This window comes from Aquarana catesbeiana, linkage group LG01 (genome assembly GCF_042186555.1).
Source record: "Aquarana catesbeiana isolate 2022-GZ linkage group LG01, ASM4218655v1, whole genome shotgun sequence".
NCBI classification, from domain to species: Eukaryota; Metazoa; Chordata; class Amphibia; order Anura; family Ranidae; genus Aquarana; species Aquarana catesbeiana.
In genome coordinates this window covers 983,825,880-983,897,968 of record NC_133324.1, presented here as the reverse complement: position 1 = coordinate 983,897,968, position 72,089 = coordinate 983,825,880, and the positions used below count along the sequence as shown (strand labels likewise).

At 40.9% G+C, this 72,089-nt stretch overlaps 1 protein-coding gene across 1 annotated transcript; it reads left to right on the top strand.

The window, feature by feature from the left end:
• Positions 1 to 15,693: 15,693 nt before the first annotated feature.
• On the top strand, positions 15,694 to 57,784 carry LOC141129185 (ribosomal protein S6 kinase alpha-6-like). Its single transcript, XM_073617054.1, has 8 exons — positions 15,694 to 15,941; positions 28,282 to 28,457; positions 29,000 to 29,202; positions 29,595 to 30,188; positions 31,275 to 31,306; positions 53,355 to 53,530; positions 54,083 to 54,285; positions 57,203 to 57,784. The coding sequence occupies exons 1-8, from the start codon at positions 15,694 to 15,696 to the stop codon at positions 57,782 to 57,784; spliced, it is 2,214 nt and encodes a 737-aa protein (XP_073473155.1).
• Positions 57,785 to 72,089: the final 14,305 nt, after the last annotated feature.

Here is a 72,089-nt window from a genome sequence, read left to right as displayed (position 1 = left end):
TCTACTGTGTTACTGTATAAAGGAAAAGTATAATTCTTGTATATTTTTTCCTGAGGTTCAGAACTAAAAAGAAGATTTTAAAAATATGGATTTCTTCTTCTTTTAGCTAATAAATATAAAAAGTGTATACCAGCCAGCAGGGGCGGCTCTCGACTCCTGTTCAGCTCTACCAATCATAAACAATAGAAGTCTACAGCCATTTGCAGCAAACAATCCCATTCAGAGAAGAGCAGGAACTGGAAATAGAGTGCTCACTCACTGGAGGAGTTGGGTCATGTGATCAGTACGCTCTGGGGGCGTTTTTAGTGGAGATGTATATGGGAAAGGACAGTGTATTACCCTGACCTCCTGATCTCCTTTCTATAGATAACTCCGGGATAAATCCCAGCTCAGACCTGGATGGAAGGTGGAGCGGTGGAGGCTCCCATCCTCCCCACATTACTCCCTGGACAATGATCTGCTTTCCAGGTACATGGCATGGACACAATGAGAAGGTATTGGGGATCTGAGAATCCTATTCGATGGTATTGTGAGAAACAACAATAAAATTACAGAAGCCTTGACAGTTATGGAGGGAGTCCCACCTAATTTACATTGAGATATTTCCACCTAAACCTGGAATGTGTAGAAATAGAGTGCCTACAATATGATACTCACCATAACCAACATGTGTCTTCCATTTTATATCTGTAAATGGGTCAGATACGGAATGACCTGCAAAGAGAAAATCATTTAGAATTCAGTTCATGCTCAGGATTCATCTTTACAGACAAACACAACATTTCTCCTTCACACCGTAACATAGTCGGTAAGGTTGGATAAAAACTCCAGTCCAACCAGTTCAACCTGTGTGTGTATTTATATCACCACCATATACCATATCCCTGTTGTCACGGAACACACGCCTGCGGCGGATAGCTAACCGAGGCGTGGACCTTGACTAGGGTAGAGGGGAATGAGGGGGAGTAATTCTAAGCTAATAAGACTGGCCATGATACACTTTCACAGCCCACACTACCTCTGGCCACCATTAAAAGGAAGACTCCACTCCAATCAAGCTGGCTGACCACACACAGGAAGATACAATTCTTACATACAATCTGGGGAGCAGTCTAACAATTATCACATACTTCTAGGGTTCCTCCAGCTATCCTATGAGCTACAACCCCGGTGTCACCCACTCTGCCCACTGTCCACACACCACCACACAAGTCACACCACGAACAGTATCCCACCATTACCCCACAGTTTGTCCGCAGACTGGTCTGCTGGGCCACCACACACACACAGATCTCCGTCTGGCAGACCTGTTATTTTACAAACTGCATGCAATCTTTTTTTTTTTTTAGTTCAAGAAATTTTTATTGAGTTTACAGTTGTTAACAAATGAATAAAACAGTACAGTAAGGTAAAATAAGATAGATCAATACACACATTACGTATTGTTATATATTTATCATCAATATTCAAGGAGGTTGTTGATATAGATCAATATTCCTGTGTAGGCTTCATATGTTACTATATTTCTCTGTCCAAATTGACCAATTTTTATCAAATATTTTGCAATGCATAGAATTAATAGCAATGAGGCGTTCAAAGGTATGGTTACGTTGGACAGATTTTATTACTTCAGAAATATTTATAAATGAATTCTCTCTCCATTTGCAAAGTATTAGGGTACGAGTTTGGAGCAGAATGTGGGTTATAACTGATCTGAATTGAGGAGGAAACTTTTCTCTTCCTATGTGGAGGATTGCCAGTGCTGGGTTAGTAGTGGTTATAATTCCTGTGATCGAGGAGATTCGTTTGAAGATTTGGTTCCATGGACTTTTTATAGTCGGACATTCCCAGAATGTATGTAGCAGATTCCCTGTTTGGCCGCAGTTCCGCCAGCATAATGGTGACTTATCTGGATCATTTTTAACGAGTCTAAATGCGGTATAGTGCCATCTATTTATTATTTTAATCGTAAATTTCCAGTGTTTGACACAGTGGGAAGCTTTATGGATTTCTTTGAAGGCATATTGCCTTTGAGCGTCTGAGAAAGTGGTACCCAATTCCGTTTCCCATTTTCGAATTTTTGTGTTTTTTTTAAATAACCTCTTGGGGGAGGTTCTAGAATATTGATATTTCTTTTATATGAGGCTTAGTATTTGTGTATATGTGCCATGCTGTGGCCGGTACTTTTATAGTTGGTATCGGGTGTACCTCTTAGGAAATGTAATATGCGTATACAAGTAAAGATCATGTTGCTCGGTATTTTATATTCTGTCATTATTTGTTCTAAAGATTTAGTTTGATGTCATTGGAGAATTCTTGTATATGTAGAATACCATGCTTTGAGAGTGATTTTACTGAGAGCATGGGAATTTTAGCTGGTAGTTTGCATTCTATCTCACATGTGTTAGTGTGTATTTGGTTTAGGAGGCGTCTCCACGTCTGTATTGACACCTGCATGGGGGGGTTCTGATTTCCCAAGGAGTACAAGTGTCACCCAAGAGGAATGCTGTAAGGTCATTCATTGTGGTTCTGTTTTTTTCTATGTCTACCCACAGTGGTTTGTTGTTTTCATAGAACCAGTATTTAAGGTGATCTAATCTAACTGCCCAAAGGTAGTCATCTAGATCCACTAGGGCCAGCTCCCCCAACCTTTTTATGTAGAATTAGATTATTTCTGTGAACATCTGGCTTTTTTCCCATTCCAACTAAATTTCCAGATGAGGTTTGACAATGTTTTTATATAATGGTGAGGTATATGGATCGGTAGGGTGCGGAATATGTATAGTATTTGAGGTAAAATCAACATTTTGAAGGCCGCTGTTTTTCCTAGCCAGGATAGTTCCTTCTTTGAAATATTTTTCGGTTGGGTTTCTATTTTGGTCATTAGTGGTTTGATATTGGCAGCAACTAGTAATGTGGTTGTGTTAGTCAGTGTAATTCCTAGGTATGTAATGTCTTTGTGGTCCAGGTATAAGGAAGATTTTTCTGTAAGATGGTTTGGGTGTTTGGTGGTACTCCCATGTTGAGAATTAGAGATTTTGCAAAGTTTACCTTGTAATAGGAAACATCTCCAAAAGTCGTTAGGATATTATGGGCCTGTGCTAGAGATGTGAGCAGGTTAGTCAAAAGAAGGATGACGTCATGCGCAAATAAGTTTTTATGATGTGCGTGTGATAACCAATTTGGAAGCCTATGATTCAAGCATGTGTTCTGATGGATTCTGCTAGTGGCTCTATCATTAAGTTAAATATGCTTGGTGATAAGGGGCATCCTTGTTGAGTCCCATTTGTTATGCTAAAGGGTTTGGACAGGAGACCTGAAGTGTACACTTGTGCTAAAGGGCATGAATATAGAGCTAGGATTGCTGTTAATATAGATCCCTAAAGCCAAATTTGGATCGTACCATTTCCATATACAATGGGGACGGAAAGTATTCAGACCCACTTAAATTGTTTACTCTTTGTTATATTGCAGCCATTTGCTAAAATCATTTAAGTTCCTTTTTTTTCTCATTAATGTACACACAGCACCCCATATTGACAGAAAAACACAGAATTGTTGACATTTTTGCAGATTTATTAAATAAGAAAAACTGAAATATCAAATGGTCCTAAGTATTCAGACCCTTTGCTCAGTATTTAGTAGAAGCCCCTTTTGATCTAATACAGCCATGAGTCTTTTTGCAACAAGTTTTTCACACCTGGATTTGGGGATCCTCTGCCATTCCTCCTTGCAGATCCTCTCCAGTTCTGTCAGGTTGGATGGTAAACGTTGGTGGACAGCCATTTTTGGGTCTCTCCAGAGATGCTCAATTGGGTTTAAGTCAGGGCTCTGGCTGGGCCATTCAAGAACAGTCACAGAGTTGTTGTAAAGCCACTCCTTTGTTATTTTAGCTGTGTGCTTAGGGTCATTGTCTTGTTGGAAGGTAAACCTTCGGCCCAGTCTGAGGTCCTGAGCACTCTGGAGAAGGTTTTCATCCAGGATATCCCTGTACTTAGCCGCATTCATCTTTTCCTCGATTGCAACCAGTCGTCCTGTCCCTGCAGCTGAAAAACACCCCCACAGAATGATGCTGCCAACACCATGCTTCACTGTTGGGACTGTATTGGGCAGGTGATGAGCAGTGCCTGGTTTTCTCCACACATACCGCTTAGAATTAATGCCAAAAAGTTCTATCTTGGTCTCATCAGACCAGAGAATCTTATTTCTCACCATCTTGGAGTCCTTTAGGTGTTTTTTTAGCATACTCCATGCGTCTTGCACTGAGGAGAGGCTTCCGTCGGGCCACTCTGCCATAAAGCTCTGACTGGTGGAGGGCTGCAGTGATGGTTGACTTTCTACAACTTTCTCCCATCTCCCGACTGCATCTCTGGAGCTCAGCCACAGTGATCTTTGGGTTCTTCTTTACCTCTCTCACCAAGGCTCTTCTCCCCCCATAGCTCAGTTTGGCCGGACGGCCAGCTCTAGGAAGGGTTATGGCCATCCCAAACGTCTTCTATTTAAGGGTTATGGAGGCAACTGTGCTCTTATGAACCTTAAGTGTAGCAGAAATTTTTTGTAACCTTGGCCAGATCTGTGCCTTGCCACAATTCTGTCTCTGAGCTCTTCAGGCAGTTCCTTTGACCTCATGATTCTCATTTGCTCTGACATGCACTGTGAGCTGTAAGGTCTTATATAGACAGGTGTGTGGCTTTCCTAATCAACTCCAATCAGTATAATCAAACACAGCTGGACTCAAATGAAGGTGTAGAACCATCTCAAGGATGATCAGAAGAAATGGACAGCACCTGAGTTAAATATATGAGTGTCACAGCAAAGGGTCTGAATACTTAGGACCATGTGATATTTCAGTTTTTCTTTTTTAATAAATCTGCAAAAATGTCAACAATTCTGTGTTTTTCTGTCAATATGGGGTGCTGTGTGTACATTAATGAGGAAAAAAATGAACTTAAAAGATTTTAGAAAATGGCTGCAATATAACAAAGAGTGAAAAATTTAAGGGGGTCTGAATACTTTCCGTCCCCACTGTATGTCCAATGGACTCTATCGAAGGCCTTCTCTGCATCTATGGATAGCAGCATATTGCATAAAATTTATAATTCTTCTCGTAGCATCTGAGGTTTGTCTCCCACAAATCCCATCTGGTCGTGCTGAATAATGGAGGTGATGATATTTGATAGCCTTTTGGCCAAAAGTTTTGCGTAAATTTTGATATCTGTATTGAGGAGGGATATTGGTCTAAAATTGGCTGGTGTTTTAGGTTCTTTTCCCAGTTTAGGTAGGGTTACAATGTGTGCTCTCAGCATCTCTTAAGGGAATGATGATGTTTCTGTTGCTTTTGTAAATACCGTTTGAATGTATGGTGATAGTATGTGTTTGAATGTTTTGAAGTATTTGTTGGAGAACCCGTCTGGTCCTGGTGAATTTCCATTTGGTAGTGTAGTTGTAACTGATTCTATTTCTTGAGTTGTGAATGGGGCATTCAGTTCTTCTAACTGGGTGTTTGAGGGAGATGGAACGTGTATTTTTTGTAGGAATTGTATTTTTTCTATGGTTGGTTGTGGTGTTGATGTGTCTATGTTTAAGTTGTATAGTGCACTATAGTATTCTGCAAATTGGTTTGCTATGTCTTGTGGATTGGTGATTTTGTATTGTAGAGTGGGGTGTATAAATGTGCTATCCTGGATTTGGTGTGTGGTGCTTTGATTCTGTTGGCTAAGTATTTGCCTGCTCTGTTAGCATTGGCATAGTAAATAAGTTGTAGGATCCTGAGATGTTTATCATATTGTTGGGATAGGTTTTCCCTCAAACGTTCTCTAAGTATTGAGAGTTTGTTTGTCAAGGTATCAGTAGGTGACTGTTTATTTAGGGTTTCTACAGTGTGGATTTCGGACAGTAAGGTGTTTAGTTTTGATGTATGGCGTTTTTTCTCTTTTGCCCCTAATTGTATGAATATGCCCCTCATGATTGCCTTATGGGCATTGCATAGTGTATATGGATCATGTACAGATGAGTTGTTGTTCAAGAAAAATTCCTGAAGATGCTGAGTGTTGTGTGGGTTTGGTGTTCTTGTAGCAGCCTAACATTGCAGCGCCAGATGGGGGAGGAAGAAGAGACACCCTGGTCTCTGATAGACAGAGATATTGCAGTGTGGTCTGACAACATATTATCATGAATTTGATATTTGTTGTAATAGCCATTTGTCAGTTATATACATATCTATACTAAAACACCCTATACATAATTAATTACATTATGAGAAAGTTTGATCATGGATAAAAATCAAACAAATAAACCGCACAACTGCAGTAAGCGGCTGATATAAGTGCAAATCAGTAAAGGGCAAAGTGCTTCAAATAAATACAATTCATAATACAGAAATTTATATGACAAAAATAAAGTCCATCGATATAGTTCTCCAAAAAATGTGTTAGCAATGAAAAAAATAAATATGTGTGTAGCAAGGTCCCAGGCCTCCTTTGATCTAATGAGAACCTCCAGGGCCAGGGATAGCTGGCATCCTTCTGTATGTAGTGGGTTGTGAGGCATGGTGGGTGTAGAGTGGATATGTTATTGGGCATCAGATACTTCTTAGATGCAAAATAAAGTTTATTTCTCTTAAACCTTTTTTGGGGATAGAGGGTTAGGGCCAAGACACCCTTAGGTAGTTGCAAGATTGGCAGATTCCAATACTTCAATAGGACAGCCATGCAGGGAAAGGCATCCAGCAAGACGCCACTTCTGAATGTGTAGGAATGCTGAGTATTGAGATGGACTAAGTGGGGTGTTGTATCAAGAGAATAATGGACACCTGTGACCTCTTGCTTATGTGAAGTCTTACACCTGCTGGGAAAAAGTAGCCTACCACAAGTTGAATTTTTTGGCTCTGAAGTGGGCAGTGGTGGAAACTGAAAGACTATTTGTATGGTGCAGACTTTGTAGTCAAGAACGTCAATAACCCCCTCACATACGGTATATCCCTACCACAGACAAGCTGGATGCCACTGGGCACAGGTGGCTGGCTGCCCTGTCAATGGTTAATCAATGTTCCATTTCAACTTAAAGTACCATCCAGAGGTCAGAAACAGGGATGCTGATGCCCTGTCGAGGAGACCCTATGAAGAGTCTAAAAACAGCATACAAGAAAGCCCAGGCTGCCTCAGATACTGGGGTAGCAAAACAATCAAAGCTTCAACTTATAGGTGAGGGTGCATGATCTACAGCCTAGTAATAGAGTGTTATTGAGGATCTTGGGCATCCTTGGAAACTACCAGTATACCAGATCCTCCCAGAAGGATGCACGGGCCTTCTAAAGACCTGGCACCAAAATCACCTACTGCTGCTATCAGAAGAAGTTCATGCTCCTCAACAACCAGATCCACAGCCTACTCAAACTACCTCTCAGTGCTCACGTCCAATAACCAGGTCTCAATCTATGCCACCGAACACAGATGAAGAGGCCACTGAGGAAGGAGATAAGGACATGGACTGGCTGTGGCAGTCTACACTGTCAGAGAATGCCACTCTTCCTCCTTCTAGAGAAGCAGATGCTGGAACTCTCAGGCATGGTGCCCCAGAGTTCATATCACAGAGCTAATTTTTGACAAGACAAGAAGATCTTACAAATTCCCTGACTGCAGAGGACACAGAAACCCTTCAGCTATAGTGGAAAAATAAGAGTCAGTTGTACAAGAAGAGTCAGTTATACCAGAAGTGCCTGAGCTTAAAGAGCAGAGGGAAAAATGAACACTTCACCCACCTAAAAAAGACTGACTTATGATACTTTATGTGAATGTTCTGAGGAAGCTATCCTCATTTCTCGGGAGCTCACAAAATGCCGAACCTTTCCATTACAGACTTAGTGGAGGGCAACTCCAGCTCACCCCCTGGCACATCTAGGTGGGCAATCCCAATATTGATGGTTTGTGGTCAAGGCAACCTCACCTCTCATAATAAATGGTGGGAGTTTCCCTTGCCAGATTCATATGTACATACTAATTGCTTGTTCTCATATACTGTATGTACTATCTGCTATTGCTATGTACCTTGATTGCTTGTACCAGGTTGTGGACCTTACATGTTGATGGATTCTGTCCCTCCTTTGGGGTCCAAAGGTTGTTTAGTGGGGGGAGTGCGTAGAAGGTGCCAACAGCCACTCTGTGTCCCAATTACCCACCTTTCTCATGTCACAGCGCGGGGAGACTCAAAGAGGACCAGAGTGGTTGTGCTGTGGGCTCTCCATTTTCCCCCCTGGTGGTTGGATCAGTGACAGATCGCTTCCCTTTACCCCTCGCCCCACTCAGCCCACTGGGACACTGTTCAGGACAGCGGGCTCTGTGTGATCACCACCCGCCCTGCTTCTTTCCCCCTCCCTCCTGGCAGTAGCAAGGGACCATTCAGAAGGAGGGCAATAGAATCATGGGACATGTAGTCTCAGAAGACAGGCAGCTATTTGTGTTTCACAGGGGGAGAGAGACAAAAGCCCAAAAAGGATTCCTCAGTGCGTGCTGCCTGGGACAGAGGAGAGAGAGGACATGCAATGAGGAGCCATTACTTTTTGGCACTGTACTGCCAAGGGAAGCTGAAGGCCAGAGCTGTTGGCAGTATACATCTCTCGCTGTGTCAGGCCATTCAGGGCTGTGACCTGTAGATGGGGAAAGACTGAGCCACTGCCAGGGTATAGATGTGATGCTTTACATACCTGAGTCACCTAGGCCACTGGAGTGAGCGAACATCCAGTCAGAGGGATCATTGCTGCGTTATCGCTGGGTCTGGTGAGAGAGCCTGTTGACCATTATCTACTGCCATCTCTAGGGACTGAGCATCAGGAACTTCCTTGTCAGCTACGCCATAACTTTATTTTTGCCTGCAGACTTTATTGACTGCCTAAAAGCGCCAACGGTTTAGCCGCCAAAGAGTCAGGACTAAAGACTACCCCTAACCATAGCTGCCCTAGTATTATTTTTTTTACTAGTAATGGCAGCGATCTGCAATTTTTATCAAGACTGCAACATTATGGCAGACACATCCAACACTTTTGACACAATTTTGGGTCGGTTGACAATTATACAGTGATCAGTGCTATAAAAATGCACTGATTACTGTATAAATGTCACTAGCAGGGAAGGGGTTAACACTAGGGGCCATCAAGGGGTTAGCGGTGTTCCCTCTCTGTGTTTTAGCTGTGGGGGATGGGACTGACTATAGGAGATGACAGATCATGGTTCCTAGCTATTAGGAACAAACGATCTGCATCTCCTCACAGAACAGGGATTTGTGTGTTTACATACACACACGTTCATGTTCTGCCTCTCGTGCCAGCGATCGCGCATGGCCTGCGGTCATCGCGACTGCCAGTCATGAGCAGCGGCACCCCCACACGCCTGCTATCCCGCTTAAAGGAGCCGACGTACAGCTACGATGGTTCACGGGATCATGCCGACCTGCCGCCGTATGCCGGCGGCTGGTCGGCACGTGGTTAAGATGAGCCCAACAAAACAGAATCTTCCAGAATATCTGGTGGAGGAGGAGACGGTGTGTCACATTGATGGGATTTTGGTGTGTTTTCTGGATGAGCCCAGAGGCTCAGTGTGCCGATTAGACCTGAATTCCACAGATGTCTCTTCTGTGTCCCATAAAAAAAAAGACACGGGTAGAAAAAAATAAATTGATGAAAACCATTTCTATTCCCAGAATCCCTGTCACCAGAATGTGATGAAGCTGAAACTGCAGCACCATGAATGATCCCATTCTTCCTATACACATCTAGTGTTCAGTGCTGATATGTACTGGAGTTCATGTTCTGTGCCCCTGAGGAATGTACAGAACATACACCAGCAATCTACAATTCTGTCTATTGTGTTTGTAGGAAGGTGACTGGCAGTATATGAAGAATGTGAGACTGGTTTGTCCAGAGCTCGGGGGGGTTGTCACATACCTCAGTGGGGATGGTTCTGTTCATCTATGCTACACAAAAATACTTCATATCAGACATAGACCTGACACCATAATACTTCATATCATAGACCTGACACCATAATACTTCATATCAGACATAGACCTGACACCATAATACTTCATATCAGACATAGACCTGACACCATAATACTTCATATCATAGACCTGACACCATAATACTTCATATCATACATAGACCTGACACGATAATACTTCATATCAGATATAGGCCTGACACCATAATACTTCATATCATAGACCTGACACCATAATACTTCATATCAGACATAGACCTAACACCATAATACTTCATATCATACATAGGCCTGACACCATAATACTTCATATCAGAAATAGACCTGACACCATAATACTTCATATCAGACATAGACCTGACACCATAATACTTCATATCAGATATAGGCCTGACACCATAATACTTCATATCAGACATAGGCCTGACACCATAATACTTTGTAACAGTATGAAGGGGTTAAAGTCGTTTAGCACATTCCATACCCAAACATAAAGGCAGCTACCGAACACTTCCATCAGCCAAACCAGGAACCCATACAAATAATTCTCCCCCAAGTACGAGACAAGATGCTCTGTCTTGAGGTTCAAGCAGGAATGAACTAATTTATTATCACACATGGACACAACAGATAAAATAACTCAGAGACTCTTTCCCCCCACCCTTGGAAAAGAGGGCGGGTTAAACCGTCAAATTACAATAGACACACAGGTCAGGTGTGTTCAAACTTCTCATTAGTACACAGTCTTATCAGCAGGGGGCTGCTGGAGGAATCCCCCCTCCCTCCATAGAGATACACATCATGTGATCCAAGGCAGACAGACACAATAGAACATTGGAATACAGCCCCACCTCAAACCAACACAGCAAACAGTACACAACAGCATGAGACAACACACAATATATACACAACATTGTGAAGCAGTCACTATTTATAATATGGCACATACAGTGTTCCCAGAGTTTTGTGTTTTGGGGGACATGGACTTGAATCCAAAGTAATATTACTTCCTGGTTCCCCAGGCATACAGCTCACAATGAGCACCGTTCTCCCAAATGCCAGGGCCCATAATCGGTAGGCAAGAGGCTGGCATTCAGTCCCCTCCAAAAGCCTCTGTCTCGGCTAGGTCTGTCACATTTCTCCCCTTTCGGCAGGAGACTAACACAGGAGGAGACCCCAGGTGGGTTGACTCCGAAGTTAGTCCATATTTCCAGTCCCCCAATGCCGGTATCCACACAGTACCCCAAACAAATTGTCCCAAACAGATTATTACGTACCCAGCCAACCTCTGCCTCTCTCAGAGAATACGCCCTCTGCTGGGGAGAGGCCTGGACTGGCCCATCTCCCTGGAGTCTTTTCAGCCACTGGAGAGAAGACAGGGTGACTGGGCTCACTCCATCATGCCTTTGGGGATCAGGGCCAACCGCCCAGCATCCCTGGGGTATACAAGTGGAGACTGAAGTCCCATCCACCCCCGATAGGCAAAAATCCCCCAGTGCTTGCAAAGCATGGCTGACATCCTCCTGTCCCAGTGCCACACCAATCCTTGGGGGTTGTGTCAGTGAAGACCAAAGTCCCCTCCACCACCACAGGAACTCCCTCTTCTGTTAGGTGAGGGCAGAGGCTAGCAGCACTCTGCTCTGTTGCCAGCCCTTCTGTTGGGTTGCTGTGAGAGGAGATCACAGTCCCATCCACCAATATCAGCTCAAGCTGCAGTTGTGAGGTGCAGATTGCATTCTTTCCTTGGGTCCTGATCTGCTGTTCAGGAGTGACCACCACCTCCTCACCCTGGGCCTCCAGAACTGCCACAGGTGTGAGGCAGAGGTCTTGGATCCTCTGTCCAGTTGTCAGCACTTCAGCTGGCTGGCATTCAGTCCCCTCCAAAAGCCTCTGTCCAGGCTAGGTCTGTCACATACTTCATATCAGACCTGACACCATAATACTTCATATCATAGACCTGACACCATAATACTTAATATCATAGACCTGACACCATAATACTTCATATCATAGACCTGACACCATAATACTTCATATCAGACATAGACCTGACACCATAATACTTCATATCATAGACCTGACACCATAATACTTCATATCAGACATAGATCTGACACCATAATACTTCATATCAGACATAGACCTGACACCATAATACTTCATATCAGACATAGACCTGACACCATAATACTTCATATCAGACATAGACCTGACACCATAATACTTCTGTGACGGGAGGGCCCGTGGAACTCAGAATACATCTTATGTCTAAGTCACCCTGTGCCATCCTGGCACAGGGTGAGTGAGAAAATATATCTTGGACTACTTAAAATGGGACAGTAATATTTGTCCACAAAATGTCCCAGGATGTATGTAGAGACTATTATTGGTTTGGTTGATTCTGAACGCAACCTGTTAACTGAATGAGCTGATCACATTGTCCTTTATACAATGTAGGAGACGGGACGACTCCTATTGGAGCTCATGTTAATTAGGTTAATTAGGTTTTGTTTGTATTGTTAGTTGTAATTAGCTCCAGCTATTGTGTTTATACTACTGTGTGAAGCTCGGTGCCCACAAGTCTGGGCGAAAGGTCATGTCTCAGTCACCTAGGCTGTATAAGGGATTAGATAATTAGCTCATGTTAATTAGGTTACAGTTGTATTGTTAGAGGAGGTTCCAACGGCATATAAAGTCTTGTAATTTTGATTCTAAATAAAGTTAGTCCTGATTTACTCCAAGACTGGTGTTGTCTAGTTCTTGGGGGTTCCTATAGCCAGATCCATTGGACTCGTGTTCCAGAACTTAGGAAGCGGTATACTGACAGAAGAACTCAAGCGGAGTGTGGGACGTTCCGTGACAACTTCATATCAGACATAGACCTGACACCATAATACTTCATATCAGACATAGACCTGACACCTTAATACTTCATATCAGACTTATGCCTCGTACACACGTTCTGATTATCGGATGATAAAAATAGCATTTGGATAGATCGTTCGATAATCTCATCGTTAGTACACAGCTTTCGACAGCCGATCACGACAGTCCGTCCAACAAAGTCCGAAGGAACAAACATGAAAACTTTGCTCGGACGATAGCCCATCGTACGACAATCGTTTAATCAGTACAGTATGCGTCCGCTAAAAATCGATCGACGAACACCACCCATGATCGGAAACAGGAAAATAACCCGGAAGGAGATGGGAGAATGTAAACAATGTTCATACTGCGAAAATTCTCCAACATACAAACAGAAACTCACCTGTAGCCGATCAAATATTCCTCAACAATCAATGAACAGATTATAATATTGTAATTCATTATTTCTCAGCGTTCCATGAAAATATGATAGAATTATATTTATTATGTGATTTTTTTTTTGCACTTTAATAAAGTCGGCTGAATGTCAAGAAATCAAATTATTTATTTTTTACCATAAAAAAAGAATAAAGACGATAATAAATCTTGCAGAGTTTTGTTGGATCAGATCATGTTTATTAAAGTGTTTGATATAAAAGTGAAGAAAAGAAATCTCAGGACTTCTACATGTCCCAATATTTTATACAATAAACATTTCACCTTATTACACACAATTTAGTATTTGTCACTCAATAAAGAATTATAGGAAGCAAACTAAAGAGAGGTCCATTTGTAATGCTGTCTGTCCTCCCATGTAGGAGATTCCCCCTCTCTATGTCACATGTTTATAAAGTGACAATGTCCCCGTGTCCCAATTCTTCTCCTGTGTCCCCACCTTGTCACATGGACTTTCAATGGAGACTACAAGTGTGTGTAATGACACCTATTGTACAGCTGAGCTTCAATTCTATGTAGACTGGAAGTAGTTGTAATGAAACTACAAGAGATCCGCAGAGCTGATATGTAACAAACAACAAATATACAGTATAGCAGATCTGGTGGTCACCATAAAAAAAAGAACAAGTTCATTCTCACAACATAAATGCAACATAATGTTCATGAAGTCCAATAAAAAATGAACACTATTTAAACCATGAACCTCCAGTTGTGTATAATGAAAGTCTTGTGATCGAGGAGGAATGTGACGATCGTGCTGCATGTATTGTCATTGGGCACCAGGATGATGTGAGCCATGAGCTGCATGTTGTGATTGTTGTGTTCATGACTGAGATGGAGATGAATCCGACTCCGGAACAATCGTTTTTCTAGATAACTCACCTCTAACCCCTTTGTTCAACATCTCAAGCATTACAATTTTCGGCAATTTGTCGTTTGTTCCACCGACATGCTTCTCATCTTGTCTGCTGGTCTAATGCCCAAAGCGTCAAATACATCTGTTTTCTTCTGAAGAGCAGCGCTTACCTTGGTCAGAAAAGATGAAGTGGCCTCCTCAAGTCTTCTCTTCTGAGGCCTACAGGTGTGATCAGAGTGGTCATAGTTGTGATCGAAGTTGTCACCGGTGTGATCAGTCATACTTGTGATCGAAGTTGTCACCAGTGTGATCAGAGTTCTCATAGTTGTGATCGAAGTTGTCACCGGTGTGATCGGAGCGGTCATAGTTGTGATCGAAGTTGTCACCGGTGTGATCGGAGTGGTCATAGTTGTGATCGAAGTTGTCACCGGTGTGATCGGAGTGGTCATAGTTGTGATCGAAGTTGTCACCAGTGTGATTGGACACATTCAAGTCTTCTGGTGATTAATTTCCTGTGACATTGTCTAGTAAATGAAAAAAGGAAGTTTAAAGTATTACAAAAAACAGAGTTCATATTGACATTAAACCCCAAACATCGATGTTACAAGAAAACATTCCATGGAAGAGATGTGAGAATACATGTGAAAAGCCAACAATTTGTTAATAATAGGTGTGTCTGTGGGATGTCCTCTGTGTCCTCAATCTCTATTTCGGGAGACATTGAGTGTTCCCAATCCTCAGAGGTGGATGGTGGAGTACAGGAGGTAGAAGGAAGAGTAGATATTGATGATCTGACATCTACTTGATTGGTGAGGAATCTCAGGCTTTGGAAGTACCAGAGTCTGGGAACATAAATATCATCTGCTCCAGATCTTTCAGAATCAATCATCTTATTGGGTTCCCTTTTATAAACAGTTCTTAGGTTGGCAATTTTATTATGAACATAGTTCAAGTCCGCAGAACTACAAATGGGTTTTCACATCTCACCAAGTTTCCTGAGGGCCTCGTGCCTTTTATTACGGTTGGAGAACTCCTTAGATTTTGTCTTCCACAAGCCGGACATCTGTCTGTACATTTCAATGAATGGTGATAAGAATTCTGGGCTGGTAAACTTGTCCGCCATTTTGCCTGCAAAATAAAATGTAAATATTCTAAATAATTCCTTATCTTTTATCAGACCTACACATACATGATGCTATCACCTGACAATATGCACACATGTCTGCCAATAAACAAGGCCTTCAATTACACTGAACTTAAACAAATAAAAAAGGACGATTGCAACTGAACACAGAAACAAGAATTAAAAAAATATGTTTGAAAGATACTTAAGTTTGTGTGGAAATAGCATTCGTTGGTGGTGAAAACGCGTTGCTCTTGTCCTTGTCTCATGTCAACGAACTACCCAACATTCAATCGGTACGTTGTACACTTGTCATGCGTACGTTGCCCTGCCCCTTTCTGACGTGTGAACGTGCAATCTAGCCGACGCCTGTGACACGGCCACGAGTCTTCATCGGCAGCATGGAGAAAATGGTGGATGTGGAGGGAAGGAAGACACATAGTGCCAGACCTGGACACAAAACTAAAGCAACTCCAATGTGGAGAAGTGAGATGGTGGACATGGTCTATGTTCTTCAGAAGAAAGATTACGATGGAAAACTTGAGAACTATGAAAAGCCCAACAGAAGAAAGGACCTCATCCTGGATAAAGTCATTTCATTACTAATAAATAAACATGATGTAGTGAGATCCAAGGATCAGTCCAGGAAGTGGTGGTCCCACCTTAAGCACCGCGAAAAAGAACAACTTCAACTAATTCATCAAACTATTAAAAAAAGTAAAACCGGGGGGAGATGGGCAGAGCCTAGCGGAGCAGACATGCATTGTTAGAGCTCCGCACCGCTGAGGAGAGAAGAGAAGGACAAAGCGGAGCCTGCAGGCTCAAAAGGTATCCATTTGAACCTTTTTGCCCCAGGGAACAAACTGCGAAAGTTTGGGCAGGAAATATGGTACTGGGAGGAAACCGTGGCAGAAATAAAAATCACCTCACAAAAAGCTCACAGGCACTCACTGCAAGTAAAGCAGCTCCAGTCACCTCACAAGATACAGCATCAGGGCGCTCTCACAGACAGAAAATGTCACAGCAAGACTCTCCATTTGAGTCAGATACAGAACAAATCCTCTCACAAACTTCTCCACAAGCCTCCTCAGCATCCCCAGTAATATTATTACAATTTGAAAAGATGCTTCATAAGGCTTTAAAACAAACCTCAGACCAAATAACAAAAAGCCTAACCAAAGAAATAAGAGAGCTGGGAAACCGCACCGCAGCCTTAGAAAAAAAAATAGATGAAATTGAAATTACAACCCAGGAAAATATAACAGAATTGGAACAATTAAAAGAAGAGAATTTAATACTTCAAACTAAGCTCGAAGATTACGAAAATAGAGCCAGACGTTCAAACTTGCGCATAAGGGGAATACCTGAAACTGTGACAGACCTGCAATCTACTATTACTGCTCTATTACAAGAACTAAAGCCAGATATCCCTATTGAACGTTTAGAACTGGACAGAGTACACAGAGCCCTCACAGCCAAAAAGAAAGATGGACCCCCACGTGATATAATCACAAAATTTCATTATTACAGAACGAAAGAACAAATACTAATTGCTGCAAGAGAAAAAAAGGAACTTAATTTTCAAGGACACAATTATCAAATTTTTGCTGACCTATCCCAATTTACTATTACTAAAAGACGATCCATGAAACCCCAACTAATGGAACTGCAACGCCACAACATTATGTATCAATGGGGCTTCCCCTTTTCAGTCAGATTTAACTACCAAGGTACAATTTACAGAAGCAGATCAGCAGATGAACTACAACAAACCCTTTTAAAATCTGACAGAACCCACAAGCAGCAACTCTCCCACACGCAGAAGAATGGCATCATCTTCACCTTCAGGCAGCACTCAGAAAATTTCAGAACAAAATGGGAATCATCATTCTCACAAAAGAGGCCGTTATGCCACATCATCCATGGACCAAGAAGATTCAATGGACTGACATCCTAATTCCTGATATCTCTTCATTTATTATACTAAGAGATGGTTCTCTATAAAAAACCTGTATTTATAACTGAATGTAACTGCATTCTGTCACACACTGTGTGGGATCATGTTACATTCCAGTTATATTTCCTATTACTTCTGATTCATATAGCCTTAGAATATATAAGTGAAATAAGGAAATTCTTGTTCAGTTATATATTATCAGGTAATAACAATAGATTTATTACTTTTTAGGACAAATATGTTCAATAATCCAGAAGTAATGGAAGCTTTTTCTTTCTTTTCTTAAAACAAATATATTATTACCTAACTAGTTCCTAGAATTATGTTTTTGTTTATTCTAATCTGAAGCAATACAACCTCAATTTTATGAGTTAACATATCTAAACAGTTACATATGAATAAAATATGTAATTGTTTACTCTAAAAGGGTTAAAATCCCAAAATAATTCAAACTATCTTCATCAATACCAAAGTTATTAACAGTACCTTTCTAACTGAATTATTTAGCCTAGGGCAAGACTAACCATATACAACCACCCTGGAATAAATAATTTCAACAAAAACTATATTCTGCACTCCAATTAATGAAACATCATTTTGATGTCTTTTGACATAGCACTTCTCTCCTGTAAGCGGAAGATCCATGTACCCCCATTAGCCCTCCTCATTCTCCCAACCATATTATGTGGGAGTGTGACGAAGGCACTTATTCCCCTGAGAGAGATATTTATTCTCTTTCACGGGTAAATTGTGATTACTTGCAAAAAATAATTTATACAATGTATCATCTAATCTCATATGTTTTTTGTTTACTCTTTACTCCAGAATTCACTGGTTTCTTTTCTATCTATTCATCTCTTCAGTCCACACAGGTTGATCTGCGCAGTCAGCTCTGCATAACAAAAAGTAAGTCAAAACTATTTGATCTATTGCCATGGCACCACTGAATATACTTTCCCTGAATGTTCAGGGAATAAATGTCCCCCAAAAAAGGACCAAAGCCTTCCGTACTTTTCATAACAAGAAGGCTCACATAGTATGCCTCCAAGAAACACACTTCACCAAAGATTCTACTCCAAAATATATTTCTCCTTTTTATCAACAAATTTACACGGCTTCTGCCTGTACCAAGCAAAGGGGAACTCTAATTGCATTTCACCGATCCACACCATTCACCTTATCATCAGAAATTAAAGACCCAGAAGGTAGATACCTGATACTCATGGGTTATATAATGGATACAGCAATCACGGTGATTTCCTACTACGCTCCTAACAAACAACCTACACCATTCCTCTCACATATATTACAAGTGATTAATACACACTAAATAGGAACAGTGATAATGTGTGGGGATTCGAACCAGGTCCTCCTCCCATTTCTAGATAAATCACCTTTTACACCATCCAAAATAACCTCTAGATTACCTTTTTCTCAACTTCTTTCCAAATACAATCTGGTGGATTCGTGGAGAGAAAGTAACCCAAAGAAAAAGAAATTCACTTATTTCTCGCACCCTCATCAAACCTTCACCAGAATAGATCATATTTTTCTAACAATAGGAATGATACCAAAAATTATTGCATCAGATATAATTCCGATTCTGTGGTCTGACCATAATGCAGTATACACTACTATAGCCTCAGCCATACCAAAAGCGCATGACCCAACGTGGTACTTACCGGACATAATGCTCAAACACCCACTACATCAGATGGCCATTGAACAAGCTTTAAAGGAATACATATCAATTAATAATACAACAGACATCTCCCCAATAACACTGTGGGAAGCTCATAAGCCTGTCTTGCGTGGTACAATACAAAGACAAATGGCACTATTTAAACGGGAACGCAAAAATCTAGCAAAAAAAACTAGAACTCAATTTTAATGCAGCCTACATATCATTTCAAGATAATCCATCTCAGAGTACAAAATCTCATCTGGAAAAATCTAGATTGGATTACGATCTATTTCTCACTGAGTCAGTTGATAAATCCCTCAAACGCTCCAAACACAATTTCTACATGAATACAAACAAACCAGGTACATATTTGGCTCGGGCATTAAATTCAACTAACAAATCTTTCAAACCAATACGCTTGAAATTATCAAAAAATGTTTACACTTGTAATCCAGTTAAAATAGTCCATAAATTTCACTCACATCTCACAACTTTATACAAGACAAACAATGAATTTAATCCTACAGAGGCTGAATCCTTCTTCTCAAAAATAACCTTACCTGAGTTATCTCAGAATCAAAAAAGCAGTTTGGATGAGCCTATAACTATAGATGAAGTTGCTAACGCCATAAAAGACCTAAAACTTAACAAAAGACCAGGCCCAGACGGCTACTCGGCTTTATACTATAAAACATTCTCAGAAATACTCTCTCCCATTCTCACTGAAACTTTTAACAAACTTCTAGATGGACATTCTTTTCGGCAAGAAACACTAATGGCAATTGTTTGTATGATCCCAAAACCCCTTTCTGATGATACTTCCTGTATGAATTATCGGCCTATCTCTCTGTTAAACCTCGATATTAAATTATTAGCAAAAATAATAGCAAAACGCCTCAATAGCATTATAGGAAAATGAATACATAGAGATCAAGTAGGCTTCATGCCAAATAGACAGGCAGGCGATAATATACGCAGGGCAGTGTTATTGGCACATATTGCTAAAAAACGGAAAATCCCTTTATGTTTTCTATCTCTCGATATTAAGAGGGCATTTGATACAGTATCCTGGCAATATATGCAATATTCATTACAAAAATGGGGTTTTGGACCCCACTTTTTAACATGGATCAAAGCATTATATAATAAACCCAAAGCCTATATAAAATATGCTGGATACAAATCTGAAGCCTTTAATATCGAAAGAGGTACCCGACAGGGTTGCCCATTATCTCCCTTATTATTTGCCCTTATACTCGAACCCATGGCCCAATACATCAGAACAAACCAAACTATAACTGGCATTGAAGTAGGAGGTATTACACACAAATTATGTATATTTGCAGACGATATATTACTTTTTCTATCATCACCACAGGTCTCTGGTCCTAACTTAATACCAGCTCTTGATGGATTTGCAGCCCTATCCGGCCTTATGATTAATCCTAAGAAATGCCTAGTGCTTAATATTTCACTCACAAACATGGAATTGATCCCGGCTAGGGCTGCACTCCCATTCACATGGGCAGAAAAATCAATCCCATATCTTGGAATTCATTTAACAGCATCTCATTCTGACTTATTCTCAACCAATTATCCTCCAATATTAAGACAGATCACAAATCTAATAAAACAATGGTCGCAACTTCCTTTATCCTGGATAGGGAAGATTAATGCAATCAAAATGACTATTCTACCCAAATTGCTTTATCTATTCAGAGTCCTCCCTATTCCAATTCCTTCCTATTTTTTGAGAATAGTACAAAAAAGAGCAACTTCGTTTATATGGGGCTCTTCTAAACCACGTATACCTATACACACACTACATCTTCCCAAAAATAAAGGAGGCCTGGGATACCCTAATTTTACTAACTACTACAGAGCAGCACATTTGGCCAGTCTGTCCAAATACCATGCAAAACAGGAAATCCCATTATGGGTATTTATAGGGGCTTCAGAAAATGACCCTCTATTAATATCAAATTTATTATGGCTTGATCCTAAAGACCGCTTTAAAATTCAAAATCCCATAACTAAACACTTCTTATCTCTCTGGGATAAACTAAAAACCAAATATCAGTTACAATCTCCACACAATCCTCTCCTCTCTTTTATCAGAAATCCGGCCTTTTATCCGGCATGGATCTACCCAAATTCTTTTAAAGCTTGGACAACATCAGGCATTCAGACACTAAATGACTTCATAGCATCTAAATCATTCCTTTCATTCCCATCGCTTAGAGAAAAATATGATCTTCCAAACTCTGAGATATTTAGATATCTCCAAATCAAAAATTTCTATACACCATTCCTAAAGGGGGATACACCATTATCCCAATTATCCATTTTTGAATCAATCTGTACAAAAGATCCATTTGCTAAAGGTACAATTTCATCACTTTATAATCAATTATATGGAGTAGCAAATCTTAATAGACCCTCTTATGTTCAGAGGTGGGAGGAGGACCTGGGACGAACTTTAGAAGACACGGACTGGTCTAACATATGGCTCACATCTAAGTCATCTTCACCCAACATCTTAGCACTGGAGACAAATTATAAAGTCCTAACTCGCTGGTACCTTGTACCCGCTAGAGTGGCAAAATATTCACCTAATTCCTCAGCTCTTTGTTTTCGAGGATGCCCAGAAATAGGCACATATTTACACATATGGTGGACGTGCCCAGTAATCCAAACCTTCTGGAAGGAAGTCTTCGTGATTGCATCTAAAATATTTAAAAAAATAATACAACCAGATCCATATTTAACTTTACTTAATCTAAAACCGGAATGGTTAACACTCTCTCAATTCAAACTTATGATCCAACTAATAACGGCTGCAAAACAAACAGTGGCCAAGGCATGGAAATCTCTTACATTGGTACTAGCAGAAACAATTCACAGAATGAATAATACAATGTCCCATGCTAAGATGGTAGCCATCGATCAAAATCAAATTCCAAAATTTGAAAAACTTTGGCATCCTTGGATAAAACAACAGTTCCTGTCAAACTTCAATGACTCTGTCCTGTTGCCATGGTAACAGATTAAATGACTTACAGAGACACCCATTCTAAGGCTTCAAAGAGAACTAAAAAGAATAATAAACTGACGAGCGGGACAACCTTGTGGACCATACCTCTACCTTTCAACCCTTTTTCTTCTTTCTCTTTCCTTTTATCCACCTTACGATTAAAGCTCATTATCAGAATTTATTTGACCTATATACACTCTACTTGTAAACAATATGTATAATAGGTATAAATCATTTAAATACCTACAAAAGTAACTAAGGAAATGATATATATATCTTTAATTTAGGTTTACGTGAACCCAATGTTTAATATTTGAAATTTCATGATATTTACCTATATAAACCCTACTGTAAAACAATGAGCTTACTTTATAGATCCTTGTAAACTTACTTTATGTATCTTTATAACATTGTATACTCAATAAACTTCTTTTGACAAGGAAAAGTAACCAGTAAGTTCCAGGACCCATTTACACCTAGATATCCCAACATGGTTTAGGAAGCCAATTGATATACGGTATATTACCTACTTTATAGTTTCTGAGGTGGATAGAGTTTAATGTTGAATTTTGTAGAATATATATATATATATATATATATATATATATATATATATATACACACACACACATATACACACACACACACACACACACACACACACACACTGTATGTATATTTATTTATTTTATTATTATTTTATTAAATGAAATACTCAATTGCATAATATTTATTGCAAATAATGATCCATTATATATTATATAAAATATACTATTGGTTAGAATACTAAGACATTTTATACATTACCTTTAGAAATCTCAGCACCTAGAAACTGGTTTCCTTAATTAAATCATTTGAAATTAGTTTCAGGGTAACTTTCCCACCCTCAACACACTGGCACAGTATAAACAGACCCCATTCTTATGGACCTATTGGCCACACCCTCCTAGAGCTCAACCCAAAGTCTCCAGACACACATATAGACCTCCAGTTCTTACTCAATGAAACTCATTTTGCTTGTAGCAAAAGTGATTTATTTTCTCCATTGACCACTTCCCACCGGAATAGCTTTGGAGAAGACCATATAGACTTCCTCAGTGATACCAACTTGGAGAAATCTTATATCTTCATTGTTTAAGGTAAGTCATACAGAACCCCAAAGATCTATAGACCTGATAGTTTTATGCTTTAAAAAGTTGGGATTTTTCTCTGATTGAGGAGATGTATTTAGCAGGAAATGGAATAGTAAAAATTTTTAATATTCTAAAGGGCCTTTTATTTTAGAGATGGATATATTGACTGAATATCCCCCATTATTTTACAATATTTTATTTTAAAAATATTTCAACCTCATGCTTTACATTCAGATGTTCATTCTTCATGTCCCGTCAAAAGTAAATTAAACAGTTTCATCTTAGGTTGTTCTAATTTTTGCCATTCCTGTAAATTTTGTTATTCCTGTCTGTCTTTTTTTTGGACATAGCAAGTATTTTTCCTATTCTCTTAATTTTCACTTTCACCATATTTTACAATGACAACCTAACAATACAGATGTCTTAGCAGAAAGTTAAGTAGAAAAAAAATCTAAAACTTTTTGTTTTTATTGTTCCCTGAATTAAAATGATTTACATTATTTTTTTCCTTTTTCCACTTGCCTGTTGTGGTCCTTCATATGGGATTAGATTATTTTCTTTTGTAAAGAGATCCATAGATTGATTGATTGAATATCCACATTATTTTGCAATATTTTGATTTTAGAACCCAACCAACCTCATACATTACATTCAGATTTTCTATCTTCATGTCCCCTTTAAATAAAATTAAACAGCTCCATCTTAGGATGTCTGTTAGATGGTAGATTAGCAGTTGCATGTTAAACGCAATTCAAAAATCAAAAGTTTTTCATCTTTCACCATATGTTACAATAACAACCTAACAATACAGAAATCTTAGCAGAAAGTTAAAAAGAAAACTTTTTTGTTTTTAATGTTCCCTAAATGTAAATTATTTAAATTATTTTCCTTTTTTTCACTTCGCCTATTGTGGCTCTACAAGTGGGATTAGATTATTTTCTTTTGATTAGAGATCCATATATATTGATTGAATATCCACATTATTTTTGCAATATTTTGTTTTTAGAATCCAACCAGCCTCATGCATTATATTCAGATGTTCTTTCTTCACGTACCCTTGAAATAACATTAAACAGTTCCATCTTAAGTTGTCTGTTAGATTGTATATTAGCAACTGCTTGTTCACCATCAAAAGTTCTCTGTCTTTTTTGTACTTCCAAGTGTTTTCCCAATTTCACCCCAGACAAAGATTTTAATGTTGAAAAAAATGTATAAAAACCGCACTATGAGAACTAAAAACTAAATTAGGAAGGTGATGGCAAGATGATTAACACCCAACCATCACTTAGGGAGCAGCAATGAATATGTACAGCATCAATACACACACAAAAGGAAAAAATTAAAAATCGCGCTGCCCTTAAACATTATTAGATAGTGAGTATGACATCTATATATAAACCTAGGTGATAAGTGTTACATGTGTATATATGAACCAAGACCAATAGATAACAAACAGGGAAATTAATATACCATGCCGGTAATATTAAACAATAATAAAAATGACATTTAACGTGTACAATGACAAATGACCAGTGATCAATAGACAATTCAATAGCAGATTATTATTTTATTATTGTTTAATATTACCGGCATGGTATATTAATTTCCCTGTTTGTTATCTATTGGTCTTGGTTGATATATACACATGTAACACTTATCACGTAGGTTTATATATAGATGTCATACTCACTATCTAATAATTTCTAAGGGCAGCGCGATTTTTAAAGGTTTTAATGTTCCCTTAATTTAAATTATTTTTCTTTATTTCACTTGCCTGTTACTGCCCTACAAGTGGGATTGAATGTGTTTTTTTAATGTATTTTTTTAGAGATCCGTATATTAATTGAATATTCAGGATCTTTTTTTAGCATATAACCACCCCCATGCATACATTGAGGTGTTCTTTCTTCATGTATTCTTGAAATAAAATGAAACAGAAGTGGGGACAGTGGCGTTTTAGCAGCACAGTGGCTGCAACTGATGATCTTTTTTCAAAAAGTGGGGCTGAGTGAGGTTGTGACTGTATTTTTTATTACAGAGCACACCGCATTACAGCACCTAGATAGCACTAGTGTATTTAACTGCTTGAGGGGCTTATTTTGGGCCTGTCTGGTTCACATGTATGTGTTTTGGTGGCCCACATTTGCGCAGGCACAGCAGCCTATTCATTTGAATGGGCTGCCATGCCTGCGTTTCCTGCAAAAAAAATGTGCATGCATCATGTAATAGGCTGCGCACACCTATGCCCCCCAAGCAGTGAAATACAGCACTGTCTGTCCATTCTGCTTTTGCACCATGTGACTTACCTGCAGTTCCTGCAGCGGCAAACTTCCTGCATTTTTTAGATGTTTAGGCCACTCTTTTAAAAACACAGTGCGTTTGTGTGTGCAGGAACTGCAGGTAAGTTGCATTGTGCAAAAGCAGAATGGATTTCAAGGCCACTGCATTTGTAAAATGCTGTATGAACCTTTTTTTCTGCAGGAAACACAGGCATGGCAGCCCATTCAAATGAATAGTCTGCTGTGCCTGCCCAAATGTGGGCCGTCAAAACACATACATGTGAATGTGTGATGTGACAATGACTTCAATGTAATTGGGGTGCTGTGATGTGTAAAGGGGAACGATGACATGAAGGGGACTCTAATGTAATGGGGGCACTGTGATGTGTAAAGGGGCACTATAATGTGGAAATGTCTGTAATGTAATGGAGTGCTGTGACATGAAAGGGAACTGGGGACACCGTGGGACTGCTGTGTGTTTTTTTTAGATAATTCTGTGTGTGTCTGTTTTTTTGAGATGTTGGGTTGAAGAGCAAGATTGCATTGGGGGGGCAAAAAAAATGTGCCCAAATGTTTAATAACCACATTAAAGACGGCCCTGACTGTAATCTATGCCATCAATTCTCATAGCTGATCTCCTCCATCCCCTATATATGAGCTCCTCTATGTCCCATAGCTGAGCTCCTCCATCTCCCATGGCTGAACTCCTGCATCTCCCATAGCTGATCCTCTCTATCCCCCATAGCTGATGCTCTCCATCCCCTTATAGCCGAGTTCCTCCATTCCCCATGGCTGAGTTACTCCATTCCCCATGGCTGAGCTCCTCCATTCCCCTATGGCTGTTCTGGAGTTTTTCTGACTATGACTATTTCTGAATATCTTTGAATATTTTTGAATGTTTTCAAATATTTTGAAAAATAATAGAACAATTTTGAATATTTTTGAAAACTAGATGATAATGTATTAATTATGTGGATGTTGTTACTATTTAATATGGTAACTTGGCCTAGGTTTGCATGTTTGTTTGTTTTTTTCCTTTCTTTTCTTGGTGTTTTTTGTTATTAGATGTTTATTTTTTGTAAAAATATTTGAAATAAAAAAATAAATAAAAAACAATTAAAACAAACTTTACATGGCTAAAGTGGGCCAATGTATTTTACTTCAGAATGTTTGGAATATAGCGGTTGATAAAAATGTTCATTACATAATATTTATTACAACCAGTAAAGTTACTTGGTTTCAGGCTCAGGTTTCAACCCTCCACACAACAAAACAGAATACACAAACCCCATTGATATGGACCTACCTGACCCAACCTTCTCAATCTCTTTCCAAACTCTCCAGTCTTATGGTAATCAGCAGCTCCTGTGCGCTGGCCAATCAGAATCTCCCATCAATTAGCAAAAGCCACTCTCTCCTCCCATATAAACCCCACATATATCCAGCCTTACTTCCACTTATCTTACTATTACTTGAAGCAATAGTGAGTTTGTTTTTCCATTGGCTATTTCATATTGCAATTATTTCAAGAAAAGTTGACAAGTTGGGAAGTCTACAAAGATTCAATTAGTGAAGACCGAGTGGGAAACCATCTGCACCTTCATTTTCTAAGGTTTGTCCTTTAGAGCAGTATAGTTATTCCCTCTAAAATTATAGGATTTTTCTTTTTGAACCTGCAGTCTACAGATAACTTAGCATTGAGATAAATAAACAAACTCTTTAATGTTCTTTAAATTTGAATAGATTTTTCTTCTTTCACTTGCCATGTATGGTCAGAGTAGAGATCCATCTATGGCTATTTTACAACCCTGGCTGTTAGTGTATTGTATGGTTCTTGGTGTAGATGTTCAGGGGCCACCACCACCTATTGACACATAGGTGCAAATATGCTACTTGATATTTTTTTAATTGTATTTATGACTTTGCAAAAACAAAATTTTTACTTTTACTTCTATGAGTGTTGTGTGCCAATAAAGTCCATGGACTGCGGTCCAAAACTGAATACTTTTTTTGTTTCTTTCAATCTATATTGATTTTTATTATTTCACTTGCCATTTATGGTCAGTAGAGATCAATATACAGATTGGAAATCCACAATATGTTGCAATGCTTATTTTTTTTTAATACAACCAACCTGATACATGGAGATGATCTGTCTTCATATATCTATGAAGTAAAATTAAAATGTGAAATCTTAGACTGTCTGATAATTCCATGATCCATCAGTTGGGTGTGAAAGCACAATACAATTTTTTTTAGTATATTTTTTTTAATAGTACTTTGGATTCCAAATTCCACCATTCCAATTTGTTTTTAACTTACACAAAAGTGGTCTAATTTCTCTTATGCCTTATTGTTACAATACCAGTGACATTCACACCTCTATTTTTGACTAGAATGTTGGTCATTCTAACCAGCCGATCTCTACAAGTCTTGTGGTTTAGAGATCAGCTTCAGCCAAAACCCATTTCTTGGTTTGTAATCTCTGTCAGCTTTTTTTTAACAAAGAAAAAAGATGCAAAAACAGAAAGAGAAGTAGAAGATAAAATGGGAGAATACAAATACCCTTCAGTATCAATATTTCCTCTTTCTTAAACATAATCATGTATAAAGTCTAATCCTATGTATTTCTATACATGCCTATATATCTTTCCTCCCCGTCTTATATAAATACTAATATCGTTATTTTTCCTAAAACTCTATTGGACTCCCTTAAAACATAAATCTTAAAATCTCTGTCTGCTTTTAATTGTCATGTGTTCATGTTGGTGAGACTTCATTGGTAACCACACTGAATATGTCATCTCCCCAACCGGGATCCTTATGGTTATAAAATACTGACCCTAGATGCTGGGCAATATTCAGAGGGATATTTAATGCTTTTTTGTTGTTGTGATTCTAGAATGGCTTCTAACATCCATGAAGTTACCAAGAACACCGCAAGACATGTCATCCAACTCATCACCCAGACGTCCGAAAATCTGAAGATGATGGAGGTTTCAAAGCACTTTGACCCCATCCAAGAACTTGGGTCGGGGTCATATGGAAAGGTCCTCCTGGCCAAACATCGGGGTTCAGGTAAATGTTATAGTTTAATTCATGTAAGGAAATTAATTTCTTAGTATTAGTCGTGCTTTTGAATCATATTAATTTAATGGAACTAGTGTAAGAAAACTTTTAAAAAATGCTAAATTGCCAGCAGGTAAAAGAGACTTGTATGTCTGTTCTGGAAAAAAAATGCAGAGTCTGACATCCAAGATCTAAGAATCAATAGAATTGCTTATCTGTAGACAATCAGTAGGTCAACTTTGAAGCCACGTGTACACACAATTTGTTTAGCTTGTGAATATTATCCTGAGCATTGTGTACAGGAAACAATCACAAAGCATTAACCTTGCTTTAAGCAGCATTTTTTTAAGTTCCTAAAGCTGCTTCCAAGTACCTTTTCAAAGTAAGTTCTTAAAGCATCCCTCACTTCCAGTTTTAGGGTGATGATTATGTAACTTAATGAGTCACTGCTGTAGATTTAATCAAGCATTTAGCACACTTTAAAAGGCTTTTAGCAAGTTTCTGCATCTGTTTATGTTACTAATTCTCTTTTTTCTCTCTCTGTTTGACAGGTCAGTTAGTGGCTGTGAAGCTGCTTAGCAAACAGAAGGTCCCAATGGACAACTTCCTGGTTGAATATGGGATGTCTATCAGCCTCAGCGGCCATCCCAACATCATCACGACCCATGAAATTGCCTTTCATACAAACAGAGACTACGTGTTTGTCCAGGAGGTGGCGACAGCTGGAACTCTACATTCCTTAATACAGCCAAATGTAAGTTTGTATGAAAAATGAATAATCTTTATGTTAAGAAAAGATATCATCTCTGCCCTCAATATCTTTAAAGTATTTCTGAGGTTTAAAGACTCCCCACTGATTACAGTGAGTTGGGTCGGATATTGTATCATTTGATTTATAGGCTTGATTTTAGATATGTAACTTTCTCAGCTGTGAAGCAAGGTTAAGAAAGATAGTCCTGGATCTTGCACCATCAATGGTGATTCTCATATTTGTATACCAACAGGTTTCCTTGAAGCATCCTTTCAAGTGTATTGAGCTAATATTCTATGTCCCTGTATGATGGATAAGATAGGCTTCTTATTTGATTACATTTTGCCATGGTGGTGTCTAGTGACTAATTTTGTCCTGTTTTCTTCTTGTTATAGGTTGGTTTAAATGAAGAGACAGTAAAGAAGTGCGTTCCTCAGATAGCCAGTGCATTGCAATACATGCACAACAAAGGGATGGTCCACTGTGATATCAAGCCAGACAATATTCTGCTAATGGACTTTGAATGTAATACTATCAAAGTGGCAGACTTTGGACTGGCAAGGCTCCAGGGAACTGAAGCACCATCCTTGTCCGGGTTCATACCCTACACAGCTCCGGAACAGTGTAACTTGAAACCAGGAGAACAATTGCTTCTACACCCGAGCATTGATATCTGGGCCTTTGGGGTCATGGTTTACATCGCTATGACTGGATACTTTCCTTGGATAGGAGCAGAGGGTCATGATCCAACGTACAGAGACTTTGCTCGGTGGCAAGTCAGAAAGGATCTGACCTTAGCACCGGAAAAGTGGAGGAAATTCTCTCTTGAAGCCAGGAAAATGTTCTGGGACCTTTTGGCCCTCAATGCGTCCGAGAGGTGCTCAGCCATGGACATTCTAATATATCTTCATGTACCATGGAAAACAGAAATACTTTCAGAAAATTATACAAGGAACACTGCAATACATATGGCCTACAGAGAACATGATGTACATTCCGGAGCTACAGCAAGTGCCGCCTTGTGTCTTCTACCTGATCACGAGACAACTTCACTTTCCATAGGAGCTGAGGTGGAAATTTCATAAAAAATTTTGATCACCTGGTAATCAAGGGACCAAATTGCTGAATGAACGCTGGGGATTTGTAAAAGTGACATAGTTGAGGGTAAGAACGTAGAAATCGTAGAACACTGTTGATTTTTTTGCTCACGTGATTGCTTATCTACAGTATTGTTTTTTGGGAATTATGGATCAAAGCATCATAAAACTGTAAGATGGCCCTGGAAGTGATATGTTTCAGGAAAAAAAAAAATCATAGTGTGGGCAAAACTCTATATGATAGGTAGGGTAGAGTCAAACGTTAGGTCCGAGCATAAGTTCAAATTGAACATTCACGGTTTGGCTGTTTTATAGAAGATCTGAAATTTAAGGATATTTCCTCCCACCATAAATGTCCCCCGATGCATTTCTTTAGCTAACGCTGGCTAAGGTCATATGCTTGACCTCTAGTCAGGAGCAAGATGTCAGCCAATGTTGGGTCACAGAATAATTTCAGCCCACACACTGTAAAGGCTGACATTGCAGCACCCTTTTGTCAGTGTGTTGGTGAATTTAGTGTGAGTGAAGGACAACTGACATTTGTTAAAGTGATTGTAAACCCTTATAATCCACTTTGTACTACAGGTAAGCCTATAATAAGGCCTAGAATAAGGCTTACCTGTAGCTACCCTGGATATCTCCTAAACCTGCACAGTTTAGGAGATATCCCCTGTATCAGCATGTGCCAACATCATCGGCACATGTGCATTGAAACAATGACACGTTTGTGCCGTTGCTTCAGCTAGTGTGCCGTTACTGGCGGCTCCCACGTGCATGTGCGGGAGTGACGTCATTGTGGCTTAGGCCAATCACAGTGCCAGAGCCTGTGCGATACCCAGAAATAACTCCTGGAGCGATGTCACCGGCCGGAGCTTCCGGGGCTTCCATCTAAGGTGAGTATTTCATAATGAGCTTGTATGCTATGCATACTAGCTCATTATGTCTTTGTCTTGCAGGTTTTTGTTTTTTGTTTTTTAGTGGGTTTACAACTACTTTAAAGGGAAAGACGGGTTAGTGTTGTGTGCTTTCAGTATGATGCTTTAAACTGTATTTAGTGTTATATGTATTAGTATATTGTATGCTGTATACAGTTTTCTATTGATGCTTTTATAGTAAATTGCAGTATCTGTGGCTTTGGAGAGTGGAGTGTAAGCCCCTTGTATTCACTGCAATATAAAAAGACCCAATAGTTCATTTTAGGAATGCTTTTTTAATTTTGTGATGTTACTTAACATTTTGTTAATAGTAGCTAGTTTGTTTTCTTTTAAATTAAGCCAAAAAAAGTTTAGGTTTTGTCTTAGTGTTTTGAGTGGGAGTTTTTAGATTTATTTTGTTTTGTTTGGGTCATTTATTTTTATTACCAACCCCAGCATTAGGTTTGAGCCAAACTGCCCTGGGTTATGTTCAAACAGGGTTTGGGGAACTTCAAAGAAGATTAGATGGCAAACCTGAACCCCATTGAAATCAATGGAAGCAGAATCTGTCAAATTAAAAATGGCCATTTTCTGGGCTAACGGCCAAAGGGTTCAAAAAAACAAAAAAAAACAAAGAAAAAAACAAACAGCATGGGGGGCCCTGTCTTGAGTAACATTCACAAATTCAAAAAAATCAATTTGACTAATATTCACAAAAGGAAAACTGTGTTACATTGCCATTTCCTTTGCTATTTAACAAAAAAGTTTGCAGACCCCCTCCAAAGGTCCCCAAAAATAGTATCCTCTTCCATCATTTCCATTCTCAATATTTCTCCTCCTCCATCTCTATTCTAACTCCTCCAACATCTCCATCTTCATTTTCACTCCTCATCCTTTATCTCCTTTCTCACTCCTCCTCTTCTCCATTCCCACTCTTCCATCTCCATTCCCACTCTTCCATCTCCATTCTCGATACTTTCCTCCTCCTCCTCCTTCATCTCTATTGTAATTCCTCCTCCTCCTCCCCATCTTCATTCTCACTCTTCCATCTCCATTCTTGCTCTTCCTTCTCCATACTTCTCCACCTCCTTCATCTCTGTTCTAAATCCTTCTCCCTCCCCATGTTCATTCTCACTCTTCCATCGCCATTCTCACATCTCCATTGTTACATCTTTCATCTCCATTCTCAATACTTCTCCTCCTCATTCATTTCTAGTCAAATTGCTCCTCTTTCTCCATCTTCTTTCTCACTCCTCCATCTGCATTCTCATTCCTCCTCCATCCTCATTCCTTGTCATGGAAAGGTGTGCCTTACAATGGTGGTATTTACTTGTCTACCTTGATACCGTATATCTTTGTATGACTTTACAATAATCACTGGTGATTTTTTTGTACTGATGACTTTATAAGATAGTTACTGAAGCTAACCTCTGCTCTTTATACTTATTTTTACTACTTCCGAGTGTCACAACCCGGGACAACAAACATCAGTGCCAAGTCTCCAGACATTACATCATCAACGTAGAAATGAAGAATATATCCAGACAACGAGAAATTCCAGCAAAAGACCCAGAAGCTATCAAACATCACCACCGATTGTCGCCACCACCTTATTGTCACCAGCATCTTATCAATCGTCACAAACATCTGACAGATGACCAAAGATTGAACACCTTGCATCTTTTCTCTTTTATATACTTATATCAAATCTGTAATAAATAGAGAATTTTTCAGCATATACTTGGTGTTTTGTCTGATCTCTTATACTCCAGTATGTGCCTTCAAGTTAGGCCTCAATGACTAAGATAACTCCACAACTCTCCTCCCCCCCTCTATTCGTACTCCTCATCCTTCATTCTACCTCCTCATCCATTCTCAATTCTCTTCCTCCTCCTTTATTCTTAGTTCTCCTCCTCCTCTATTTTCACTCAACCTCCTCTATTCTTAGTCCTCCTCCATTCTTAGTCCTCCTCTTTCAGTGCCACTTCTGCTCCTCTTCCTCCTTCTCCCTCAGTTTCATTCCTCCTCCTCCTCCATTCTCACCCCTGTTCAGGGGCGTTGCTAGGTGGCAAAAAGACCAGGGGCTTCAGCCTGAAGTCCAAGGCCAACACGGGGAGCTGGGGGCTCTAGGGGCGTGTGTTTTTTTTTCATTTTTGCCTGTTTTCTGTTCTTGAAATGAATTCTGGACATATGTCTAAGCAATATCTTTAAATATAGTTTCAATATTCCTTACTAAAAAAGTTGATATACATACTGAAAGACAGAACAACATGTCTTTGAGATAAAAAGTTGCATTGCAATAAGTAAAGACCCAAAATGATAAGCCTTCCCGTATCATAAAAAAGAGAAGGAATTACTATTACACACAGTGATATCGGACATATAATAATAAAGAAGGACGGAATTGTAAAGAGCTGTGCAAACTGTTGGCGCTATATAAATCCTGTATAATGATAATAATTTGGCTATAGGTGCAACAATTGGAAAATTGGACAACATAGTTAATCAATTATTATAACAACTGTATACTAATAATAATAATTTGGAAAGGGGTAAGGGAAAAAAAGAGATTAAGGGGGATAAGATCAACATGTATGAATACATAAGTGGTCCATATAGTGAACTTGGTGTAGCGTTATTGACCTTAAGGTCACGTGACATCACATGATGTCAGAAGGGGTGGTACCACTGGGTGACATAGCCTGATTGCCCCGCCCCCTTCCTATATAAGAACTGTCAAAGCGCACAGCGGGCAGTTGGCTGGGAGGCGTCCCAGGAGGTGGAGTGTTTTTTTTTTCTATTTTTCATATCTGTCGGGTGTCCTGATTGATGATGGATTACATTGAGGGACATTTTTTATTTTTATTTTTTAATAAAGGATTTGTCAAAAACTGTGTCTTGTGGTTTTTGCTTTTTGACACTTTTTTGGTGAATGGGTAATGGTATGATGTACCCGATACCCATTCACATGGGGGGGTGGGATCTGAGTGCCCCAGATTCCAATAAGGCCACCGTCCACAGACCCTGACAACCACAGCTCAGGGTTGTCGGGAGGAGGCCCTTGTCCCCATCAACATGGGGACAAGGTGCTTTGGGGCATGGGGCTCTGTCCCAAAGCATCCCCCCAATGTTGAGGGCACGTGGCCTGGTATGGTTCAGGGGGGATTTGCTCGCTCGCCCCCCCTTTTCCTGACTTGCCAGGCTGCATGCTTGGATGAGGGTCTGATATGGATATTTATATGATTTTTTTTTAGAAAAATCTGGTATGGGGTTTCCCTTACAATCCATACAAAACCCGAAGGGCCTGGTATAGACTGTGGGGGGGGCCCTACGCCATTTTTTTTTTTTTTTATCCGTATTGCAGGGATTCGGCAATACATTACAGCTGCAAGCAAGTTTAAATTTAATTTCTTTCCTTTAGAAATGTCATTATTGCTGCGGCATGTTCTATACATTGAACAGATGCACCATTTTACAGGCAGACTAAGGGGACCCTCAAGGGACAGTATTTAAAGGAATTTTTCATTTTTATTGTTTCACTTTAGGCATCTTTAAAATCACTGCTCCTTAAAAAAAACAATTGTTTTAAAAACTTTTTCTTGCATTGATACATGTCCCCCAGGGCAGTACCCGGGTCTCCATACATTTTGTGTGGCAATAACTAGCATATTAGCCTTTAAAATTAGGACTTTTTATTTTTCATGTTCGTGTCCCATAGACTTTAATAGAGTTTGCATGTTCGCTAGAACTTTTTGCCTGTTTGAGATGTTCTTCTGCGAACTGAACGGGGAGGTGTTCGGCCGATCCCTACTCCCTTGTTATCTCTCGCCTTGACTAATGCAACTCCATTCTCATTGGCCTACCTCTCCATAGGCTATCCACCCTTCAGTCTGTCATGAATGCTGCTGGCAGACTTATCCACCTTACCAACCACTCAGTGTCTTCCAACCCTCTCCGCCAATCCCTATGCTGGCTCCCAATCACCCAGCAAATTAAATTCAAAATACTAACCACAACATACAAAGCCATTCACAACTCTGCCCGGAGCTACATCACCAATCTTGTCTCCAAATATCACCCAAATCGCCCTCTCCGCTCCTTTCAAGACCTCCTACTCTCAAGCTCTCTTGTCTCCTCCTCCAATCTGTCTGGCTATCTCCTACTCCTGCAGGCAATCCCTGAAAACGTATCTCCTTAGGGAAGCCTATCATTCCTCCAAATAATCTTTTACCACTTCCATCAGCTCATTCCCGACAGTTACAACCTTTTGTACCACCTGCCCCACCATATTAGATTGTAAGCTATTCTGGGCCTCGTAATCCTCTTGTATTTTATTGTATTGTAATGGTATTGTCTCCCTGTTAATGTAAAGCACTATGTACACTGTTGGCGCTATATAAATACTGTATAAAAATAATAATAATAATAATAATAATAATGATACCTTATTCATATAAAGGCAGTAATTATATGTAGAAAAATCCAACAGGCTGGTTCCACCCAAGACAATCGATAGATCGACTTGGGTATAGATCGACTTAGGTACAATCAGCCTGCCCTTACATGGATTGAAAACTCAGGCGGTCCCTTCTGAATCAGCCTGATTGTGATCCATGTACTGGAATATTCCGTACACAGGATTTCAGACACAAACTTTATAATAACAATGGTATCTTCCCTGAATAATCAGAGTCTACACCCAATAGACAATAGACAGGAGATATGGTGGACAATGGTGATGGGATAGACTACAAACAGTAAACATACAATGAACAATAGTACAGGTGAACCCTCCCAGGCAGACAATAGGAACAATAAACAATATATCAAATTAAAAAATCATTGTTAAGGCTTTTAAAAGTAACAAAAAAACAAAACAAGCTTTTTTTCCTTTATAGCATAAAAAAATCTGAAAAAAATCAAACTGTAAGGCTTTTTACAAAAACAAAAAAATATGCCTGATGACAATAAAACAAAACTGAAAAGAAAAATCCAAGAAAATAAAGCATGTTGTGTCTTTCTCCTCTCTCCTCTCTCTCTTCTCTCCCTTCTCTCTCTCCTTTCCCCTCTCTCCCCTCTCTCTTCTCTCCCTTCCCTCTTCTTCTATCTAGATAAAGGAAGGCCCGTAGATGTGGTGTATCTGGATTTTGCAAGAGCATTTGACACAGTTCCCTGTAAACATTTACTGTACAGAGTAAGGTCCGTTGGCATGGACCATAGGGTACATGGATTGAAAACTGGCTACAAGGGTGAGTTCAGAGGGTGGTGATAAATGGGTTGTACTCGGAATGGTCAGGAGTGGGTAGTGGGGTCCCCCAGGATTCTGTCCTGGGACCAATCCTATTTATTTGTTCATAAACAACCTGGAGGATGGGGTAAACAGTACAATCTCTCTGTATTTGCGGACAATGCTAAGCAGGGCAATAACTTCTCTGCAAGTAGATCTGAACAAATTAATGGGGTGGGCAACTACATGGCAAATGAGGTTTAATGTGGTAAAATAATGTATTTGGGTGGTAAAAATATGAATGCAATCTACTCACTGGGGGGAGAACCTCTGGGGGAATCAAGGATGGAAAAGGACCCGGGGGTCCTAGTAGATAGGCCCAGCAATGCTAAGCTGCAGCAAACAGAATATTGGCATGCATTAAAAAGGGGATTAACTCCAGAGATAAAGCAATAATTCCCACTCTACTTTTGTGACAGGTACTCTTTATGGAGAGATCTGGGGTCTATAAGACCCCCAATCCCTCCTGTCCTTAAAAGCATTCAATTGGTGTGTTTGAATGCTTTTGATTTTTGAAAATGGTGCCATCTCAGTATAACCACTTGAAGCCTAGCAATGTATGTGTATGTCGCTGGTTGGCACACTTCATTGGGCTTTTAGCAAGCTTCTGCATTTGGATTGTGTTACTAATTATCTTCTCTCTCAGTTTGACAGGTCAGTGACTTTGCAGCTGCTTAGAAAGGAGAGGGTTCCAATGGACAACTTCTGGTAGAATATGGGCCTCAGCGGCCCAACATTATCAGGACCCATAAAGTTGCCTTTCATACAAGCAGAGACTATTGGGTTGATTTACTAAAGGCAAAGTTCAGTTGCTGTAGATCTCAGGGGAATATCTGAAATGAGGGGAGGCTCTGCTGATTTATATCATCCAATCATGTGCAAGCAAAAATGCTGTTTTTTGTTTCCCTTGCATGTCCCCTTCAGATCTACAGCGGCTGCACTTTCAAGTGCACTTGTAGTGCAAAGTGGATTGCCCTTTAGTAAATAAACCCCTATGTGTTTGCCCAGGAGGTGGCGACAGCTGGAACTCTTTATTCCCTAATAAAGTCAAACGTAAGTTTTGTTTTTTTGTTTTTTTTATTATAAAAAAAAACTTTGTTTAAAAGATTTAATCTCTTTCAAATATTTTTTTAGGCTTAAGGACTCCCCACTCATTACAGTGAGTTGGGATACTGCAACTTGATAGGCTTGATTTTAGGTAACTTTCTCAGCTGTGAAGCAAGGTTAAGGGTGATGGTCCTGGATCTTGCACCATCAATGGTTACTCATATTTGTATACCAACAAGTTTACTTTAAGCATCCTTTTGAGTGTATTGAGCTAATATGTTATGTCCCTGTATGATGGATGAAATAGGCTTCTTGTTTGAATACATTTTTTCCATGTCTAGTTTTTTTTTTTTTTTGTTTTATAGGTTGGTTTAAATGAAGACCGTAAAGCACAGCATTCCTCACATAGTGAGGGTGTTGGAATGCATACACAGCAAAGTGATGGTCCACCATGACCTCAAGATGGACATTGAATGTAATATCAAAGTGGAAGATTTTGGCCTGGTAAGGCTCCAGGGAATGGAAGCGCCATCCATGTTCTGGTTCATACCCTACATGGCTTGAACTGTGTAACCTGAAACAAGAACAATTACTTCTAGGCTCCAGCATTGATGTACAGTATGAGCCTTTGGTGTCATGATTTGCACATCTATGACTGGATCATTCCCTTGCAAAGGAGCAGAGGGTCGTGACCCAATGTACAGAGACTTTGCATTGTGGCAAGTCAAAAAAATCTGGCCTTGGCACCGGAAAAGTGAAGAAAGTTCTCTTGAAGCCAGGCAAATGTTCTGGGACTTGTTGGCCCTCAATGCCTCCAAGGTGCTTGGCCATGGACCTTCTAAAATCTCTTCATGTGCCATGGAAAGCATAAATGCTTTCAGAAAACCATACAAGGAGTACTGTAATACAAATGGCCTACAGAGGAAATAATGTCCATTCCGGAGCTACCGCAAGTGCCGCCTCGTGTCTTCTGCCTGATGAGATAACTTCACTTACTCTAGGAGTTGAGGTGGAAATTGCATAGGTCCTTTTGTTCACCTGATAATTAAAAGACAGACGATGTATGCACTCTGGGGAATTGTACAAGAATCGTGTCTTAGACATCTTAGAAAATCTTGATGTGATTGCTTATCTACAATATTTTTTTAAATTATGGATCAAAGCATCATAAAGATGTTAGATGACCCTAGAAAGGATATGCTTCAGAAACAAAACAATTATTGCATTGGCAAAACTCTATATGATAGGTAGGGTAGTGCCAAACGTTAGGTCTGAGCATAAGTTCTAACTGCAAACACTCTGTTTGACTGTTTAGAGAAGATCTGAACTAAGGATGTTTGGTTTGAATCCCTCCCACCAAATGTCCCCCAATGCATTACTTGAGGGATCGTTGGCTCAGGCAATGTTCATATACTTGACCTCTAGTCAGGTGAAAGATGTTGGCCAATGTTGGGTCTCAGTGAAGTTTCAGCCCAAACACTATAAATGGCTGACTTTGCAGCATCCTTTTGTCAGTGCGTTGGAGAATTTAGTGTGAGTGAAGGACAACTGACATTTGTTAATAGGAAAGACCGGTTAGTATAGTGTGCTTTCAGTATGGTGGCTTCCACCTATTCACCTGCGTCTGAGAACAAAGGGTGACCCTAATTATGATGCACAACATTTGGCTTTCACATAATAATCAAGGAACAGGAGAGCCTTTGTCTTTTTTCAGAGACAGTTGTTGGTCTTGTAAAAAAGTTCTTCACACATCCATACTTAGGTCCATATCTCATATAAACCCATATTAATAGATAAATCTAATTTATTCCCTACAAATACTGACTTTACTGGACAATGACATTGCTTAAAGTACACCTCAAAAGGCAATCTAAACTTTTAATAACAAAACAAAAAAAAAATGCAAATCTCTATCTGATTCACTGATTACATATAAAAAGCTATATACCCTAGAACATATTATTCATGCACAGAAAGATAAAAAAAACTGTCATCAACTTCCCTAACACTCCCCTCCCCCCAACAGCCAGCGGGAGAGTAGAGGAGGGAAGTTCAGCAATGTTGGGGAAGGCAGAAGAGGATCGGTGTCTGCAATAAGGCAGTACAGCCATCCCTCCTGCTAGTAAAGACCCCTGTTATGAACTGATGAGGCTGAGTCCCGGTACAGGAGGGTCAGCCATACTGCCTTATCAGTGAGCCTGGTTGAACACATATCTCGCAGTAGTGATGAATGACACATATATAGAGCATTGTACCATAAATGTCTACTGCATGCTTCCCGTGTATCTCCCTCTATTGGAGGCCATTTTTTTTTAGCTCAATCAAGCTCCACAAAGGTACAACCAAATGTGTGCTCCTTTCCACTAATTATCTGTGAAATATTTACCAAAGAACTAATTTCTCTAAATTTCATTGGCAAAAAAACAGTGGAGACTTCTCATACTAACTCTGTGGATGAGCAAATTTCCCCATGTCCACCCACTGCTTGTATAAGATTCATGGACACCACAAGAGTCTTTTAGAGAGTTTTGAGCATCTTTGTTTAAGACTTTGAAAAGTAACCAGTAAGTCCCAGGACCCATTTACACCTAGATATCCCAACATGGTTTAGGAAGCCAATTGATATACGGTATATTACCTACTTTATAGTTTCCGAGGTGGATAGAGTTTAATGTTGAATTTTGAGATTATATATATATATATATATATATATATATATATATATATATATATATATATACACACACACACACACATATACACTGTATGTATATTTATTTTTAATGTTATTATTATTTTATTAAATGAAATACTCAATTGCATAATATTTACTGCAAATAATGATCCATTATATATTATAATAAAAATATACTATTGGTTAGAATGCTAAGACATTTTATACATTACCTTTAGAAATCTCAGCACCTAGAAACTGGTTTCCCTAATTAAATCATTTGAAATTAGTTTCAGGGTATCTTTCCCGCCCTCAACACACTGGCACAGTATAAACAAACCCCATTCTTATGGACCTATTGGCCACACCCTCCTAGAGCTCAACCCAAAGTCTCCAGACACACATATAGACCTCCATTCCTTACTCAGTGAATCTCATTTTGCTTGTAGCAAAAGTGATTTATTTTCTCCATTGACCACTTCCCACCGGAATAGCTTTGGAGAAGACCATATAGACTTCCTCAGTGATACCAACTTGGAGACATCTATATCTTCATTGTTTAAGGTAAGTCATACAGAAGCCCAAAGATCTATAGACCTGATAGTTTTATGCTTTAAAAAGCTGGGATTTTTCTCTGATTGAGGAGATGTATTTAGCAGGAAATGGAATAGTAAAAACTTTTTAATATTCTAAAGGGCCTTTTATTTTAGAGATGGATATATTGACCGAATATCCCCATTATTTTACAATATTTTATTTTAAAAGTATTTTAACCTCATGCTTTACATTCAGATGTTCATTCTTCATGTACCGTCAAAAGTAAATTAAACAGTTTCATCTTAGGTTGTCCTAATTTTTGCCATTCCTGTAATTTTGCTATTCCTGTCTGTCTTTTTTGGACAAGTATTTTCGTATTTTCCTCATTTTCACTTTCACCATATTTTACAATGACAACCTAACAATACAGATGTCTTAGCAGAAAGTTAAGTAGAAAAGAAAACTAAACCTTTTTGTTTTTATTGTTCCCTGAATTAAAATGATTTACATTATTTTTTCCTTTTTCCACTTGCCTGTTGTGGTCCTTCATATGGGATTAGATTATTTTCTTTTGTTCAGAGATCCATAGATTGATTGAATATCCACATTATTTTGCAATAATTTGATTTTAGAACCCAACCAACCTCATACATTACATTCAGATTTTCTATCTTCATGTCCCCTTTAAATAAAATTAAACAGCTCCATCTTAGGATGTCTGTTAGATGGTAGATTAGCAGTTGCATGTTAAACGCAATTCAAAATCAAAAGTTTTTCATCTTTCACCATATGTTACAATAACAACCCAACAATGCAGAAATCTTAGCAAAAAGTTAAAAAGAAAACTTTTTTGTTTTTAATGTTCCCTAAATGTAAATTATTTAAATTATTTTTCCCTTTTTTCACTTCGCCTGTTGTGTCCCTACAAGTGGGATTAGATTATTTTCTTTTGATTAGAGATCGATATATATTGATTGAATATCCACATTATTTTTGCAATATTTTGTTTTTAGAATTCAACCAGCCTCATGCATTATACTCAGATGTTCTTTCTTTATGTACCCTTGAAATAACATTAAACAGTTCCATCCTAAGTTGTCTGTTAGATTGTATATTAGCAACTGCATGTTCACCATCAAAAGTTCTCTGTCTTTTTTGTACTTCCAAGTGTTTTCCTAATTTCACCCCAGACAAAGTTTTTAATGTTCCCTGAATTTAAATCATTTTTTCTTTATTTCACTTGCCTGTTACTGCCCTACAAGTGGGATTAAATTATTTTCTTTTGCTTAGAGATCCATATATTGATTAAATATCCACATTGTTTTGCAATATTTTATTTTTAGAATTTAACCAACCTAAAAAAAAATGCATTCAGATCTTCTTTCTTCATGTTCCCTTGAAATAAAATTAAACCATTAAATTGTCTGATAGAATATAGATTAGTAGTTGCATGTTAATAAACAATTTAACTTCAAACATTGTTTATTTTCTGCGTTCCAAATTTCTCAATTCCTGTCTGTCTTTTTTGTACTTGCAAGTTTTTTTTCCTAATTTCAACCCTAACCGTACAGATGTCTTACCAGAAAGTTATACAGAAAAACGTTTTTTTTTTATTGTTTCCTGATGTTTGGGGGTTCTAAGTAATTTTCTAGAAAAAAAATACTAATTTAAAATTTGAAACAAAAAGTTACAGAGAAGGTCTGGTCTTCAAGTGGTTAAACAATTCAACATCAAAAGTTTTTTTTTCTGAGTTCCAAATTTCACCATTTCTGTCCGTCTTTTTTTGTACATGCAAGTTTTATTTTACCTAATCTCAACCCAAACAGTATAGATGTCTTACCAGAAAGTTATAGAGAAAGGGGCTGTAATGTTCCCTGAATTTAAATTATTTTTCTTTATTTCACTTGCCCTTTAATGCCCTACAAGTGGGATTAAATGTGGTTTTTTTTTTAGAGATCTGTATTTTAATTGAATATTCGGGACCTTTTTTTAGCATATAACCACCCCATGCATGCATTTAGGTGTTCTTTGTTCATGTATTCTTGAAATAAAATGAAACAGATCTTCTTAGGTTGTCTGTTACAATTTTCAGTTGGGTTTGAAAAAAAATAGTATTTTTTTTTTTGCTATAAATTTTTAGTTGAATTAGAAAAAGAGAGCTATACTTATTACATACATGAGCAAAAATAGGTATAGTAAATACATTACTCAGTAGTTTGTACATACATAACTCTTGATAGAAGAGCAATAAGGAATTTTAGAAAGCAAAAAACAACAAAACAGGGAGTATTAAGTAGAAGACTTCCAGATATCATATTAGCATCCTACAAGGTACACAGTACTGAATATCAGAATAAGATTAACATCTAGGGAACACCAAAACAATATCACTGAGCCCCTTCCTGACATCTATTGATATGTTACATCTGGCGGAGAGAGTAGATGGAAATGTGATATATGTGCAGTAAGTACAATCCGGATGGGTCATACATGCCACTGTTTACAGAAGGGTTCAAGTTTCCATTTTTAATGGCAAACATTAATTCAAATTGTGTTTACACATTGAGATTTTGTAAGATTTATTTATCAGGAAAGACATCTGTAAATGTTTTTTTTTTTTTTTAATTAGTAGTCGGGTTCCAAATTTCACCATTCCTATATGTCTTTTTTTTTGGTGCAAGTGTTGTCCTATTTTCTTTTTCACTATATTGTTACAATGATAGAACATTGACATTGACTAAATTTTTTGCAATTCTGAACAGTCACTCAGTACAAGTGCTGTAGTTAGAGACCGGCTCCAGCCAAACCCATTTATTTGCTTGATTTATGGATGAAGGTTATAGCTTCTGTCAGGTTTTTATTACCCCCTGTGTCCTTATTGGAGAGATCCACTGGTGACCACTAGGGATGAGCCAAACACCCCCCGGTTCGGTTCGCACCAGAACCTGCGAACGGACCAAAAATTTGCGCGAACTTTAGAACCCCATTGAAGTCTATGGGACTTGAACGTTCGAAATCAAAAGTGCTCATTTTAAAAGCTAATTTGCAAGTTATTGTCCTAAAAAGGGGTTTGGGGACCCGGGTCCTGCCCCAGGGGACATGTATCAATGCAAAAAAAGTTTTAAAAAAGGCCATTTTTCGGGAGCATTGATTTTAATGATGCTTAACGTGAAAAAAAGTGAAATATTCCTTTAAATATCGTACCTGAGGGTGTCTATAGTATGCCTGTAAAGTGGTGCGTGTTTCCTGTGCTTAGAACAGTCCCTGCACAAAATGTCATTTTTAAAGGAAAAAAGTCATTTAAAATTGCTTGCGGCTTTAATGTAATGTCGGGTCCTGGCGATATGGATGAAAATCAGTGAGACAAACAGCATGGGTACCCCCCAGTCCATTACCAGGCCCTTTGGGTCTTGAATGGATATTAAGGGGAACCCTGCATCAAAATTAAAAAAAGGAAAGGCGTGGGGCCCCCAGGCCCTATATACTCTGAACAGCAGTATACAGGCGGTGCAAACAAGACAGGGACTGTAGGTTTGTTGTTAAGTAGAATCTGCTTGTAATTTTGAACTGGTAGGTACATTTTTAAAGTGTAGCTCCAGCCAAAAAATCTATTTTTAAGATTTTTTGAAAACATAGGGAAGGGTTATCACCACTGTGACATTTGTTTTGCTGTCTGTGCACCTCTTTAGAAGATTTCACCTCACTTTCTGTCCCAATGACAAATGTTTTTTGACAATTTGGGGTTTTTAGTGAAACAAGGATTTGTGATAAAGCATCAGTGGAGAGGAGACACGTTTTTCCCATATTAACTCTTACAGGAGAGAATTTCCCTTCCTAGGGGTAGATTTAATCTCACTTCCTGTTGTCTCCTTCCGTTTGCAAGTAGGAGTCGTTTGTAAGTTAGATGTTTGAAAGTAGGGGCCTGCCCTATATACACAGCAGAAATTTGGGCCTTAGATGTTGGTGTGGCCACAACACTGTAAGCCCTCACAGGGCCCTGCTGTGAAATATTAGATCAAGAATTGTAATTACATACCCCTGTTGAACAGGGGCAGAAAAATTGGGCCTTATGGGGCGTACACACGGTCGGACTTTTCAGCTACAAAAGTCAGACGGACGCCGATGGACCAAATCTGGTGGACAATCCGATCATGTGTGGGCTTCCCCGGACTTTCAGCAGACTTTTCCAGTCGCAAATCTGACGGACTTTAGATTTGGAACTTGCTTCAAATCTTTACGTCGTAACTCAGCCGGACCCAGAAATCCGCTTGTCTGTATGCTAGTCCAATGCTAGGGCAGCTATTGGCTACTGGCTATCAACTTCCTTATTTTAGTCTGTTGTACGTCATCACGTACGAATCCGTTGGACTTTGGTGTGATCGTGTGTAGGCAAGTCCGGTCGTTAGAAAGTCTGCCAAAAGTCCATCGAAAGTCGGTCGGACAGGCTGTCGGACTTTTGTAGCTGAAAAGTCCAACCGTGTGTACGCACCATAAGGCACTGGTGCCACAACACTGCAACCCCTCACAGATACTCTAGTTGGAGTGCAGGAATGAGCCCTCCTGCAAAATATTGCATCAAAAATTGTAATTACACTCCCCTGTTAAACCGGGGGAGAAAAATTGGGCCTTAGGCACTGGTGCTGGTGCCACAACACTGCAACCCCTCACAAATACTCTAGTTGAGCGCAGCAACGAACCCTCCTGCAAAATATTGCATCAAAAATTGTAATTACACGCCCCTGTTCCCTGTTAAACAGGGGCTGAAAAATTGGGCCTTAGCCACTGGTGACTTTGCCCAGAACCAAAAATATTCTTCCAAGCTATCAGCATGATCATTGAGGAGGAAGAGGATAGTCACTCAGCATAATAGGATAGTCACTCAGTATCAGCATAGGCAGTCTTGAAGGGATCTGACATTTCAAAAAAAAAATATTCGGTTACATCAGCATCAGGTGCTTGGTATCTGGTGGTGATTCAAGACTGATTCATTTTTATGAAGGTCAGTCGATCGACCGAGTCGGTGGACCGGCGCACCCTGTGATCGGTTACAAAGCCTCCAGCAGCACTGAATGTGCGTTCCGAAAGAACGCTGGATGCAGGACAGGCCAGTAGCTCAATTGCATACTGCGCAAGCTCTGGCCAGTGATCCATCCTCAAGACCCAGTAACCCAGAGGATTTTTGATGGGAAAGGTGTCCAAGTCAGATCTTGCCCTTAGGTATTCCTGCACCATGTAAAACAGACGATTGCGATGGTTGCTGGAACCGATCATACCTTGGGGCTGCGGACTAAAAAATTGTCTGAACGCATCGGTCAGACGGCCACCTTCTCCACCGCTCCTTCTTTGACAGACCCTAGCCTCAGCAACATGTTGTCCAGGAACAGGAGTTTGTAACCTCTCAGTCTCTGGGAACGCATTGCACAGATCTTTCTGCAAGGCCTCCCGAAGATGTTTCATCCTTTGCTACCTCTGCAATGGCAAGATAAGGTCTGCAACCTTACCCTTGTAACGTGGATCAAGGAGGGTAGCCAGCCAGTATTGATCCCTCTCCTTGATACCACGAATACGAGGATCCTTCCGCAGGCTTTGCAGGATCAGGGAGGCCATGCAGCGTAGGTTTGCTGAGGCATTCGGTCCGGAGTCCTCTGGGTCACTAAGGACGACATGATCCACAGCCACCTCCTCCCAGCCATGTACAAGTCCATGGGTTTCTTGAGACTGTAAATGATCCCTTAAAGACTGCTGCTGATGCTGAGTGCCAGGCTCCACCTCCATGCTGACACAATCCTCCTCCTCCTCTTCCTGTGTGATCGGCAGGCACGCAGGAACACTGTCTGGATAAAGGGGGCCTTGAGAGCTAAGGAAGTCCTCCTCTTCCTGCCTCTGTTCTGCCTCAAGTGCCCTGTCCATTATTCCACGCAGCGTGTGGTCAAACAGGTGGACAAGGGGGACAGTGTCACTGATGCATGCACTGTCACTGCTCACAATCCTCGTGGCCTCCTCAAATGGTGACAGGACAGTGCATGCATCCCTGATCATGGCCCACTGGCGTGGGGAAAAAAAACAAGCTCCCCTGACCCTGTCCTGGTGCCAAAGTTGCACAGATACTCATTGATGGCTCTCTGCTGCATGTGCAGCCGCTGCAGCATGGCCAACCTTGAGTTCCACCTGGTGGGATGTCACAGATTAGGCGGTTCCTGGGCAGGTTAAATTCCTTTTGGAGGTCAGCCAGCCGAGCACTGGCATTATATGACCGGTGGAAATGCACACAGACTTTCCTGGCCTGCCTCAGGACATCCTGTAAGCCCAGGTACCTGCCCAAGAATCGCTGTACCACCAAGCTAAGGACGTGAGCCAAACAGGGCCCCTGGGTCAGTTGTCCCTGTCGGTGGGCGGAGAGGAGGTTGGTGCCATTGTCGCAAACCACCATACCTGCCTTAATCTGGCATGGCGTTAACCACCTCTGAGCCTGCCCCTGCAGAGCTGACAGAATCTCTGCCCCAGTGTGGCTCCTGTCCCCCAAGCACACCAGCTCAAGCACTGCATGGTATCTTTTAGCCTGCATACTTACGTAGCCCCTTGAACGCCAACAGAGCACCGAGGACAAAGCACAGGAAGAGGCCATGGAGGAAGAAGAAGAGGAGGGGGTGGAGGAGAGAGGTGTGTCAGAATCACCAGTAGTAGCATTTTGGAGGCATGGTGGTGGAACAACCTCCAACACTACTGCACCTTGTCCTGCATCCTTCCCAGCTGCCAGCAGAGTCACCCAATGCGCCGTGAAAGATAGGTAACGTCCCTGTTCATGCCTGCTGGACATGAGTCAGCGGTAATATGCACCTTACCACTGACCACCCTGTCCAGCGAGGCCAAGACATTGCCTTCCACATGCCGGTAGAGAGCCGGAATCGCCTTCCATGAGAAAAAGTGGCGTTTGGGAACCTGCCACTGAGGAACCGCACATTCCACAAACTCACGGAAGGGGGCAGAGTCTACCAACTGAAAAGGCAGCAGTTGAAGTGCTAGCAGTTTAGCCAAGCTAGCATTCAACTGCTGGGCATGTGGATGGCTGGGAGCGAACTTCTTTCGGTGGTGCAGCAGCTGGGGCAGGGAAATTTGCCTGGTACAATCTGACGTTGGTGTACCAATAGCAGATTGCCCACAAGTACTTGCCTGTGACACACCTAATTCTACACCTTCATTCCTCTCAGTGCAGGTCTCAGAGAGGACTGAAGGTATAGTGGGATTGGAGATCCCAGCTGATGAGGAGCAAGGAGAGGTCCTCTTTGTTCTTTGGTGTGGGTCTTTTAGGTACGCTTGCCAACGAACTGCATGGCAGGTCAACATATGTCTGGTCAAGCATGTGGTGCCCAAGTGGGTGATGTTTGATGCAAGATACGCTTGAGACATATGTTGCAAATAGCAGCGGTGCGATCTGATGCACATGTCTCAAAAAAGGCCCACACCAAAGAACTTTTTGAATAATGCGCAGAGACAGCAGCGCCCTACACATGCGGAGCTCAGCAGTGTGATGCAGTCAGTGTGCTGCCCTTAAGCTGGCCTTTGGAGGGCATCCTGCCTTGTTGGTGATGTGCCTCCTCCTCTCTCCTATCAGGCACCCACATGGAATCAGTGACCTCATCATCCCCTCCCTCTTCATCATTGGAGCAAACCTGGCAGTATGCTGCAGCTGGGGGAACATGACTGCCAGATTGCTGTCTTTCTTGGGCACCCCCTCTGTCTGGGCTTATGTTACTGCCTTCCTCTAGCTGAGTTCCATCATTGGAGCCTTCAAAACGCTGGCCAGCCTCCTGGAGCATGTACCCAACACTGTGGTCAAACAGTTCGGAGGACTCCTCAGGAGGACATGGTGGGGCTAGGGAAGAGGTGACTGATGCCATTGAGCCGAGGGAAGAGGCCACGTTGGCAGCTGCTTTGCCAGACAAAGTACCCTGAGCCTGGGCGAGAGAGGATGAGGAGGATGAGGACGGCTTGGTCATCCACTCTACCAAGTCTTCCACATGTTGTGGCTCAACACGGCCAGCTGCCGAAAAAAAGGACAAGCATGGCCCACGGCCACGTGCTGATGAGGATGCACCGTGTCCATGACCAGCACTGTTGCCTCTGGACACAGAGCCTGCTTTCCCTCTTTTATTGGCTTGTGACTGTCTGCCTCTCCTTGTTGGCCTTGCAGACATACTAATGGCCTGCAGTGAGATGTTGCTGCACAAAACTGGGATGTATATATACTGATTATACTGCAGCTAGCAGAATGCCTGCCTGTAATATTAATAGGATCAGAAGAAGCACACCAGCACTTGTCTTCAGGTAGCTATAGGTGCAACTGTGCAGGGTACACAGTACACTAACTGTAAATACTTCAAGCTGCCTGCCTATGGTATTAATAGGATCAGAAGAAGAACATCAGCACTTGTCTTCAGGTAGCTATAGGTGCAACTGTGCAGGGGTACACAGTACACTAACTGTAAATACTTCAAGCTGCCTGGCTGTGGTATTAATAGGATCAGAAGAAGAACAAAAGCACTTGTCTTCAGGTAGCTATAGGTACAACTATACACAGTACACTAACTGTAAATACTTCAAGCTGCCTGCCTGTGTTATTAATAGGATCAGAAGAAGAACAATAGCACCTGCAACTGTGCAGGGTACACAGTACACTAACTGTAAATACTGTAAAAACACCTGCCTACCTGTCAGTATATTAGAAAGAGAATAGCAGGAACAGATCTAGCTAAACTGAATACAGTGTATATATATATTTACAACACCTGGGATGCATATACATACATAATACACTGTAAGTGCAGCTAACTGACTCGCCTGCCTACTCTATCTAACTTAAATCAAATGACACTGTCTCTCTCTCTGTCTAATTCTCTCCGCCACCGCAACACACTACACAAGGCCACCACGCAGGCGGCCTTATATAGTGTGGGGCATGTACTAAACCCCCTGAGCCATAATTGGCCAAAGCCACCCTGGCTTTGGCCAATTACGGCTCTCTGTTCAGATGGCACTGTCATTGGCCAAGCATGCGGGTCATGCATGCTTGGCCAATCATCAACCAGCAATGCACTGCGATGCCGCAGTGAATTATGCGCCTTGATGCGCCATTTGAATTTGGCACGAACAGCCCATAACGTTCGCAATTCGGCGAACGGTCGAACACACGATGTTCGAGTCGAACATGGGTTCGACTCGAACTCGAAGCTCATCCCTAGTGACCACATAGGAAATGATCTCTCCTCCACACTACAATAAAAACTTGATGCAAATAGGAGCCCGAGTGCTCTAACTCAGTGTTTCTCAACTCCAGTCCTCAAGGCGACCCAACAGGTCATGTTTTCAGGATTTCCTGCAGATGAAACAGCTGTGATAAGGCAGTGAAACTGATCAAATCACCTGTGTAAAATAATGGGAAGCCTGAAAAACATTACCTGTTGGGGCGCCTTGAGGACTGGAGTTGAGAAACACTACTCTATCTTGTCCTATGTCACGCTCAAATCATTTATTGTACTTTCACTCTTTAAATGAAAGAAAAATAAAAAAATTATATTTTGGAATGAATATTCCCCGTTATTGGAGTAAGTGGAAAGGATAGTGAACCATCATTGGTTGGTGTCAGTGGAAGAAATAGTAATCAATCATTGGTGGCAGTATTTATATACTGTATTATATATATATATATATATATATATATATATATATATATATATATATATATATATATATATAATTCAAAACCCAATAAAGGTATTTATTCATTCCTCACTTGTGCCCTCTTTTGTTGACCACACATATGAAGTGAGGGAGAACCTTCCCACTGACATTGGAAATGGCAATAAAAAGTTCACAGATGTTCTAACCTGTTCTTTTTTTTGTCCAAATTCTTGGGTTGGATTTGTGCCTGAAGTTTAGGGAAGTCATGTATTCAACTCTCTCTATGAGGTTTTAGAAACTTTACTAAAGGAAAGTAAAACTGGGAACTTTGTAGGATGGCTTTATAAATTCAAAATATAACTATATAAAAAAAAAACATCCAAATGTATCAGTCACATCATACAAAAGTTTAAAAGATTCAAGCATGATGCTCAATACAGAAACTTTTGTATGATGTGACTAATCCCTTTGGAAAGATTTGTGTAGATTTGTATATTTGTATCTTCAGTGGCTCTCATCCTACCTATCCCAACGCACCTTCAGTGTCACTTACAATTCTACTTCCTCCACTCCTCTTCCCTTCTCTGTCGGGGTCCCCCAAGGTTCTGTTCTTGGACCTCTTTTATTTTCAATCTACACCTCTTCCCTGGGTCAGCTGATAGCCTCTCACGGCTTTCAATATCATTTCTATGCTGATGACACACAAATCTATCTCTCCACCCCTCAATTCACTCCATCAGTCTCTTCACGCATCACTAACTTATTAACCGACATATCTGTATGGATGTCACACCACTTCCTCAAACTCAACTTGTCCAAAACCGAGCTTATAATATTTCCTCCCCCACGTTCCTCTTTCCCCGACTTCTCTGTCAAGAGCAATGGCAAAACCATCCACCCGTCCCCACATGTCAGGGTACTAGGTTTTATCCTGGATTCTGAACTCTCCTTTCAGCCCCACATCCAATCACTTTCCAAAGCTTGCCACCTCAACCTCCACAACATCTCTAAACTACGTCCCTTTCTAACCAATGAAACCACAAAGCTCCTGATTCACTCCCTGGTTATCTCTCGCCTTGACTACTGCAACTCCCTCCTCATTGGCTTACCTTTAAATAGACTCCTCCCCCCTTCAGTCCATCATGAATGCTGCTGCCAGACTCATCCACCTTACAAACCGCTCAGTGTCTGCTACCCCTCTCTGCCAATCCCTCCATTGGCTACCACTCGCCCAACAAATTAAATTCAAAATACTAACAATAAGTTACAAAGCCATCCACAACTCTGCCCCCAGCTACATCACTAACCTAGTCTCAAAATACCAACCTAATCGCCCTCTCCGTTCCTCCCAAGATCTCCTGCTCTCTAGCTCCCTCATCACCTCCTCCCATATCCACCTCCAGGACTTCTCCCGAGCCTCGCCCATCTTCTGGAATTCCCTACCCCAATCTGTCAGACTGTCTCCAACTTTATCCACTTTTAGGCGATCCCTGAAAACTTTCCTCTTCAGAGAAGCCTATCCTGCCTCCATCTAACAACTGCACTATTTTCTCCATTAGCTCATCCCCCACAGCTATTACCCTTTGTATAACTTGACCCTCCCTCCTAGATTGTAAGCTCTAATGAGCAGGGCCCTCTGATTCCTCCTGTATTGAATTGAATTGTATTGTACTTGTACTGTCTGCCCTAATGTTGTAAAGCGCTGCGTAAACTGTCGGCGCTATATAAATCCTGTATAATAATAATAATAATAATAATATTTGTATATGTTTTGAATTTATATCTCTGGGTGAAATGCTAGAAAGTCCCCGGTTGTTACTTTGTTGTAGACATTTGTTGGATTGGAAAAATGGCGCACTGGGTCCTTTGCCCAGTGTCATTCTTCCCCCCTCATTTTGCTCTTTTAAGTATATTAAATAATTGTATTTATTATCTACAATTGTATGTATCTCCAAAATCAGATTAAGGTCTTGTGTAAATAGAATGACTTTGATGTCCATTTAAGACCCTTCTAAAATAATTTAGGATGTGTTGACTGGTGAATTTACAGTTGCTTCAAGAGGGTTTTGCATTACCATAGACTTATATAGAAATACAATAGCCACTTGCTGGAACAAAAGCCCATCTCTATAGGCCCAAAATGTACATAATAAGAACTGTAAGCATATACCTTTCTTAAAATGTAAAGTAACTGTTTTTAGTTACAGTACTATCATTATCCTCTAATGATGGTTGCAATTAATAGATGTTGGGTCATATCCAGAGGGATGTTACATAGTTGGTAAGGTTGAATGAAGACACTAGTCCATCCACTTCAACCTATGTTGGTTTGTGTATGTGTATATGTCACTACCATTTTCTTTATCCATGTATATTACTTTCTTTAAAATGCGCATTGAAGAGTTTTTTTAAATTATCAACACTCTCCGCTGACACCACCGATTGTGGAAGGGAGTTCCAATCCCTTTCCACTCTGACAATAGAGAAACCCTTATGCAGTTTTAGCCTAAATTGCTTCTCCTCCAATTTCATTACATGGCCATGTGTCTTCTTAAGCTACATGAGAATGAATAGTGCTCCCCTATGCTAGAATCACTACTGAGATTTTTTATATTGCCATCATATCTTCTCTTAAGCATCTCTTCTCCAGGAAGAATACCTTTATTGTTTGTAGTTGTGCCTTATAACTGAGTTCCTCCAGCCCCCTTATCAGCTTTGTTTTCCTTCTCTGGACTCTCTCCAGTTCCAGCACATCCTTCCTGAGGACTGGTGACCAGAACTGGACAGCATACTCCAGATGTGGCCCAAACAGAGTCTTTTAAAGTGCTAGAATTATAATGGTATCTCTTGTGTTTAATGCTGTTTATTAGAGATTCATGTCAAATAAAACTAATTTGTATTTTCTGATGTTGTGATTCCAGAATGGCTTCTAACATTGAGGACGTGACCAAGAACACCGCAAAGAATCTCCTTGAGCTCATCTCTGAAACCTCTGAAAACCTGAGGATGATGGAGGTGACTGACTTCTTTGACCCCATTAAAGAGCTCGGGAGTGGATCGTATGGAAAGGTTCTGCTGGCCAAACATCGGGGTTCAGGTAAACTTTGTAGCTTCATTCATGTAAAGAAAACATTTTTATTTTAATCATTTGTGTTTTTAAATTAGTGGAACAAATCTAAATAAAAAATAACTAACAGGTAAAGTTTCTGTGGTGATCAGGTGACCTTGCATCATTAGAGGAGGGCAAACTACAGTGAGGAGGTCTACTACAATGTGCAAGTATGAGAGTATAGTCAATGTTCTGGGGCTCCTCTGGGGATTTAGTTCTATTTAGCGCAAAACATCAAGAAAGTTTGAGCAGATGCCTAGAGGGTCTCTACTTCTAAACTGAGATATGAGTGTGACATCCAATATCTAAGAATCAACAGAATGGTTCGGCTGCAGAAAATTTCCAATGCTTTGAGCAGCATTCTTTAAAGTTTTCCAAGCAACCCCTCACTTCCAGTTTTTAAGTGATGATTATGGATCCTAATAAGTCAGTGCTTTAGATTTACACAAGCTTTTAACTAAATTCAGTAGGTTTTTAGCGAGTTTCATCATTGTTGGGTTTATGATGCTAATTATCTTTTTTTCTCCCTCTTTCCAACAGATGAGTTGGTCGCTGTAAAACTGCTGAGCAAGGAGACAACTCCAAAGGACAACTTCCTAATGGAATATGGAATGTCTCTTTGTCTCAGCAGCCATCCAAATATCATTGCAACCCACGAGATCGTTTTCCATACCAGCAGTGACTATGTGTTTGTCCAGGAGGTGGCGCCAGCTGGAGATCTTCTCTCAATAGTAAAGGAAAGGGTAAGTTTGTATCAGAAATTGAATGATATTTAAAAAGTTATAATTTCTATCCATTGCTCTTTTAAAGCATGTCTGAGGTTTAAGGAATCCTCTCCCAGTGCAGTGAGTTGGTGGGACCTATAATGAGCATAAAATTGTTACATAGTTACATAGTTACATAGTAGGTGAGGTTGAAAAAAGACACAAGTCCATCAAGTCCAACCTATGTGTGTGATTATGTGTCAGTATTACATTATAGATCCCTGTATGTTGCGGTCATTCAGGTGATTATCTAATAGTTTCTTGAAGATATCAGTGCTCCCTGCTGAGACCACTGCCTGTGGAAGGGAATTCCACATCCTTGCCGCTCTTACAGTAAAGAACCCTCTACGTAGTTTAAGGTTAAACCTCTTTTCTTCTAATTGTAATGAGTGGCCACGAGTCTTATTAAACTCTCTTCTGCGAAAAAGTTTTATCCCTATTGTGGGGTCACCAGTACAGTATTTGTAAATTGAAATCATATCCCCTCTCAAGCGTCTCTTCTCCAGAGAGAATAAGTTCAGAGCTCACAACCTTTCCTCATAACTAAGATCCTCCAGACCCTTTATTAGCTTTGTTGCCCTTCTTTGTACTCGCTCCATTTCCAGTACATCCTTCCTGAGGACTGGTGCCCAGAACTGGACAGCATACTCCAGGTGCGGCCGGACCAGAGCCTTGTAGAGTGGGAGAATTATCCTTTTATCTCTTGCGTTGATCCCCCTTTTAATGCCAATATTCTGTTTGCTTTATTAGCAGCAGCTTGGCATTGCCTGCCATTGCTGAGCCTATTATTTACTAGGACCCCCAGGTCCTTTTCCATCCTAGATTCCCACAGAGGTTCTCCCCCTAGTGTATAGATTGCATTCATATTTTTGCTACCCAAATGCATTATTTTACATTTTTCTACATTGAACCTCATTTGCCATGTAGTCGCCCACCCCATTAATTTGTTCAAGTCTTTTTGCAAGGTTTCCACATCCTGCGGAGAAGTTATTGCCCTGCTTAACTTAGTATCGTTTGCAAATACAGAGATTGAACTGTTTATCCCATCCTCCAGGTCGTTTATAAACAAATTAAATAGGATTGGTCCCAGCACAGAACCCTGGGGAACCCCACTACCCACCCCTGACCATTCTGAGTACTCCCCATTTATCACCACCCTCTGAACTCGCCCTTGTAGCCAGTTTTCAATCCATGTACTCACCCTATGGTCCATGCCAACGGACCTTATTTTGTACAGTAAACGTTTATGGGGAACTGTGTCAAATGCTTTTGCAAAATCCAGATACACCACGTCTACGGGCCTTCCTTTATCTAGATGGCAACTCACCTCCTCATAGAAGGTTAATAGATTGGTTTGGCAAGAACGATTCTTCATGAATCCATGCTGATTACTGCTAATGAGATCATTCTTATTACTAAAATCTTGTATATAGTCCCTTATCATCCCCTCCAAGAGTTTACATACTATTGATGTTAGGCTAACTGGTCTGTAATTCCCAGGGATGTATTTTGGGCCCTTTTTAAATATTGGTGCTACATTGGCTTTTCTCCAATCAGCTGGTACCATTCCAGTCAATAGACTGTCTGTAAAAATTAGGAACAACGGTCTGGCAATCACTTGACTGAGTTCCCTAAGTACCCTCGGATGCAAGCCATCTGGTCCCGGTGACTTAATAATGTTAAGTTTCTCAAGCCTAATTTTAATTCTGTCCTCTGTTAACCATGGAGGTGCTTCCTGTGTTGTGTCATGAGGATAAAAACTGCAGTTTTGGTTACTGAAGCCCCCCGATTCACTCGTGAAGACTGAGGAGAAGAATAAATTCAATACCTTTGCCATCTCCCCATCCTTTGTAACCAGATGTCCTTCCTCATTCTTTATGGGGCCAATATGGTCTGTCCTCCCTTTTTTACTGTTTACATACGTAAAGAATTTCTTGGGATTTTTTTTGCTCTCCTCCGCTATGTGTCTTTCATGTTCTATCTTAGCCGTCCTAATTGCACCCTTACATTTCTTGTTGCATTCTTTATAAAGTCTGAATGCTGAGGATGATCCCTCAACCTTGTATTTTTTGAAGGCCTTCTCCTTTGCTTTTATATGCATTTTTACATTGGAGTTAAGCCATCCAGGATTTTTGTTCGCTCTTTTAAATTTATTACCCAATGGGATACATTGGCTAATGCCCTTATTTAATATGCTCTTAAAGCAAACCCATCTCTCCTCCGTATTCTTTGTTCCTAATATTTTATCCCAATTTATGCCTTTTAGCAAGGTTTGTAGTTTAGGGAAGTTGGCTCTTTTGAAATTCAGTGTCTTTGTGTTCCCTTCATGTTTCCTTTTTCTGTGATTTATACTGAAACTAAATGACCTGTGATCGCTGTTACCTAAATTGCCCCGTATTTCCACATCTGTGATCAGGTCTGTATTGTTGGTAATCAGTAGATCCAGTAATGTTTTATTTCTAGTTGGTGCGTCTACCATCTGACCCATAAAATTGTCCTGCAAGACATTAAGGAACTGTCGAGCCTTAAATGAATGTGCGATTCCCTCCGCCCAGTCTATGTCTGGATAATTAAAATCCCCCATTATGATAACACTTCCCATCCTTGCTGCTAATCCAATTTGTGATAGGAGATCCATCTCCAAATTGTTATTTTAGGTATGTGGCTCGCTCAGTTGTGAACAAAGTTAAGATGGAGTAAGGTGGGTTAAGATGGATCTTGCACCATTAATAGAAGCTCCCACTTTGCATGCAGGTTTCATTTAAGTATACTCCTTGTGTATGCAGCTAATGTATCTTCTGCTTTCCTGTGCAAGAGATAAGATGAGTTTCATATGTTGGGTAACATTTTGCCATGTTGATGTTTAGTAAATAATTTTGTATTTTTTTTTCTACAGGTTGGTTTGAAGGAAGATATAGTGAAGAGCTGTGTTCTGCAGATCGCGAATGCTTTGGACTTTATGCACAGCAAAGGAATGGTCCATCGGGACATTAAACTGGACAACATTTTGCTCATGGACATCCAATGTAATAATGTCAAGCTGGCAGATTTTGGACTGACAATGCTCCAGGGAACTCAAGCACCCTTTATGCCCTGGTTTATACCGTACTCCGCTCCGGAACTGTGCACACTAAAACAAGGGGAAAAGTTGCTGCTGCACCCGAGCATTGACATCTGGGCCTTTGGGGTCATGATATACACAGCTATGACAGGGTCCTTCCCCTGGAGAAAAGCAGGGAGTCATGACCTCAAGTATCAGAAGTTTGCTTGGTGGCAAACACAGAAGGATCTGACCTTGTCACCAAGAAAGTGGCGACAATTCTCTATTGAAGGCAGGCAGATGTTCTGGGACATGTTGGCCCTCAATGCCTCTGAGAGGTGTTCTGCTTTGGATGTTTTAAAATATGTCCACCTGCCTTGGAAAGCAGAAATGCCTCCAGAGAATCTATCCAGGAATACGGTAGTACATGTGACATAACTGTGCATGATGTCCATTATGGAGCCTTATCAGGTGCTGTGTTGTGTCTTCTTCTAGATCAAAAGGTAATCCCCCTCAATATTGGAGGAGGTGGAAATCGTTTAACACGCTTTCGGTCACCTATTAATTACAAGATGGATGTGTTGGATGTACTCTGGGACTTGTACAAGCCTCATGTCCTATCTGACGGTAAGACATTTTAGAAGACTGTAGACTTTTTTGTGTAAATATGCTAGGTATATCTGCACAAATGTATGTTTTTTTTTTTAAATTTTTGTTGGTTTTCTTCTCTATTTTACTATTCATTGTCAAGTGTAATAAATTGTGGGTTTTGCAATTGTTCTATAGCAGGCGTGTATGGTAAGTATATTATTGTCATGATTGAAATAAAGATCTTAATTACTCTGTTGCAGCTGACTGAAGAATTGTTGGATACATTGATGGAATAATTAGGTTACAGAGCCTGAGATCAGCAAGTCTCCCCCCAGCTGCATAGTGTAGTAACTTTAACTATCCTGTGGTTACTTCTCCTGTGCATTGGGTGGTGCTCTTGTGCTTCTTCGCCTCTTGTTTATTGAATATTACATAATTATGTTTTAACAGCCATATGACTATTTTTTTTTTGTTGTTATTTTGTTTTATTTAAAAGTTTTTAAGGTTTTTCAATGTACAAGAATAAAAACAATGATCAGTTTATAGTCGTACAGAAATGATTGATTCCATTCATAAACAAGATAATAATAACTTTTAGTAATATCCACAGAAACCTGGTGGTTCATAAGATTAAGGAACCATTTTTAGTCTAACCCAAAGGAAAGTAAGGTGAGACATGTGGGGGACTGTGTGTCGGACTGATAGAGAAACCGGGCATGCCTCCGAGGAACCCAAACACCCCTATTGGGAACAAACTGTGAGTGGGTGGGGGCAATTATAGCGGAAATTTGTCTCTTTATTCCTTCCAGTTCTCCAGGGAGTATATTCGAGTCACTCTCTGTCACATTTTAAATTTATCTGCATGGATGTGCCGTGAGGGGGAATCCCCTGGCACTATGTTAAAGTGGAATGTTGTACATTTTAGCTGGTGTAGCTCTAAAGCCTAATGTTGAACCTTAGTTTCTGTTATTTGGGGGGTGCTGGGTGAGGTGAGTGAAGTGTGAGTTGATTAGCCGGACCAGGTATCCAGAATATTGTGGGAGCCCCTGTTTTGGATTCATAATAAAAGTTCTGAAATTATTATATCTACCCCTTTATCAAATTAAAGCATGCATGCCATTAAGAAGTAATCACGCTCTGACACTTAGTTCGGAATAAGAAACCTCTAGTCTTTAATTTCCGCTTTACAGTGGGTTTTTTACCCTCACAAAATAGTACAGCATATGCAAAACATGTCAAAGTCAGCAGTTTTAGTAACTTTTAGCAATAATCTCAACAAACTTGACAATTAATCAAAGCTTTTATTATATGTTGACGTCATGTCTGGTTTTGATGCAATTTCTGGGAGATGAATGAGGAAATAACAGAAAGCTACAGGAAGCTACAATCTATTGATAACTCAATGCGGTCTGGCTCCAGACAGAAAAAGAGGAAGTAGCAAAATATCTGGAAAGTGTTACGTTTTTTAACATTCAATGTTTCTGATACAGATATAAAACGTTTGGAATAGACATTTTAATATACCTCACCTAGTAACACCTGATATCATTATTATTCACATCCATTACAGTTCCCCCCTTGAAAATGTCTATTTAAGAATCTGTCCCTCACACTGAAAAAAAACCTACCCCACCCGGCCCATTTTACCTCTGCAACTCTTTTAAGCTGTATGTAGAGAAGGGGCAGTGACTAGCTCCCCACTCCCCTCGATACAACTGGCAAAATGTGGCCAGGTGCTATCTATCCCTATAGCCCTATGGTGTTGCACCTCGAGGGGAGGTGACTGTAACGGAGTGCATTTCATAACTTTCATCTGGTATTTCCTGATTCACAAAAGCGAAAGAACATTGGTTAGTAACTTTTCCTACACACTTTTTTAAGAGAAGAATTAAGGGAGAATACAGCAAACTATGACAGCCAAAGTCACCAAGATTATTAGGATGGTTATTCCTATCTGTGTTAGTAATCCCTGCCACCCTCCCCTAACCCAGGTGAAGTATTGATCCCAAGGGTTGGTGAGCCCTGAATTCTTTTTTAATTCTTCGGACAAATCCTCAAGTTTCCTGATGTCCAAAGTCACCTTACCGTTTGGGCCAGTGTTGTCTGGGATGTAGGTACAACATGTACCTGTTTTAGGCACCATTTTACACACACCCCCCTTTTCAGCTAGGACCATATCTAAGGCCATGCGGTTTTGGAAAGTCATGTGTGACGCGGCTTCTAGTTGTTCAACTAAACCTTGGAGTGCATCTCCGGTGTAATTAACAAACCTTTGTTGGTTATAGTAGATGTAATTTATCCAGTCTACATTTTTTTTTACAGTGATGATGGGGATTAAGATTCAAATCCTGCTGCTATTTGGTCTCTTGCTTTGAACTCATCTGGGACCCCTCTAGGGACCCCTATGTTGTCTATGTATACATGAAGGTCAAAGCTTCCTGCTGGGGCACTCCTACGCCCCCTGTTAAGTCTGGGTATGTTGTTTAAATCTGGTTCTATTTGTGGAGTGGCCTCTGGAAAAATGTGTAGAGGCATTATAGCCTTGGCCAATGCGCATTCCCCTGTCCTCTACTCTGTTAATATGCTTCTGATTTTCATGTCCCCGCAAATCCAGTATATGTCTCCCAAGGATTGGACTTGATTTTGTACTAGATCTACGGAGGCCTCACTATAAGATTCACAGTAACCCCTAGTCAAATTTCCAAAGGGTTTCCCCATTCCCTGATACCATCCATGGCATGTGTAATTGCCAGGGTATATAGTGATACCTTCTCCTGGCTTGGGAGTTTTGGTGACTATGGTATATTCCTCCTTCCAATGTTCACACAGGGAGTGGTTAGTGGTTGTGTTTGTAAACAGGCTAAGGAAACATGTCTCATGTTTGGGGGGTATGTCTAGCGGTACTGTTCCCAGATGAGGCCTAGCCCCTCCACATACATAACAATTGGTCTTGTTATGTTTTTCTGCATTGTACCTCATACATTCTAGCCACAAGTTGACGTCTGAGAACCCAGTTTCTGCAGCCATCATTTCCTTAAAGGTAGGGTCTGCTATGGCCACCATGTCCCCTAACTTCTGTATATGGGGCTCAGGGGGTTTACTAGATGTGGATTGGGGAACTTCCCACTCAGGATTATTGAACATATCTTTCAGTTGGAAAGGCTTTCTAATGCCCACCTCCCCACCATAGGCTCAGAACATAGGTCCCACTGTCTTCTGGGCTAGGATTCTCAATGGTCAGCCTGAACTCTTTGGTGTAAGGCTGATCTGTGTGTTTGTTGACTGTCATTTTATCTAAGAGTGACATCCCATTTTGTCTTTCCTATTTTGGGTGTTTTCAGGTTTGTACCCCCAGTTTGTACCCCCAGTGTTCCAATGAAAAGGATATACAGAATCATTTGGTTCCCTTGGCCTCTTCCTCAGGTACAGGAACTTTCTTGCAGTGGGAAGCGTGTATCCACAAGTTTTTCCCAGCCACCTTGACTGATGTGGCACTTGTTAGGAGAACCTGGAGAGGACCATCATATCTGGGTTCAAGGGTGTGCTTTCTCACAGACTTCTTTACCAGGACCCAGTCTCCTGGAACCAACTTGTGTAATCCTGTATCTCACTCAGGATCTGGAATGGAGGAGAACACTTCCAAATGGACATAGATTAATTCTCGAGATAAAGCAGTCACATAATCAGTTAATACATCAGATTGGAGTTACAACTTTTGTAGGAAATAACAACCTAGTCTGGGGGCTAAACCAAATATTATAGGGTGACAGACCATGGTTTCCCCTTGGAGTGTACCTAACACTGAATAAGGCTATGGGCAGGCTATCTGGCCAACTCATCCCTGTTTCCTGAGACATTTTAGCATTCTAAATGTTATTGTGCCTTTAATCTTTCCACCTTCCCAATGCTCTAAGGGTGGTATGGGGTGTGGAAAGATAATGTGACCCCTAGAGCTGCCTATATTTCCTTGGTTACTTAGGCCATAAAGGCCGGCCCCTGGTCACTCTCTATAACCTCTGGGACACCATACCTGCCCACTGTTTCTGTTAAAAGTCTTTTTTCCCTGTTTTTTTTTTTTTGTCAATCAATGCATACTCATATCGGCCACTCTTTGGCATCTGGATGAGGTTGATCTGTATCCTTTGAAAGGGGTACTGGGCCTTTGCTAGATGCTTTAAAGGGACCTTTTCCGTTCTTCCTGGGTTACATCTAGCACAGATAGTGCATGACTTGCAAAAGTTGTTGGTGAGTGGTGTAATCCCCGGGGCTAGGTAGTATTTATTGATCAGGGCTTTCATCAAAGTTTTTGACAGATGAGAGGCACCGTGGGCTCACTGCACCACTGCAGGAAACATTGATTGTGGCAGACACGGCTTCTTGTCTAATTCCATGATCCCTTCAGTTTCTGTGGCTCCTTTCTTGATTCACACTTCTTCTTCTTCTTTATCAGCTGCTTCTTGCTGCTCCTTGAGATGGGTCCTGCTCACAGGAAGGTCTTGTAGAATCATCAATCATGGTCGTCTGTACCGTTTCTTCAGGGGTACCCACTGTACCATCCAGGATGGGTGCATCCACTCCACTGACAACTTCTTGTGTTCTGTTTGCAGCTTGTTTCGCAGCAGTATCCACCACGTGATTGCCTCGTGTTTCTTGGGAATCCAGCCTGAAGAACTGTATCTTCGGTGGTGACTGCGTGGTCCTGTGTGGCACCGTCCAATGCTGTCAGCATACCTAGACCCATCCACAAATATTGTCACGTCAGGATTCTCAAGGGCTGTTTCACTGACTGTCGTAAATGTGAAGTCTCCATCTTCATTACTTCAAAACAGTCATGAGCGGTGAGACGAGCATCTTTCTCCAAAAAGGATCCCCCCCCTCGAGAAGTGGAAGTAGAGTGGATGGGTTGAGAGTATCACATCGGAGGAGAGTGATGTTGTCAGGGATGAGCAAGGCACACTGGAGTTTGAGGTGTCTTGCTGAAGACAGGTGCTTGGGCTGTACTTGGTTTAGTATGGCAGCTACGTCATGAGGGGCATTGTACTTCAAAGACTGCTCTGAAGCCACTGAGTCCAGTTGACAGGAGTAATACACAATGGGTCTGAGTGTGTTGCCATGGGTCTGAACCAAAACTCCTGTGGCATGTTCTTGTCTCTCTGAGACAAACAGTTTGAAAGTCTTTTAGTCCCAAAGCGAGGGCTGTTGAAAGAATCTCCTTCAGAGTTTCAAAATAGTCCACAACTTCTGGAGAAAGCAAGAAAGGGCATCATAGAGGGGTTGCATCAAGAGGAAGGCTTCTGGGATTCATTCTTGAGGCAAAGGGATGGCTTTGATTGCAGCAACTCCTTCTTCATTGAGATGTCGGGTACCTTGGGAGATGCAGAGGCCTAGGAAATTCACTTTCTCTCTGGACTTTTTGCTTTAAGGCCTTGCATCCTTGCTCTGCCAAGTGTTGGAGGAGACTTTCGGAAAATATTAAGGGCATCCTCAAGGGTATCTGCACAGAGCAGGAAGTCATCTACATACTGAAGGGGTAACTTCATCCAGTAGTCCAGAATGAGGGCCATTACATTGGCGGATTGGGAAGGGGAGTTCTGGATACCTTGTGGCATAACAGTCCAGCTAAGTCTTCTACTGTAAAGTATTTTGCTGTGGGCAGTATTCCTGCCAGCAAGGTGTGTGGGTTTCCCACCCAGGGACGCCATAAGTGTCTCCAATACAGTAATTTCGTTCACAGCCTTAAGGTCTTGTACCATTCTGTATTTTTCTGGCTCTCCTTTTGCAGTTTGTTTCTTCACTGGGGACAGTGGTGTGTAGCACGGAGATGTGCAGGGTATCAAAACTCCATTTGACAGAAGGGTTTCGATTTACTTTAAAATTGATGCAGCTTGAGCTGGCTTCAAGGGGTACTGTGGTCTTCTGGGCAAAGGGGCCCCAGGCTTTAGCTGCACACAGGCGTGTAGGGACTTGATCCAGAACCTCTTTTGGGATTCGGGATTCCAACCTCACATTATGCATCCAATGATAACAAAAAGGGGAACAGAGCACAGTGCTGAAGCATCATCGATGGTCAGTGGTGAGGAGACCAGAACACCACCATCGGGTTGGAAGGAAATAGAAGCCTGGATTCTGGATAAGACATCAGCCCTTAAAAGATTTAAGGGGCATGTGGAAAAGACCACAAATATTGCTAGTAGATCAGGAAAGTTGCCCACCTGTAAAGGGCGTGTAAAGGGGTTTTTCCTGGGTGTTCCATCCACCCCTACGCATGTTATGTCAATGTCTGATAAGAACAAGGTATCGGATAGTTCTTCTGTCTTAACTACACTTCTGGTAGTTATTTTTTGCAAGAAGACCTCCTGAGTCTTCAGAGGATTCCATTGTAGGGGTAAGTGACACAGGTTTGCCGGAATCCTAGTTGAGAAAGTCTACATGGTCTGGAGGGGATGGGGGAGGAATGTCATGTCTCCTATTGGACATCTTCACGTGGGTCACAGTTGGGGCCTGTGGGCAAGCTTCTGCTGTCTTCGGTATTCTCTTCTAGAACGGCCAGGTCTTCTGCAGTTGTAGCAGACACGTGGAGTTGGTACGGATGGGCGCAGATAGGGTGTGTCAGAGGCCATCATGAGAGGAGCTACTCTCTACTGCTCTGTGAGGACTCTAGACCTAACTACTACTAACTCCATTAGCTCCACTAGCTACTACAGCCTCGGGCTCCATTAGCTCTATACTCTATACTCAGACCCTTTTGGATTAACTCTTTAAGATGTGAAATAAATTGATATGTGTCTTTGTTCTTTGTTCAGCACACTAAAACCCAAATCAGTAAACTTCTTGTGCTTTTTCTCAACAAATTTGCCTTTCCTTGTGTGATTTCCTATACACATATAGGCGTCAGACATTTCAGAGTGCATATATGAATACATACAGAATAAATGTTTTCTTTTCTCTTTTTTTTTTCTCTTTTTTTTTTTAAAGACTCAGATGTGAATGAGCCTTCGAATCTAGATACAGATTTGAGTGAGGAAAACACTTCCTCTTTCGCTTTTCTCCTGGCATAACGCCCAGAGCATAAAGTTCCTCTTACTGTTAAATATATTCTCAATTGAATTTGAACATTTTAAACTTCATTTTAAAATCAGTTCTTGCTAATACAGCTTAAACACAATTACATAATTACAATTTGCATGAATATAGCACATTTGCTACATTCACTGTTTTAGAGAAACTCCTTAAAGTCAGACTCTCAGTTTCTCAGTCTCTTGGTGATGAAAGGAAAGGACCGTATTGAAAATGGCCCTTTATATAGACATACATTTTTGAGTACTTTAAATATATCCCCAATAACTCTGATCAGGCTCTGTTGCCGCTTCCCCCCACTGTTCCTCCCACTGTGTGCTGGCCTGGATCCCCCAGCAGTTCTTTGAGCTGGGGATTGTGGGTACTGGATTACAAGGGGTGTAAGAGGGGCTGTAAACCTATGTCACCGTATAGGCGGTCGAATGGGACGTTGGACAATGGCACAAAGGAAACCATTCCCCCAGCTTGTGAGTCATACATGGGGATGGATCCGATGCAGGGTGTGCCTTACAATGTAACAGTCTGTCGTTTTGGGGTTGCACCTGTTCCAGCATGCCTGTCAACTTGGTGCATCCTGACAGGGCCGGCGTGACCCTGGTCGGGACTTTAAGAGGAGGGACCGGGTTGGGGCTAAAGTTGGGTCCCCTAGTCTATTAGCGTTAGGTCGGGTAGAGTCTGAGTCCTTAGTCCTAGGTCTATTAGGGCAGGAGGGCTAAGGGGGGGACCTCCTGAGGCTTGAGTGTCTGTGTTTCCCCCCTTGGGAGCTGTCCGAGTCTTTCCCAGAATTTACCCTTGTCATTACTGGGGTAGGTTGGGCTCTGTAATACGATAGCAAGGACTGGTCTATCACCGGATGTATGTGGATAGGTTCCGGTGGGGGCAGTGGTACAGTTTGTGTTGGGCGTGTGTGACAGCAACCACCTGAGTCGTATAAAGACAAGTGTACATTGTCTATTATTAAGCACAGTGGGGGAGGTGTCACAGGCTCCCCTGTCACTTGTAGCAGAGGGGGAGTAACGTTTTGGGAGTGTGTACTTCCTGGGGTCCAGACACCATTATAGGGCGGTGGCTGGCTGTCTGTCTTAGCTTTTGACCCCTTTTCTGGCTTCTTGTACACATACATAATACAACCATTCAGAAATATTTCATGTTCTATTCATCCTTCTTCATGAATGGCTTTGGCAACTTTAAACCAAGCGTCTGCTGTTTGCAGCAGCCCATGGCCCCATAACAAACCCCTTTCCCTTCTTAACAGAGTACACCATTTGTTCGGCTCTAGCCGACCACCCAAATGCCTAGTGACTCCACACACTTTTGCCAATCTCTTCCCTTCCTTGATAGCATCCTCTCCTTCTCGCTCTAATACCACATCACAAGCCAAACTACCCTATTTAGGTCTCTCTAACTTCTGCCCCATCGTTAGCTATTGGGAAGTTTATGTGTCCAGGCTCAGGATTTGTATGGCGGTTTTATGAAGCTGTCCTGGACTCGAGGGTCCGACAATCCTCTGACCACCACCTGTCCTCTTTCGGACCACTTTCCAATATATAACACTATCCTGCTACATTCTGTCTTGATGACTGTGATATTTATGTGTGTCTGCTCAGGACTTCAACGGGTCATGAGGCTGTCCTGACTCAAGGGTCTGACAATCCTCTATCCGTCACCTGGTACCGGTTCAGACCATATCACAGTCTCAAGTTAACGAGGACAAAAGTAAAAATGGATAGAGAGAGAGAAAAAACATCTACAGTGTTCGACTGCCGTGCAAGTCTCCTTACACGCGTCTTCCCAAAACGTAGACCAGTCACAGCAGTGTCCACTCAGATGGCCACAGGTAAGGGAGCGGACGGGTAATAAGTGATTACTTATTACCCTCAACAAGACAATTAACAAACAGATAAGGAGTACAGTAATTAATATTCAATGCACCACTTTAAATCTCATTTACATGTCCCAATTCAATACCCAAACTTCTCACTCTGTCTCTTTCCCCTTCTTCTAACCCTTCCGGTTGTTCAAGTTGCAAGGAGCACCTTTCGGCTGCACGTCCTGTTATTCTAGTTTGAGCCTCTATTACTTCCAGTGATTTGCCAACAACAATTTTTACTGGATAATGCACATTCAATCTGAACACCAATAAACGCGGGGTATATGGCAGTAGAGGTTTGTAACCAAGAGACTCAACTCTATATCCTGGCTCTACCACTTCAATCAACCCCCAGCCCTCTTCATGTATCCCAAATAACAGACCACAAACACATTTAGGACATGACATAATCAACCAACAACAAGATATGTGATGGCTGCAATGGAGTACAGGATCTCTCAAACTGTCACGGGATCCCCCATGCCACTGTGCGTGTTCCTGACGCCCCCCCCCCCGAGGTTTCCCGGTTGCCCATACTTCCGTACTTATTGTACCCGTGCTTTGCCTGCACAATTATTTATTTTTATCCCCTCAGGAGGAGTTTAACCACGTCCTGACGCCTTCTAGTCCCAGGAGAAGTTTAACCACGTCAACTAATTTCATCTTTTCATCTGTCATCCATGACTATATAAGCAATCCCCAACAGCCATCACCAAACACAATGATCAATCAACAAAACAGAACAGAACAAAACAGGCGATAGATATAATTTGCAGGTTCTTTAACTTATCAACAGACTCGAGGCAAGATTAATACCTGCCTTTGAGGATCGCAGGAAGCCGATATGGGCACAGAGATTGACCAGCCACGGATACAGGATAAACAGTAGACTAGATATACAAGATATCAAAAGTGTCTTACCATTTCTAGATTTGATCAGTCTCCTCCTGCATCCGCGTTGGCTTTTCCTGGTCCCTTCTTGAGAACGGCTACCTGGCGATCCTAGCCTCGAGCCTCATGTTGGGCGCCAAAATGTTTTGGATTCAGAATAAAAGTTCTGAAATTATTATATCTACCCCTTTATCAAATTAAAGCATGCATGCCATTAAGAAGCAATCACGCTCTGACACTTAGTTCAGAATAAGAAACCTCTAGTCTTTAATTTCCGCTTTACAGTGGGTTTTATACCCTCACAAAATAGTACAGCATATGCAAAACATGTCAAAGTCAGCAGTTTTAGTAACTTTTAGCAATAATCTCAACAAACTTGACAATTAATCAAAGCTATTATTATATGTTGACGTCATGTCTGCTTTTGATGCAATTTCTGGGAGATGAATGAGGAAGTAACAGAAAGCTACAGGAAGCTACAAATCTATTGATAACTCAATGCGGTCTGGTTCCAGACAGAAAAAGAGGAAGTAGCAAAATATCTGGAAAGTGTTACGTTTTTTAACATTCAATGTTTCTGATAAAGATATAAAGCGTTTGGAATAGACATTTTAATATACCTCACCTAGTAACCTAGTAACACCTGATATCATTATTCACATCCATTACAGCCCCAGGTCAAGCTATTAAGATATGTTCAATAGATTGGAATTCTACAGATTCTGTGAAATGTAACCAGCAGGCCCAGACTTGAAATTTCGTCGGGCTCTCTCTAGCCTGGTGTACTAGGTCTTACATTTCCGCTAATCTCCCTACTCGTTGAAGCCATTCTGAGATGCTGGAGGGGTGCTGTCCTTCCAATGTAGGGAAATACACATTTTAGCTGCATTAATGCGGTGAAGGGTGAAAGATCATTTGTAAGCGGATTGTGGTATGGAAGGTTAGTGAAGCAAGTATTGCGCCGGTGTGACATCTGGAGAGTAGGTCGTTATATGGGAGGTAAGGCGGTGTATTTCTTTCCAGTATGGTTGTAACAACGGATATTCCCACCATATGTGGAGTAGGGAACCTCAGGCCATGTTGCATCTCCAACATTGTGGGGAGGCACTGGGATGATATTAATGGATTCTATCTGGGGTCCTGTACCACCTAGAATAGATTTGTACCCATTTTCCTGTGTGTTAATGTTGGTTGACCCTTTGTGGATGTGAGTGTGGTTTTGCTCCCACTCTTCCTTTAACAGATCTATTGCGAGTTCTTTTCCCATTGTTGGCTAGTCGCGTTTTCTTTGGGATTGCTATCGGAGCATATGACTTTTATTAGTGCTACCAATATTTACTACTACTTTACTACTTCTTACTACTACATGTCTGGAAAACCTATACTTCTATAATGTTCCAGTGTACAGATTTGGATTCTACTGTTTTTTTTTACTGTTTAATAACTTCCATTTAAAACAACACTGTATTAACTAACAGGTGAAATGATGGGCTCCAGTGATCGATAATTACCAACTGTTCCAGATTTGCTTTGACAGTACTACTTTTTGGTCAGTTTTTCCATTACAGTTATGTTTGGGTTGTGTCCTGTGATGACAGCATGAGGCTCCGATGCTTTCAGTGGTAGCAGCATTAATATCAGTGCCGGCCACTAGTCCTATTTCGTGTTTGCCCACATTCTCAGCAGTGATAGCAGCTGTGCCCACTGGTCCCACCCTCTACAAACTCACATTCCCACCCCAGATTGCAATGCCAGTGTATTGCATGCTGTGCCAGATGGCCCTTCTACCCAAATTGACAAAAAGCAGCTAATCTTGTGGAGGCTCTGACGGACTTCATGGTTGTGTCTACCAAATAAGACTTGGAGACCACCTGAAGGATATTTACAATCTGTTGCAAGGTGCTGACTTAATTGGTCAATCAAACATATGGGGTGTGAGCCACACACATTAGGCTAGTGCCATGGAGGAATACCTTGCATCCTAGGCTAACCTAAGGAGAGCCTTTACCTTCCTATCCATTAGGGATAAGCTGGCAATTCGATCTGAACTTTGGTTGTTTAGTTGAATGCCCAAACCATCAAGCATCATAATTAGAAGCAGTATTTCTACAACTTCTATATATAACAGCTTCCTGTTGTCACTGGTTCTTAGGAACCACTGTCGTTCCTGAAACAATGGAATGGAACATTAATGGATTAAATAACCTTCGTCAACAAATCCAGTAAAACAATCTGCATGGTGGTGGATGCGAGTCAACAACCTAAAACATCATCGACATATTGTGCCCCCTCAGCCGGAAATAATCACGTCGGACGCAAGGCTCCAAGGTTGCAGAGCACATTACCGAGATCAGGCGGTACAGGGCCATTGTTTTTTTCGCCCCTAGGGTGTAGTATCGAACATCCTGGAGCTCAGGGCCGCCTTTCAGGCTCTTCTAGCGTTCAGGCTATCCCTCACAGGGAAGAGTGTATTAGTACGCATGAACAATACGGTGGTGGTAAATTAAATCCGGAGGCAGGGGGGCACACGGAGCAGCGCTCTCATGCGGGAGGTGCATCCTATCCTCGACTGGGCCCAAAACCATTTGGAACACCTGAAAGCGGTGTACGTCCCAGCAATGCAGAACCAACTTGCAGATGATCTAAGCAGAATGTTCATCTCGAACAATGAATGGTTACTAAATCACCAAGCCTTTTCCCTTCTAACACGCAAGTGGGCATGGCCGATCCTAGGGTCACAGACGCCTGGGTGCAGAAATATGCCCAAATGGGCGTAGTCATCTTACCAACTCCTCCCCTTTACAAATGTTTCTATGGCAACGACTCAAACACAGAGATGTTCCCCTAATGCCCCGTACACACGGTCGGACTTTGTTCGGACATTCCGACAACAAAATCCTAGGATTTTTTCAGACGGATGTTGGCTCAAACTTGTTTTGCCTACACACGGTCGCAAAAAGTTGTCGGAATTTCCGATTGCCAACAACGCGGTGACGTACACCACGTACGATGAGACTAGAAAAGGCCGGTTCAGAACCAAGCGCGGCACCCTTTGGGCTCCTTTTGCTAATCTTGTGTTTGTAAAAGTTTGGTGAGAGACGATTCGCGCTTTTTCAGACTCGTGGCTTTCAGATCGTTTTCTGACGTTCAGTTTGTGCTTGTGGGTTTGTATCTGCTCTTCAGTGCGTGCAGTCAGTTCGTATCGGAGTTTTCTGTGTGATCTTGCCTGCTCGTTGCTGTTTTTCAGGTCGCTCTTCACAGGCCTTGCTGTTCTTCAGTGCGTTCTGTTACTTCGTTCTGAGCAGCCGACCGTTTTCTAGCCATGTTTCGTATGCGTACTCCTCGTACAGTTCGTGCTGTGCGGGGGCTTGGTGTTGGGGTCCTGACCTTGACACAAGTCCAGTCCATGAACAGGGTGGGGAGGAGTTCATGGACCAAGAATTGGTTGCTTCAGCGTGACCAGTTCTCTCATATGCCTTTGCTCCGTGAGAATAATCCTGATGATTTCAGGAACTTTCTCAGGATGACGGACCCCGTGTTTCACCATTTGTTGGCTTTGCTGACCCCCTATATTAGCAGGCAGGATACCTGCATGAGGCAAGCCATCACTCCGGAGCAGAGGTTGGTCGCTACCTTGCGGTATTTGGCCACAGGGAGAAGCCTGCAGGACCTCAAGTTCTCGACAGGCATCTCCCCCCAGGCTCTTCTTTGTGGACATTTACTGCTTGTGTTTGTTTTAGCTGACCCTGACAGAAATGTGTGGAGTGCAGAAAATGTCGTGATTGTGTAACCTTATACAAAGCACTGTTGGCTGTTATTTACTAAATGCAAAGACACATTTCACTACAAGTGCACTTGCAACTGCACTGAAACTGCACTTGTAGTGAAATTACCCCCATTTTCTCATAAAACAACAATTACATCACCCCAAAAGTGTTGTAGCATTGAGACAATTATCCACACATTCTTGATGAACAATCTTTTTAATACCTGCACAATCACATGTGCATTTACCAAAGGTTTTTCTGACAAACCAACATGTTTGTTGTATAACAATTTTTGTGGTGGCATTATCCAAAATCAAAATGTGCATTTTATAGAAAACAGGCCTGTGTAAAACCAACAAGAAAGACACAAATCTTGATCTTACAAAGTTCACATTTGGTAGAACTTGAAGGCAATATCAGACATGAGTATTTAGGAACTGGGTTTGATATAGCGTTCAGATGGGGGGAAATCACCCCTGGAAAAGCCAAATTTGGAAGATGCACACCAATTTCACAATGTCAACATGTGCTATCTGCCATCACGGGG

Bases quoted from the DNA above. Each gene is read 5' to 3' on its own strand.
- LOC141129185 (XM_073617054.1), top strand. From the start codon at position 15,694: ATGGAGAAAATGGTGGATGTGGAGGGAAGGAAGACACATAGTGCCAGA. The intron at 28,458-28,999 runs GTAAATGTTATA...TCTGTTTGACAG, and splicing joins GGCCAAACATCGGGGTTCAG to GTCAGTTAGTGGCTGTGAAG. The intron at 54,286-57,202 runs GTAAGTTTGTAT...TTTTTTCTACAG, and splicing joins TCTCAATAGTAAAGGAAAGG to GTTGGTTTGAAGGAAGATAT.